At 44.6% G+C, this 70,474-nt stretch overlaps 6 protein-coding genes across 8 annotated transcripts in view; 2 read left to right on the top strand and 4 right to left on the bottom strand.

Moving 5' to 3' along the window:
* LOC311020697 (heparan-alpha-glucosaminide N-acetyltransferase) overlaps nt 1–7,772 on the bottom strand; it is a gene marked incomplete at its 5' end in the record, with an annotated part of 20,750 nt that extends 12,978 nt beyond the window's left edge. Inside the window, 7 exons of the mRNA XM_084020906.1 lie at nt 1,610–1,692; nt 3,513–3,579; nt 3,663–3,732; nt 5,438–5,553; nt 6,522–6,643; nt 7,250–7,344; nt 7,706–7,772. Of these exons, the coding sequence (XP_083877032.1) occupies nt 1,610–1,692; nt 3,513–3,579; nt 3,663–3,732; nt 5,438–5,553; nt 6,522–6,643; nt 7,250–7,344; nt 7,706–7,772 (620 nt within the window). The remainder of the gene's footprint in view (nt 1–1,609; nt 1,693–3,512; nt 3,580–3,662; nt 3,733–5,437; nt 5,554–6,521; nt 6,644–7,249; nt 7,345–7,705) is intronic.
* Nucleotides 7,773–8,564: 792 nt separating this feature from the next.
* On the top strand, nt 8,565–11,081 carry pcbd1 (pterin-4 alpha-carbinolamine dehydratase/dimerization cofactor of hepatocyte nuclear factor 1 alpha). The gene is made up of 4 exons (XM_084021737.1): nt 8,565–8,701; nt 9,485–9,616; nt 9,718–9,798; nt 10,987–11,081. The coding sequence occupies exons 1-4, from the start codon at nt 8,699–8,701 to the stop codon at nt 11,077–11,079; spliced, it is 309 nt and encodes a 102-aa protein (XP_083877863.1). The 5' UTR covers nt 8,565–8,698; the 3' UTR covers nt 11,080–11,081.
* A 1,318-nt stretch (nt 11,082–12,399) lies between these two features.
* sgpl1 (sphingosine-1-phosphate lyase 1) lies at nt 12,400–22,962 on the bottom strand. Of its 2 annotated transcripts, none has more exons than XM_084021735.1 (14): nt 22,809–22,962; nt 19,531–19,696; nt 18,901–18,968; nt 18,395–18,542; nt 18,163–18,242; nt 17,484–17,612; nt 17,315–17,403; nt 16,796–16,904; nt 16,616–16,714; nt 16,380–16,526; nt 16,048–16,286; nt 15,816–15,962; nt 15,607–15,727; nt 12,400–14,356 (listed from the first exon to the last, which is right to left on the bottom strand). In XM_084021735.1, exons 1-14 carry the CDS (start codon nt 22,818–22,820, stop codon nt 14,201–14,203), a joined length of 1,710 nt encoding a protein of 569 aa, XP_083877861.1. In that variant the 5' UTR covers nt 22,821–22,962; the 3' UTR covers nt 12,400–14,200. The 2 variants fall into 2 exon arrangements, with proteins under 2 accessions (XP_083877861.1, XP_083877862.1); XM_084021736.1 differs by lacking the exon at nt 22,809–22,962 and adding an exon at nt 20,287–20,436.
* Nucleotides 22,963–27,322: 4,360 nt separating this feature from the next.
* On the top strand, nt 27,323–28,220 carry neurog3 (neurogenin 3; the record flags this gene model as incomplete). The annotated part of the gene is made up of 2 exons (XM_084020905.1): nt 27,323–27,412; nt 27,578–28,220. Exon 2 carries the CDS (start codon nt 27,579–27,581, stop codon nt 28,218–28,220), a length of 642 nt encoding a protein of 213 aa, XP_083877031.1. The 5' UTR covers nt 27,323–27,412; nt 27,578.
* A 288-nt stretch (nt 28,221–28,508) lies between these two features.
* On the bottom strand, nt 28,509–36,720 carry pdlim1 (PDZ and LIM domain 1 (elfin)). The gene is made up of 7 exons (XM_084021237.1): nt 36,485–36,720; nt 34,375–34,526; nt 33,310–33,394; nt 31,959–32,134; nt 30,315–30,463; nt 30,073–30,190; nt 28,509–29,147 (listed from the first exon to the last, which is right to left on the bottom strand). Exons 1-7 carry the CDS (start codon nt 36,575–36,577, stop codon nt 28,961–28,963), a joined length of 960 nt encoding a protein of 319 aa, XP_083877363.1. The 5' UTR covers nt 36,578–36,720; the 3' UTR covers nt 28,509–28,960.
* A 3,824-nt stretch (nt 36,721–40,544) lies between these two features.
* Nucleotides 40,545–69,709, bottom strand: sorbs1 (sorbin and SH3 domain containing 1). 2 transcript variants are annotated; one of them, XM_084021913.1, is made up of 28 exons: nt 69,647–69,709; nt 67,317–67,359; nt 66,898–66,984; nt 66,428–66,544; nt 65,614–65,720; nt 65,350–65,491; nt 65,167–65,196; nt 64,647–64,789; nt 63,751–63,811; nt 62,807–62,881; nt 61,540–61,575; nt 61,321–61,423; nt 60,169–60,283; nt 58,274–58,357; nt 53,830–53,879; nt 51,735–51,913; nt 48,724–50,148; nt 47,504–47,568; nt 47,173–47,343; nt 46,666–46,712; nt 46,464–46,578; nt 46,233–46,358; nt 45,956–46,150; nt 45,353–45,847; nt 44,613–44,708; nt 43,329–43,381; nt 43,140–43,246; nt 40,545–43,028 (listed from the first exon to the last, which is right to left on the bottom strand). In XM_084021913.1, exons 1-28 carry the CDS (start codon nt 69,692–69,694, stop codon nt 42,961–42,963), a joined length of 4,383 nt encoding a protein of 1,460 aa, XP_083878039.1. In that variant the 5' UTR covers nt 69,695–69,709; the 3' UTR covers nt 40,545–42,960. The 2 variants fall into 2 exon arrangements, with proteins under 2 accessions (XP_083878039.1, XP_083878040.1); XM_084021914.1 differs by lacking the exon at nt 48,724–50,148.
* Nucleotides 69,710–70,474: the final 765 nt, after the last annotated feature.

Below are 70,474 nucleotides of genomic sequence, written 5' to 3'. Positions count from 1 at the left end.
ATCAAGTTGAAGCTGTAAATAAGCTCTCCACTGGCCATTTGTCACTGCGGTAATAGACTTAAATTCATGTCTGGGAATCAGCATTCGTGATTTATAGCCAACGGATTACAGACAGACGTGTCTTTCTCGCAACTGTGACAACTGGTCGGGCCTCGCTGACGGACGCTTCTTTGATTTGAATCACTGTACATGCATCACCAATTAGAGCGTTCTCTTAGTACATTTCCCTGTTGCAAATGGATAGTTACACTCTATCACGGCTGAGTATCGAGTTACCTTCTGTGCTGGCTATATCAAATACAAGGACATCCAATCCAGTCATAATAAATTACTGCTCGAGTGGAAATGCCAAGGTTCCTTTTTTTGTGTGGCCAAACATCAGAGCATATCTGAAACTGAATCGGGAGGAAAACTTGGAGTCAAAATAAGGCCCAGAATGAGTCGGCCACCTGGTGTTAAATGCGTCTGTCGTATGGCACCGCTAACTACTGACTGTGCGATTTTCTCGACAGTAAAGAAAACCGAGCGACGGGCTTTCAGCAGCGCAGCAACAAAATTAAAATTCAAATCCTTTTAGAAAAATTAACTTGCAACCGTACCCGGCTGTTCTCTGTATATCACGTCAGGGCAGCCTGAGCAATGATCAGAAAAACCTTTCAGCTCAGAGGGAAAAAAAGCCTTTTGCCTACAGAAATGTCTCAGCGTTTATGGACCGTGATGCCGCTGTTGTTACTTATCAGGGAGTATGGATCATAAGTCACGGGGCTGTGAAGGCACACACAGCGTTAATCTCCAGCGCTGAGTCACAGTTTGATTAAGTGTGTTGCCAGGTATGAGATTTTCCAGTATTACCTATCAGGACATCAATATGTGACAAGTATCTGTAGCCCCAGAGTGACATTTCAGCTAATAAGATTGAACACGACGACGTCGGGCAGTGTAACTGAAAGGAAATAAAATCAGAATCTAGCCTTTCCATGAACCGCTGCACTTGTCCAAGTGAAGTCATTTGATTCATCTACCAAACCAAACAAAACTATGCGGGATTTTGAATTCGGCACATATGCGCGGTGGTTTCGGATGGCTTTCCATCCAAAAAAAAAAGGAAGCCACAGCTGGAGAAGATGCCAATTGTCTGCTTCTGTGCTGCTGGATTTCCTCTCGCTCCTCATTTTGGCAGGAGATCTATGGCCGCGTGGATGTGTGCCGATATGTTGACGGTATTATTACATCAATTATTTGGCGAGGGGGAGGTCAAAGCCACACCAGCATCCTGTTTCCAGAGAGGCGTGCTTTGTGTCTACCCCCAGGCCACAATTAAGGCTAGCAGGGAGCCCAGATTCAATCACATGCATCACTCCTGTCCAACAGAAACACACTGTTCCAAACCCGAGACGCGCTGATATCAGAAATCATGCCCAAAGCTATACCGCCTGATAACAAAAGCTTAGGGGAGCATGTGGCCAGACTGTGACCCCTGTAATTATTCATTATGCCGGGCCTGTAGATCTTCATCATGCCTCAGACTGCTGTAAAAAGAATCAGCATGTGAGCGAGCCGCATGTGGTGATGGGCCGATAAACAGGATGGTTGTTGATGGCGTACATACCCGCGGAAAGTGTCCAGCGACCGCAGACGCGTTGGTTTGGCTTTAGTGGCATCGGGCTCGGCTTCACAGGCCTGTGCTCCATCCTGTAGACACAAGGGCAGGGAAAGTAACGTCAGAACATCGGCCTTTAAGTAACTAAAACACCAGTTTGGCTCATATAAGGTTGTATGAAAACTAGCTAAATGTGTTACATTGAGATGATAAAGTGAAGCACTAACACATCAACATCAGTATTCATGCTTCTGGTCAGCTGATGAAGTCCAATATTCACCCAATCTTTAGCTCTACTTTTGCTGTGATGAAATGTCAACAAGGACAGAAATACTAAACCAAAACAGTCAAACCAAAACAATGAGCTGAAAGACGTTAAAACGCGCCGTAGCGCTGTGTGGATTTTTTTTTTTTTTTGGGTGATGATTCTCTGCAGGTTCGCCACCACGAGCGCGCTTTCACATTACATGTAGTCATTTGATCCAATGTTGATATAAAATATTGATGAGTACACCTTTAAATAATTTATATATTATTTCGTCTCTTCTCTTAGTCGCCCCGTGTTGCTTTGAATGCTTACGTATCAAAGTGCTGATTACGAGACATATTTTAATAGTTGACGAGTTCTGCTAATCGACACTAAGTCTGAAATGACCCTCTACTCTAGCAATGATTAATTATTCATATTATTATTATTATTATGATGTTATATTTAAAGTTCTCTCTCCTGAGGGGGTCACATTATTTTTTTATACCCTCTGTACATTTGTACTGTTAAATGGATCGGAGAGGTTGAACACTATGACATGGAAACAAACTTTACAACGATTTTACATAAATATAAAAACTGTTCTGTGATGTGAAAATGCTGACAGAACCAAAAAGGACCATCTTTCTATCCCGGGTCACCCTCTGTGCTGTGTGTTGCCCCCCCCCCCCCCCCCCCTCCCTCTGGGAAGGCAGCACTGGGATGACTCTGGCCTGTTGCCCTCTCAGTTGGATTAGCCTGACTCGCTGGCCTCCACGCCGCAGTTTAAAGAGCCAGAGCAGGAAGACACCAGCGCTAATACGTTGTGATGGATCTGCATGCCATCCGCACAGCATATGGAAGACAGAGACATCTTGCCTGGAAGAATGAGAGGAGCCATTCATGCTCACCGAAATTACGCAGCAGCTCTTGCCATCGGGGCAACGTGATTGGACGGACGAGATGCCCCATCGCCTCCATGGAAGTCTGCTTTACAATTGGCTCTGCTAACATTTGTATCAATCATCCAATTAGTGTCTACCAAACGTCTTGATGACTGGAGTCGCAGAGCAATTTTGGTATCTCAGGCTACGTAGCTGGCCAATAAAAATAATGCAATGTTACTTCTGGTTTAAGGCAATTTTAATGTTTGATTAAAGAGAAAGTGAATGCTTTTCGGCAGTGAAGGAATAAAAGGTGGCACAGTTGCTTTGCGCTTCTGAACACTTCAAATTATGGAGTTAAAGGACCAAACAAGGTTGTAAAGAAATATTTGAATTTCAATTCAATTCAATTTTATTTATAGTGTCATATCACAACAGAAGTCATCTCAGGACACGTAACACATTTAGCAGGACTAGAATACGCTCATGACTTTCAGATAATACAATTTCAAAGTCCCAACATCACCCAGAAAAAAAGGTTGGCCTACATTTGTCTCAAACACAGTATCCATGAATAAAATAATGATTTTTAATGTTTCATATTGAGCTGCTCAGTATCTCAATATTGCACAGAGAACACTGATGTGCCTGCCACTTATTTCCCTTGATTGGTTTATGATTGATCTAAATCTAACCAATTAAAATCGCTCATCCGTCTCGTCTCATTGCATTTATTCAGATATCGCTCTGATGCGTTCATGAGAAGCAGCGTTTTACTTACACGATCCACAGAGTACCGCGGACTCTGGAAGCACATGGTCTTCATACATTTTGATGTGCAGCGCCGTCTGTAAAGGAAACAACACGTCTGAGCTGCACTGCTCTTAAGGAGGGAACGAGGCATGGTTTGATGTAAAAACCTTACAGGTACCTGTAGATGTAGGGTGCCACGACAAATAAGAGAGCGATTATGGCCAGTAAGAGAGTTGCCACAAGAAGAGCTGGAAAATAAAGAAAATGTTTACAAAACGAACATCGTGGAATCAGACGGTACGTCACAGTCTTTCCGTCTGGAAGTCCACATCAAGAGCTCGTACGACTCTATCGGAATGGGATCTGACGGAGGATAAAAAGCCTGATTAGAGGCCCAAACTGTCCGCTTTACTCGCCTCTGGACTCCCTTGTGGCTCTCTGTCAGTCAACCAGTGTCAAAGGGGATCCCTCAAGTAACAAACAAGGACCTAATGGAACATTCTTGGTCGATTCCATCTGGGTAATCTAAGCCTGCAGGCGTAGGAAAAGGAAAATGTAAGGCTACACTGGAACAAGGAAAAGGAAAACACAGACAGGAGGGAAGGAGCTGGTCTGCCAGAGGGCATCATAGAGAGGAATGAGGTCAAGATGAGGCTTACAGTACCAAATTTCACATCTGAAATATATTTTATTTGCTTAAGAGATAATAAAATCTTAGCAGATCACAGAAGGAAGATTAGTATTCATTGTTTATGGGATTAGAAGAGTTTATTTCACTGTATTTGTATCACTGAATGATACAGATAAAAATGTTAATGGAGACATTAGTGAATAAATGATCTCTTAAATACATTTTTGTGCATCAGTGGCCATTTTTAACCCCGAGCTTGAATCCACACTATCACATCCACGCTGAACAAAGAGTGGTCACTTAATCGCCTCGGAAAAGTCATGGCATCTCTGCCGCCCCGCTCATAAAAACACCATAAAGCTCGCGGCACGTGAAGTGAAACGACACTCATGCAACAGCCAGACTCGTTAGTTAGTTATGGTCGGAATGAACAGAAACCGAATGGGACTCTTATTACGTCCGGCTTCATCGAAGTCGGACAAACACTTGGTAGCGGTCGATATTCTGGATTTCTTTGTGAGAATTAAGGCCTCGGCAGGTGACTTGTGGTTTGTGGTGCGATGCAGAATACAGTACTAACGTGATTAAAGGTTTGAATCCGACAGCAGCCGCACAGAAAACATATCCTTGAACACCACACCCATCAAATGACCTCGCCGAGACCTCGCTGCCGATCAATCCGAGGCGCTGAAGTAAACTTTGAAATTTCCCGAGCAGAGCAACTCTAACCTGTCTCCAGCTGCTGACCAGACCATTACTTAAGCTCAGCAAGTCCTATGGGGAGGTTGTATAATCACTGGTCTGCGAAGCTAATGGAAGCTCATCATACCGTGAGCAGTGCCGTCACACTGACCATATATCTGCTTGGATAATGGCTACTTGGCCTTAAAAGTCTGATCTACAACATAATCTGCAATATTGTTAAGTAGAGTGTACATTATGTAGAGAGACGCTTTCAAAATCCCATTACGCCCTAATCCTTCCACACTCCCTAATGTATTACCCACAATCCCCCTCGCGTGGAGGCAGGCCTTCAAAACAAACAGAAAAGCTTTTCTTTTATCCCTTTTCAAGAAAGCACGTCTTATCTGATCAATACACATCATGTCCCGGGAGATGGATGAGTATTACGGCTCTGTGCATGTGGACAGGCCGAGTGATTTCCCCTCTTTGCTGACTCAATTAGGTTGAGAGTGGATCAAAGGCTCGGCCCTGAACCGTGGACACAGGTTCATTTACCGCCACCGCGTCACAATCAGTCCGTTATTCAAAAGTATGCGACTTGATCAATGAATGTGTGTTCATCGTCGATGCACACTTACGCAGATATGCATTGTTGGGGCTTTTATCCACAGCTTCGGTGCAGCTGATGTTACGGGCCTTGCACATCTGGATCCAAACGGAGTAGTGACCACCTTCTCCATATGTCTGACTCCACCTGCATTTAAAAAAAGGGAAGTATTGAGACACATTTCTCTTAAAAGCACATAAAAACTACAGGCTGTTTTTTATTATTAGACCTGTTTTGAAATGGTCTCTTCCTCAGCAGTCTATATTACATTACTTTTTTCATCCACTTTCGGCTGTTTTCCTCTTGACCTGACCATTAAAAAAAAGGTTGCATCTCCTTCTGATGGTTTTACAACACAAAGAAGCTCAGGAGCACCACCTAGTGCCCACAGGCTTAAATTGCATCCCTCTGTCCTCTCGTCGTCTCCAGTTTCAGGCACCAAAAACATGCATTACACACTCGTATTGATCCTCTGCTGGGATGACATACTAGCTATCACTTGGAGTGTTTTTCAAAGGGGAAAGGGAAATCAATAGCAGCACAGTCTGGTTAGAGACCTCAGCATTGATCTAGGCAGCCCAAGACCAGACCTCTGAGAGGGCAAGGAAACGCACCAGAGGCTTGTCATGTTGCAACCGAATCTCCGGGACCACGTTTACAGGTGACCCCTAAATGGAAAGAATCTGCCCTGGTGTCTTGTCAGTCCTGATTGTTTATAAATATGCCGACTGTCTCCTCCAGTTAACGTCCCCGCTGAGGTTTCCACAAGATGTCCAGATTTAATGAGCCCTTTTCATCAATATTGGAATGTCAGGTCTTATTAACCCCAAAAAGGCTCCTGATCGATACACCGGGGAGGTGGTTTAGGGGAGGGCATCACTCAGGTCCAGAAAGCAGGTCAGGATTACTCCCCCAGCCCCGTAAATAATCTCACGGACTGCTGATGCAATCATCGGATGCCACCACACTATATCACGGCTGGAAACAAGAGCAATAAACTCCCACCAGGCAGTTACGATGAGTAAACAGGAAACAAATCAGCAATTTTTTTACCTCTTTGGTTCGTAGGTGGGATGATGTTATTGATGCTTTGTCAGAATATTAAAACTCATCACCTGCAAAGAGTTGCGTTCCGGGTCTGTGATTTCACTTGCAGAGTCAGAGTGAATTTAGTGCCGATCACAGTAGAAGCATTGCTGTTGTTGGGCTTCACAGTTACCAAACGCTGATACACACACTGGGGAGTAAAAAAAAAGGGTTTATTTGTCAGATACACAAGTTATAAGTGTAATAAAATGCAATGTGGCATGCTAAAAGACTCGCAGGGGAAACAATGGTTAAGTAAAAAGATACAGAAAGGAAAATAAATAAGAGAAATGTTTAAAGAAAAAGGAAAATCTTACACAGAAGCTAATAAAGCTCACCACGACTGCAACTTCAAACAATGGTTCGTAAATATATATATTTTTTTTAAAGGATCACAAACCAAAAAGGTTAATATACAAAAATACAGAGAAATATACTTAAAAATGTACTTCTCACACAGATCTTAAAACCATTTAATAGTATTTCATTGTGTTGCATTATAGAAAATGTATGTTCCAGTGTTTCTGAACCTCGATGATTTTGAGTATTTTATTTTTATTTTCACATAATGTTAAATGCTAAATCACTGGAGTACCAATTTTAGGTCTGGGTGAGAAACATGATTGTCAAACTACAACAGTGCATCACTATGAACCTCTCAAAAATCAATCAATGGATACTTTAGTCATTTTGCTGACTTGAGATCTTGAACAACCCAGACAATCAGAGAGGAAGTATATATATATATATTCTTTACCTTGTCGCAGTAATCTGACGTGTAGAAAACCTGCACTTCTTCCGTCAGCTGGTTATGAAATGTTAACAAAGCCTGGTCCACCTTCAGAGTGGGCCCTGTATAGATTAACAGCACTGATTTATGATGTACACAAAGCTTTTTGTACATCATAAATATAAGATAGCAGAAGGGTGTATCAGATTACTATCATTATCCAGATCATAACACAGACTCAATACTATTGACTGAGTAAGTCGTCATACTACCGACAGGTCCCACTTGTTATAATTGAATGCTAACCTTGATCACAGAGACCGAACATCGATTATCACAAGAAGCTAAAGACACAATACAAGTCTAGGACTGACGTGACTGCTCTTTGGTAGAATCCTGCATCAAATCGTCACACTTTTAACCGTTTAAGACTGAACATCAGGAGGATTGTCATCTACTGCAAATCAATCCAAGAAGACTCACCTCCGTAGCTGCTCGCTACAAGGATTAACACAGTTAGACTTGCTCGTAGCTGCCTCCCAGGCTCCATGTTGCTATTTGAGAAAACTTCCACTGCTCATCTTTATAACACCCAATATAAAACGCGGTCAAAGGGCAGCATGCATAGGTGGGTGGCGGTATCTTTAAACTGGCTTGTGACGCGTTATGTTTGTTGTAGAGATGAATTAAATAGCAATGAACGATGAACCACTTCACCAGTTTACGAAGCTTATTCAAGTGTGTATAAATGTGGAAGTCAGTGGGATAAGCTCCTTTTCCAAACATAATCTATACAACTATTTGACTCCAATCTGATGGTTTTGTTCCAAGTCACTGCCTTCCTTTCTAACCAAAACACTGCAGCACCATTCTCATTTCCCCACCCGGCCAACTGTTAAATGTTGATCCCTTGTCACATCCTCTCCCACCCCTCATTTCATTAACCAGTTCATTTCCCTGAGCGCTCTCCAGGACAGACGAGTTCACCGGGGCGATCTCGGAGGAGCAGCTCATTAACCTTTGACATGAACTCCAGCCATGCTTTTAAATCTGCCGTCACGTCGAACGGAGACGTCATTAAGCAGCGCGTTGCTATCCTGAAGTTTAAGTTTGTGTTTTAATGTGTGTGCACATGCACTACGGAATAGATTATCTTAAGTGTGTATGAGATGGATGGTATCTCCCTCCTCTCATCACACACAGCAACACACTGCCAGAGCTCTGCTACAATAGCTGGCCACACACATGCCTTGTGCAACAGATGGCAGTTTATGATTAAACCCAAGCTGACATGTGGCCGAGCAAGCCTATCAGCTGTGAGGATTTCTGTTCAGGCTTCCGCGGGAGCAGCTAAACAGGACCTATGGCTCTTGTGTCGGATGGAGTCATTACACACCCGCTGGCTGCCACAGCAGATCTGTGCAACACAGAGCCGGAGCTGAAACCTCCTCCTGGGCGTGAAAACACTCTGCAAACATGGTGAGTACACAACTTGTCTACGGTGTGTGTTCAGTCTGAGGGCTGCTTACCGCCAAACACACACACACTTGTTGCCATTCAGTCACTCTCAAGGTCTAAAACTCCACTAGATAATGTTTTATCACAGACCGACAAATGCAGAAACAATTCATACAAAAGTTTCATATGTGCCCGGATTATTCTGCAGGGATAAAACTGACACACGTTCTTTGTGTAAACGCACTAAGCCGCCTCGTGTGATGAATAGACGAGCTTTAAGCCAGTGGGTATTGTCTGCTTGCTGCCCGTCCGCTCCACTGATAGAGCAGATTAGAGTGTTGCTATGATACGCGCTGATGTCACTGCTCTGCTTCGGGGGCCGTGACATCTGTTTACTCTGGTTTACAAGCATGACCGCTCATCTGGGGACAAAAGCTTTCAAAAGTCCCCGCTCGGTTGTGCAATACAAAAAAAAAATCAGACATCTATTTGAGGGGAATGTTGTGAAATTGTTGACAGTTCAGTTTGGATTTTGGAGTCAGGGTTACAAAGGCTGAATGAACTTCAAAATCCATGTGACCCTGCATCATGTGTCAAGATTAGGAACTGGATGACCCAAAAAAGGGGGTGTCCCCCTCCCCTCCTCCCACCACCACCACCACATACCTTTGAACAGGCTTTTAAACCAGGAATGCAGCCTCCCATTGTTTCCAGATGGGATCCTGTGCAACCAATCACAGTTTGTGTAAGTGAAGCTGCCCCTCTTCAGAGCTGCTGTTACCCCTGCTTCCTCTCACCCACCAGGCCGGTAAGATCCAGAGTCTGACTGAGGAGGAGAGGGCCCACCTGCTCCCACTGCTCCGCAACGCTCAATGGGTGGAGGTCGTGGGTCGGGACGCCATCTACAAAGAGTTCATATTCAAAGACTTCAATCAGGTCTCTAACACATCAGTGTAGTGCACAAGTCAGATAATCCAACTAGCAAATACTGTATATTATGCATACACACTTGACTGCATGATTTCTTTACCTTTCAGGCGTTTGGTTTCATGTCCAGAGTGGCTTTGCAAGCGGAGAAGATGGACCATCACCCTGAGTGGTTCAATGTCTATAATAAGGTATAAAAGACTAATCATGACTCGTGCAAAAGGAGATAAGAGGATAATCTGGTCATCAGTGAATAGATTACAGTTTGGACTGCGTTTCCTTATTAAGCAAGTATAAAGGTCATGTGATCATCTCCTGAAGCGTCAAGTGAAATCTATATTTAAGAGAAAAAGGCAATAAATAATGGAGAGCAGCTCCCATGTTTTAAAGCACCGTCCTAATAACTGAAGTGGGCTTATTCAACACAACTCCCTGCTGTCACAAAACGAGCTAATGGCTCAATAAAAGGTGTAGCTACCTGTCTAACGCGGCTTTTCTTTGCATCTTAGCTAGCTTACGTCATCTTAGCTAGCTATCGTTAGCTGCTAACTGCTAACTCTGTACGCTGCGCAGTTACAAACGGCCGTTAACGTGAGTTTAGCTAGCTACTGACGTTAGCTGGTTAGCATTTCGCAGCTAACAGATATAATATTGATATTAAATATTTGACTTACATTCATCATATAGCCAGAAACACGACTGACTTGAGAATGCTAACGAACCTCCTCCTCCTCCTTCTTCTTCTTCTTCTTCTTCTTCTTCTTCTTCTTCTTCTTCTTCTTCTCTCTCATTCAGCCCTCTACATAGTCCTATATGTAGGCCCCTACCTAGTCCTCTACCCAGTCCTCTAGTCCCCTAACCAGTCCTCTAGTCCTCTACAGTCCTTTACATAGTCTTGTATGTAGGCCCCTACATAGTCCTCTACATAGCCCCCTACATAGTCCTCTACACAGTCCTTTACATCATATTGTTTGAGTCCTCTACATAGTCCTCTAGTCCTCTACATAGTCCTCTATGTAGTCATCTATACAGTCCTCTAGTCCTCCACATAGTCCTCTATGTAGTCCTCTACCCAGTCCTCTACATAGTCCTCTATGTAGTTCTCTACCCAGTCCTCTACATAGTCCTCTATGTAGTCCTCTACCCAGTCCTCTACATAGTCCTCTATGTAGTTCTCTACCCAGTCCTCTACATAGTCCTCTATGTAGTCCTCTACACAGTCCTCTAGATAGTCCCCTATGTAGTCCTCTACCCAGTCCTCTAGTCCTCTACACAGTCCTCCTATGTAGTCCTCCTCTACATGATGCATGTGACGTTGTCTGTCCATCTCCTGACTAAAGTGAACCCACAGTTTTAGAGGTCCTCCCTTGTCCCCCCAGGTCCAGATCACTCTGAGCACCCATGACTGTGGGGGTCTGTCCCAGCGAGACATCACGTTGGCCACCTTCATCGACCAGGCGTCGCTGATGTGAGCGTTTATCAGCCAACGGCTCTTCCTTCCATCGAATCCCAGGATGTGACCCGCAAATCCAAAGAATATGAACCAGTTACTTCCAAAGAATGGCCAAATATTAAGCTGTAAAGGGTCCAACGTGTGTTTTTGGTTTTACTCTTGGTGAATAAATGTGAGCCAAAGTTAAAATAATGTTTAAGACACATTGACCCTTATGAACCCACAGTGACAGTTTTCCCAAACACTTTAAATATCCTGGAAAGTTGCTTCTACAGTTTCATCCTCGTTGCTAAGCAACACAAACATTTAACAGAATGAGGTTATTTCAAAAAGCTTTTCTTACTAAATAAGTTTCAACCCATTGAACAACTCTAAAAACACATCCTGTGTTGCATTTAAACTGATCCGACCACATTTCTTGAACAAATTTCACACAAAACAATCAGCCGTTTAACATTAAAATCATATTTTAAGCACAATAAGAAAAATCATAAATAGCTGCTCAATTAATTCAATAGCAATATATTGAATTATCTTTAATTTAGTATATTTTCTATTATTGAATTCGAAGCACATTTATACAAACGTAAACAGAAAAATAACATCTAATTAATTAAATCATCAATAAAATGTATTTTCTTTGGGTCTGGGTTCTTATGGGTTGAAGTCTTAAAGGTCAAGGTCATTCCAGCTGTTATAACAGCAATTATGTGTCTTATGTGCCAATGTTTTTGTACTTTACTGTTGCTAAATGTTATGTTTGTGGGGAAAAAAACAAATGGACCAGAAAATGATCACATCAGACTGAATGCATTTTTTTTTAATTGAAAACACAGCACATGTGCCATCTAAAGAGCGGGACTGCGTTAGCGGCTCAGAGTGGGTTAAGAGTGTTTGTTATGGGGATCGAGGTGCGAGGAGAAACCAGCAGCTGCTTCCTGTCTCACAAACCTTCAGACCGTCTACATTCAGGACTTCATACTGTGCACAGGGGGGGTCGGACTAAAGTCTGGAAAATGCCTTATGAGATAATGCAATGTGGCACTCCCAAAACAAAACTCAACATTGTAAGACTGAGGTATTTCATTGCATTATTTCTTAAGGTGTTTGCGTGACTTTGTCCCCTCATGACCGGCGGACCTTAATGATTACGAAGTCAGATCCCTGAGGATGTTGGGAGAGAAAAATCTGCCATGAAGTCATGAGTTCAAACCTCTGAAGGCACAGAAGTGAACACTCATTATTGCTACATAAATGTCACAGAGATAAATGTTTATCTCTGCAGAGCTCTTAACGAATCCGTTACAGTTCTAATCACTTTCACTTTAACGCTTCGAGAGGAATTCGTATTAAAGGGTTTTATTCAAAAAAAGATTCAATCACAAGATGTTTTCTCCAAAGCAAACATGATGAGTCATGTTTTTTTTTTGCACAGGTATGGGTTTGAAGGATGGATGGACACATGATGGTTAATTGGGATCCTTTTGTCTTTTACCAGCTAAGACGGGAAACATCCCCCCCGCACATGCAAGAAAAAACAAAATACATTCACGTCTAATCTCTTTCAAACTGCTCGGTGCAAACGACAACAAATTAAGCGATCGATAAACCACCCAGTGCTCACACACACACACACACGGTTAAAATCACACTAACGAGGCCGATACGCCTACATTTCTGATGACTCATCTCTCAATTTACGGTGGAGCGTTCCCCTTCGCTTCACTCCACAAAAAGGGGAAAAAAAGTTACATATTGCACAAACATGGAAACCATTTCATGGAAATACACAATTTCACTAAGAAATATTAAGAAAGCACGTGAAAAGAGAACAAGTAAAGGTCGTTTCGGTGTTACAGAATGCATCATTAAGTCGTGAACCTGTTAATAAAGGTGTGCATATATTCTGTCGAATGGATTTTTCCTAAAATATATCCACATTCAGGCAGAGTGGGTTTCTCCCAACAACAAACAATCAGATCTGTTAGTCGATCTAAAACCGTCATCACAGTGGATCTGTTTCCTTATAGTAAATCTAACTGTATTACAGTTTGTCATTATGTATTATGTGTCTTATGTCGTTGGGGAAACAGTAGCAGATGTTTAGATTGAGTAGAAACTGAGGTAGATAGAATTAGAGGACAAATGATTAAAACAAAAGTGGTACACAGGTGACTCTTGATTAAATACGGTAGTTTCTAAACCTTCAGTCCGGTCTGTTCAAATCTATTTCACTGCTTCTCTTAACAAGCTACTGTGTGTAAGAAAAAATAACCTTTGGACTCCACAAAAAATATCCATGGCCTGGCTACAAGTTCTCCCTTAATTCAATTAAAAAAAAGACAATTTTATTAAATATTAATGACATTAAAAGCCCCCACTGTCCAAAATCACTGCCCCCTCCGTCTACAAATTCAAGTTCAGACTTGAAACCAGAACGAACGTCATCACGCTAAGTGCTCACAAACAGAGAACATGCAAAGTCATGCTTACAGACAAACTACCATAAACATCAGAATGGTTGTTTTCAAGTGATTAACAGATTAACCTGATATGTTCTTGTCAGGGCATTGCAGTGCTTGTAAAATAAAGAAGAGAACTATGACATAATAATGATGATGATGATGATGATGGTAGTTTTCCCACCTAAAGCAGTACGTCAGGTTACACGCTAGAGGGCAGCACAGCGTTCTAACAAGCATTCAGTGGTCCGTTTTTTGCTGAGTCATCACATATAGTGAAGCAGTGATGGCAACAAGCTGAAATGTTCCGGCAGTAGAAAAAAAAAAATAGTGGAATGGTTTTGCTTTGTAATCAGTAGATATTATGAAAAACTGCTAAAATTGAAATGAACGTTTAAAACATAAACAAACACACATGAATTAGATCAAATGAAAAGACATAAACTCGTTGGGGAAAGTCATTTTCTTCGCTCAGCGCTGCGAGCGATCTTTCGCTCCGGAGGCTGATTACAATGACGATGGCTTGTGCTTCAAAAGATCTTTGCAGATGTTTTCTGCATCGGTGAAATTATGCAAGATAAGGCAACCGTTGAGCCGTCGGCTCGGAGCTCTGGGAGGAAGGCGAGCGCGTTTCCCTGCGTGCAGCGGCGGCGGGTAAGAGGAGCCCCGGGCCTGCCCTCAATGGGCTTTACCGTTGCCGTTCATGTGGCTGGTGTTGGACTTGGACTTGGACTTGGACACCTCGGTGCTGTAGAGGCAGTCCAGGAAACCCCGGGAGATTTCTGTCACCATGGATCTGTCGGGGATCGACTGGGCCATGCCGTAGATCGCTCCCTGAAACAGGAAGGAAGAGTTTACAAGAAAAAAAACACACACACTCCTGTTCTTTTAAACCTGCCTCCACTACTTGCACTTCCTTCAGTGTTTTCCTACATCTCCCAGCATGCCTTTGAACAGCCATCAGGAGAGGACTTGACAATTGACACGGCAGGTCCACTTTCTCCTACATGTCTAATCAGATTTACTTTTCAGGTATCTGAACTTAACTTGATTATTTGTTTTTATGACAACTTTTTACTTTTACTCCATTTCAGAACAAATATCTGTACTTTCTATCTGTACTTAATAACTCTTCAGTTATAAAACAACTAGTACATTTAGTTTTAATCCATTTGAGGGGAATTATCTTTTTTTATTATTATTATTATTAATAGGATGGGAGATTCAGTTCGCCTCGCAAAAGAAACAGTAGAAATGTACTTCATATAGATACTTTTTACTTTATACTTTGAGTACATTTCAGAGCCTGTACCTTTTCACTTTTACTTGAGTAAAGAAGTTGAATCAGTACTTTTACCAGAGTCAAGTACACAATTACAGTCAAGTATCTGTACTTGAGTATCGACTGTACTTTTGACACATCTTGTTATTGTGATGATACAGAAAGTGTAAATGTAAATATGTGTGTTCAGAGCTGATTGAGTTATGGGAAAGAGAAAGGTTTTGGAAAACAGTTTTAAACTAATTAGTGAGTCAACAAAGTTGTCATAAATATATAATGAGAGAATTAGTCAAAACTACACAAATTATCTCTTAATTTCCCCCCCAGTAGGATTTTGCTCCACATGTGAACTTTGTTTTTCGTTTCTGTTATTCAGCTAAATGTGACGCTTCATTCACACGGGTGTGATCCATTGAAAGCTGTCGGGTGGAGTTTCCACTCCATTTAAAAAAAATGACGCACACAACTTCCTCACGTGAAGCAGAAAAACAAGACGCCACGTGTACCTTCAGGTCCTGCAGGCGTGTCAACAAGTCGAGTTCCTCGTGAGCGTAAAGGTTCTATTCATCGACAAGAATCGCCACGAGCAAAACAACGTGGCACTAAGTTTGTATTCTTGTTTGTTCTGCGGTGAAAATGTACCGCCATGTCAACCGTCATCGCTGACGGCAGCTTTGACAAATCCATGTTGTTTGCCATTTTAAAAAAAGTGATATGAAATGAACACACACTTCAGACACTCCTTTATAAACATGTAATAACTAATCAAATGTTTCACTGTGTCTTGGCGGCGCCGGCTCACCATTCCTGTGGTTTTCTCTTTGGGGTTCTTCATGATGATGGCGACCTGCTCTCCGACATCACGGATGAACTGATCGGCGACGCCCGGCTGTGTGTGCAGAACTGTGCAACAGATGTGGATGCTGTGAAAGGGAAACATTAGACAAGTGTGACACTCCTGACCATTTATCATCATTTATAAATTATAAATATATTTTTTTAAATCCTTACCTGGATGGGAACTGCAGTGTGTTCAGATTCCAGCCCTTTGACGTCAGCGCGTTAGACAGACGGAAAATATCAAAAACATCTGAGCCTATCGCCACGACCGACACCTCCGGGTCCCCAAACACAAACACACCCTGTATCTTGGAGATTCTGTCAATAAAAACAAAAATAAATGTCAGAGGTGATCAATTAAATGATGCATGACATCAAGTCTTGAAACGCGAGTGCCTCTTACTCTTTTTGGATTTTGCGCGCCGTGCTGATTATCTTCCTGGTGGCGTCGACGTATCCGTCCTCTCCCATGTTCATCATGGTCGCCCAGCAGGCGGCGATGATTCCTCCGGGCCGGGAGCCTGCAATGGAGGGCGAGGCGTAGATGCCCCCCTGCCAGTCCGGGGCTACGAAGTACTGGTAGTGACGGTACTTTGTATCACTGTAGAGGATCACCGAGGACCCTTTGGGGGCGTAACCGTACTGCAGAAGGATGCGGTGTTAGAAAAGTGTCACTTCACACAAAGCACAATGCTTATTTCCTGGATTTGTGAGGAGATTTGTTAGGCTCCGTACCTTGTGGGTGTCGGCGGAGATGCTGGTCACACCTTTTAACCTGAAGTCAAACGGGGCGAGTGGGTAACCAGCTTTCGCCATGAAGACGATGAGAAATCCTCCCAAACAGGCGTCCACATGCAGCGGCAGGTTGTAGCGTACAGCCAGCTGAAACACACCCAAGAGATTTCACTTCCCCATCTTCATTTCAAGAACCTTTTTAGGGAAAAGAAAAACAACCCGTTTCACTTCTTTACCTTGGCCACTTCCTCAACGGGATCGATGACGCCATGAGGAAACTGAGGCGTCGAGCACACGAGCATGGCGGTGTTCTTGTTGATGGCTCTCCTCATCGCCTTGAAACAGAGGAAACAATTATGGGAACATCTATGTATGGCGGCCCATTAGCACACAATGCTAATCAGCCGCGTTCTCACCTTCACGTCTACTTTCATGGTTTTCTTGTCGAGGGGAACGTGAACCAGCTTCATCCCGAAGTAATGCGCCGCTTTGTCGAAGGCCGCGTGGACGCTCACGGGTGCAAGACTGGGAAAATTAAAACAATACAACTTGGATTAATGTCCTTTAATAGCATGACAACGATTAAGTACAGTGTTGCCATATCGTGTTATTCAAGGCTGACATGAGATGAGATACATTTCTATTTTTGGTGGTAGAACTGGAAGCTGCCAAAGAATTCACATGACATCATCGTACGAATGGGATTCATTTCCTGGCGGCCTCTTTTTCGTCTTTGGGGAAACAATCAGAGAAGTACAAGACACTTCTCTGATTGTGTAAATCTATTTTTATCATGTAATTATATTTTATCAGGCTACAACAGGAAGAGTCAAACTGCCCATGAATGATCCAAACAAAGACTCTTCAGTGTTACTAAAAACCAAAGAAGCAGGAAATCTGAAATTGCTCATCAAGCATAGTAATTAAAGACTTACATTTCTGGGTATTTGACGCCGCGTTCGTGCGCCATGTCTCTGTACGCCTTGCAGGCCATCAGGATGCTCTCAGTTCCTCCTGAAGTAACCTGGATTAAGAAGCAGAAGAGTTGTTTAAATGCTTCGGCTCCACCTTCTACGATCTGTCAGCATAATTACGATAACGTACCGTTCCACAGGAGTTTGGTCCGCCGCTGAAAAGCGTGCAGGACATTCGGACGACCTCCGCCTCCATCTTTCTTACGCCAGGAAAGATGTCTGGGTGGAGCGGGTTGCTCCACGCAAACTCTCCATAAACCTGGGAACAAAAAGTGACGAAAGAAGTCGCGATTAGCTCAAAAATATTTACGGTTTCACACGAAGCAGTTTGAAGGAAGGAACGGGAAACAGTTCGAGTTCAAGTCCAGAGTTATGTTCATGTTTTTTGGTCCTGTCGGTGGAGACTCTGGACATAGTATTTGACTTTTCCTTTAACTGTTTATATCTTGGAGAACTCCCTGGAGGTCTCAGTAAAGGGGACGCATACCTCCTGAAGATTTTCATGGTTGCAAGTAAAAAAAGCAATTACTAAATGCTGGCTTCAGAGGAATCCTCCTACCACGAGACTCTGAACAAACATTATAAACTCTATTCAAGCAATGGAGAAATTGACGTTTGTGCTGCGGCTTCAAAAGGATAAAGAAGAGGAACACTGGGAAAAACACATCTGTATGCTTTTCTTATTTGTACCTACTTTCAAATGTGTGAACTGTCATGTCCTAGCCCTCTTTGTTTGCTTGTTTCTTGTTTTATCTTCATATATAACAAAAAATAAGTTCAAGTCCAGGGATGTATACAACTACGCTTACCTTCACCAGCAGATCTGTGAGCGATTCATCCCCCCAGTACACTGCACCCGAGACACAGCCTTTCTCCCACTGCACCTCATCTACAAACGACACGAGGCGTTTTCTCGTCAGCATACCAACAACAAAAAAGGCCACACATGTTTTTCTTATCAGCAAGCGAAAGACTGGAAATGCTCTCCAGGCGGTCGGGCCCACACGGACAAATGAAGCTCAGGAATGAACGCCGACTTACTCAGAGTCTCGTACTCTCTGATTTTGTCCAGCACTTGGCCCTGAGTGAGGCCTTTAGAGGGCAGCTGCTTGGTGTAGCTCATCCCCTCCTTCAGAGTACACAGACTGGCAGACATGTCATCTAAAGCCTTGTTGAGCTGACTCTGGATCTGTCATAAAAGAGAGAGGACAAAGTGTGTCTGCATGCAATAAAACAACAGTAAAGTGAAGCGTGTCATTCCCTAAAATGAGAGATAGTGAAGGAAAAAACAACGTGTTCGACATGTTCTGCACGGTTTTTGTTGATAAAGCCTGAAAGTGAGTTCTCCGCTGGTGACCAGAAGTAACCGAATGCTATCACCAGTGCGTGATAAGTTAGGTAACTGTGCCAAAGGTCTGACCCCCCCCCAACATGCTGTACTCAGCTGTGCTCAGTCATCCAATCGTGACTCATAAGAGTCCCAGACGTCAGACGTTGATGCACATCTGCAGGGAAAAAGAAGGAACACGTTCACCACTGATACTTACTGTTGCGCCAACAAAGGGTATTTTTCTGACGATTCGAAAGCACAGCTTCTTGATTCGGGACAGGAGACCTATTGGCCAAGAACACAAGGCAGCAGCTGTGGTGAAAGGCTGGCGCACACACACTCGACCACAAACATTAAACAGCTGACTGTGAGCTGTAATCACAAGTCGGGACAAGACGCTGTATCCGGAAAATGTGAGCCATGTTACACAAAGCATTTTATTGTGACCCTGGAAGCACAGTTTCTTTCAAGAAGCCTCCCTCCGACCAACCTTCGCTCACGGGGAGCTGAAGAAGGAAGGGGCGGGGCTGAGGAATTCAATGATTGATAGATAGCAGATCTAGAAAGACTCGTTGATATAACTGGAGTACTGTAATGTAGTACTGTAGTAGAAGATGGTGCCAAACTGCAGCTAAAGGCCACATTTTGAGATACCACACAGTAGATTAGCAGTAAACCTGATGTTCACAGTCCAGAGAATCTGACGGCAAATTTTAACAGTTTAACACACAAAAAACCCCTTTGTGAACATGGCCTCCAGGATTTAAGCAGAATGTTTCACGTGTTATCGCGTCCGAGTTAATTCCCCCCACTAGCTTGCACCCGTGCGTCACGCGTGAAAGATTACTTTGTTGCTGGAAGAGGAAGCCTTTGATCCAGACGGCTCCCAGCGTGCCGATGACCGTCGCCCCGATGATCTGCCACGGCTCCAGGTCCACGCAGCGGGAGTTGACCTGCCGCCGGCCGTCCTCCAGGACCAGCAGAACCATCTCCTTGTACGCCTCCATGGTACTCTGGACACAGAGAACCTTTACGTCAGCGCAAACGCATCGAAATCGTTCAACAAGCCCAAAATGCTGATGTGCAATTATGTATCGAGTGCATGGCATCTGTGGAAATACCACGCTGCCAACTGATAGACTGCAGCACGAGTGTGTTCGATAAACAGTGAACTAGAATCCTTCAAAACCAAAAGGTTTTGAAGGATTCACAAAAAAATACAGCATGAGACACGAGCATGAGTTATTGTCCTAATTGTGCAGGAACACCTACACCTGATTTACCTGAAACCTACCCTGCAACACTGTGTTACCTTTTTACTATGCACATATCTCCTTCTGTGTCTATTTTTTTAAACTATTTTGACTATTTATTAAGTGTGTGTGTTCTCATGGTACAATGTGCCATGGCAATAAAAGGTCTATTCTATTTAAGTCTATTAAGGAAGAGGGACTTTGCAACTTCCCCCAGAGCTAGAACAAATTTCAACAACACGATGAAATTAAAAAACGCCCAACACATTATTCAATAACACCTCGGCCTTATTTAGATAAGCAAAATGTTGAAAATCGAATTGTCACCGATCTCAAGTTGAAGTACTTACATCAGAGGACATTGTCAGACCTACAGAGTTCAGTTTCGCCCCCCCGACCTCACGCTTATTCTGTCAGCAGCAGAGACGGTCGCCCTTTCGTTCTCCAGGTGAGAGTGAGTGAACACTCCCAGCCGCCTGGATGACTATCACCCGACTCCGCCCACGACCAGAAAACGGCAACAACACATGCAGCCGGCGGAAGGATATTTTGTAATCGATGATTATCAGACAAGAAGAGGAAGTGTGCCCCAAAATACACAGAACTATGAATTAGATTTTTCTACATTTTAGTTTCAAGCCTCCTGGTTGTTCTCAATCTGAATGCAGCAGGTTTTCACAGTCTGAGAACATCGAACCTGAGCAAAAAAATATATTTATATTATATCACAGTGACCCGTGGATGCCATTTCATAAGCGCAGCGAAATTATCTTTCCATTATCTGGTGTTTCTTTACGACACAGCTCGATAAAGAGATGTTTCTCCACCTCCGCCGCAATCAGATGGAGAGAGAGAAGCTTAAGGTTCAAAAGACAAGATATGTTAAGTAATCCCAAAGTCTGAGCTCAGCTGATATGAAACATCCCATAATAATCCCCCCTTTAATGCTGTTTAATGTGTAAATGAAAGCATCATCCGCCCACCGGTGGAAACATTCATACACAGAGAGGGATTTGCAGTGAGAATATGAGGTTGTGGGTTTTTATTGTGAATGAAGCTTTAACAGAAGACCCCCCCCCCCCCTCACCCGCCCCTCCCCCTCCTCCCCCCTTTGCCCAGACTACAGCTGCTGTACCTGCCGGTTTGGATAACATGCCCTCATACAGGTTTGGCGAGATCAGTCACGTCGAACCGGATGGGAAAACGAACCACTAGCATGTGTCTGACTGGAAGGCTGAGTTTTCATGCTGAATGACAGGGTACACACTCCAGGTTCCCTGACTTTCCCTGACTTTCACTGACTTAATAAGCTTAACTTCCACGACCCATAATGGAGCAGTAAAAACTGTATTTTAAACCCATTCATTTGTGAGCTTTAAGTCCAAAACTGAACCGTTGCACATGTGTCATTTTGTTGATGGTAAAACTGGCACTAAAAAAACCCAAGTAACCATAACAACCATTCTACGATATTAAAACTAATTTGTTGCTTCCTTGATGAAGGCTGTGGAGACTGTTTTGTGGTTTCATGCCGTTTTGTTTCACTACAGGGCGTAGCTAATGTGTTTTACTATGGAATGTGTGCCATGTTTTTTTTGTTGTGTGCAGTTTAATGTCGTGACTGATGATTTGCTGGTTGTTTTGCTGCGACCGTGGAGGTATTTAATGTGTGCAGTATAAAGTATATTGATATATAGGGGATTAACTTGCAAAATAATCAAGTAAAAGAAACATACAGTGTGGGAAATATAATATTTTGATAAAGTATTAAATAGCAAAATATTATATGATTTGGCTGAAAAAAAATGATGTCTGGAAAATACTTTTTTTTTTTTAATTCCCTGATATTCCAGAGGTTCCCTGACCGGGGATGAAGAGATAAAGCACCAGTAATCCCTGTCACGTATCGGTCATAAAGAAACGGTGTTAATGTGTAACATGAGATGGGGATAAGATACAGGCCCCTCTCTCTCTCCGATATTTCACCACCCTCCCAACACCCCCCACCCCCCAAAAAAACTCCATTCAGTGCCACCTTTGCCTCTGCAGAAACCTGCTCACACAAAAGACACTTGTGCCAGTATTGTTGTCGTGCAGTGGACGCCCATTCCTTCGCTTCTAAGGCAAGCTTTTGTTGCCTCCGAGGGGAGGTCATGTTCTCATGGAAATGTACTGGGTGTGATGCATCGAGGGGGGAAAACAGACACACACAACATCATCAAAAATCATCCAGGGGGGGATAATTACAGCTTTGACTGGCTGCAGAGCTTCAGGGCTATCATGACACGTCTGGATTACTTCTTCTTGTTTAAATTAATATGCAGGAGACAACTTTTTGCAGTGACAGCAGATGACATATGTGATGACATAAAGTGATGACCCCCCCCTCCTCCAAAAAAAATGTATTCTGCTCCTTTTAAAAGATTGAAAAACAACCCACAAATCTCAACAGCTCTCTGGTGGCAGCTCCATAAAAGAGTGATGCTTTTGTTTAAGCTTCCTTGCACAGGATCTCTAATTTTAAACGGTTGGCAGAATACAATTAAAGGACCGGAAGGAGCTGTAAACTTCACGGGGGGGGCAGAACTTCATGGGGGCTTACCGTGAATTCATGTTGGAGGAAACACATCCCCAGTTTGAGGGGCTTAAAAACAAGTATTAATGTAGGTGTGTGTGTGTGTGTGTGTGTGTGTGTGTGTGTGTGTGTGTGTGGACTTAGAACCCCCCCCCCCCCCTCCTCAAACCGAGTCGGGTCATCCTAGCTCACTTCTTCACTACTGATAAACAAGTCTTCGCCTCCTCGAGTAGCATCAGCGCCGCCGCCGCTAGCTGTTAAATAAACACATAAAACACACACAAAAGTCACGCCTACCCAGTTGTCCATGTTGTCTCGATGAAAGTCCTCCTTGTTTCTTGTCTGCTACTCGGGGAAAGTCACCTCCGGCAGCGCCGCTTCCGAGTCCTCGGCTCTCTCATCTACATGCTAGCCACCAAACACACAAGCTAACCCCCCCCGAACCAGGAAGTAGCGAGCAGCAGGGCGCCGTGAAAAAGCTGCGCGCGCGCGCCCCGTTTAGATCTGACGCTGCTGCGGACAGGGCTGATCACGTGTGAGACCCTCTGTTCGCGTTTTGTAGATCCGCTATTTGGGTAAAAAGGAGGCGGGAGGGCGCAGCAGCTTCTCGCGTTTTGTTTTGTTTTTACGCCCACAACTGGAGGAGTTAGCGGTGAGGCGTTCAAGTGCTCCTCGTAAACTCACACTCCCAGTGGTGTCGGTGCGTTCGAGAGGATTAATAGCCAGGATTTTAGAAATGCTGAAGTTCATGAACCACGTAAAAAAACACTTTTTTAAATAAATCATGATTGTTTATTTTTGTGCATGCTGTGCCCCCGACCTTTCAACCCATAGAGTAACAGTTAATCAAATTTAAAGTTTAGTCATGTCATGTCTTTTTAATTATATTTTTTTAATTAAATTGCCTTTATTCTTTAGTTTTCCATTTGCTTCACATAAGTCAAAATGTTTGGGGTTTTTTTTAACAGATATTTAAAAAAAAAAAAAGATACCAATAACGGTGTGCTTCAAGTTAGAGTCAACATTTTAGAATGACAATTAATAGTCTACTGTCACTGTGACAAGAAAATGCTAAAGGTTGTGAAATATGCGTTTTATTAACGACCCAAGCTCTGTTTAAAACAACAACAACAACAAAAGGCGAGGCTTGAACACACAGACGTGTATTCGCAAAGTCCTGTATTTATAAAATGGCATAACTGATGTTTACAACCTGTATTGCTTCACCTTTATTCTACATAAGTGTCCGAGGTTACGTGAAGGCGTCGTGTGGTGTTGCATTTTGTAACGACATGAAAATGTGAAATGTGACAACAGAGCCTCCGAGCCGCCGAGCACCGCTACTGCAACAACAACGTCACATGTCGCAGACACCGTTTAGATTATTGTGTTTTTTATATATTTAATATCCTCGCTGCTGTTTGACTGGACGTGGGAAAATAGTGCTACACAAAGAATAACAAAGGGTTATGGTATCACCCAAATAATGACTCCCGGTTTAATATGGATGGATTAACGTTATTGAAACAATAATTAGTTAATTAGTCAGTTTTGGTTGTGACTGTATCTGGCATGCTGCTCATTATTATCCCTCATACAGGCAGGTTTGGATTTAGTGAGTTAAATCGCCCTGATCGTTTTTGCACAATTTATTTAAAAAAATACTAGATTTTATTTGTATTTTATTTTATTTTTTATTTGTAAGATAATTAGGCTATCATTTTCAAATAATAATTATTTGGGATGCACACTTCAGAGTGGGATGCCTTCCTCTAAACATTATTTTTTCTGTTAATTTCACTATTTTAACTAGCTGTGAGACAAATGGCAATATGTCCACATTTCCAGTTGAAGGCAGCAGACAAAGAGCCCTTGAAAGTAATCTACATTATTATTATATATTATATTAATATATATTTCTTTAACACCTGCATACATTTCATATAAAAGTCAATAAACTAATCTTCAATGGCTCAATCATAGATTTCTAAATAATGAACACCTGAATGTATATCTTCAGAGGATTTTATCCATTTGTAGAAAATGCACATTTTGCCCACAAAGAGCCACATAAACACAAGGTTCACTATCGTAAACAAGCTACGAGAAGAAAGAAAGGAAACATGCTGCATTAGTTCAGGGAGGGGGTGGGGGGAGTTGCAGCCACAGCCCTCTTCGAGCTTCAGCTCTTTACAAAAAGACAAACTGTGTCCATAGGACAACTATTCCACTGTAATTGGTGTACACTGTCTTCTAAAGCTGGGGTAAGAGGTACAATGCGTTGCCTGTGAAAGGGAACTCCAAAGCACATTAAAAGTGAATTACTTCTTGTGTAAAGTGTGTTCGGGGTCATTCTGGTCACGATGCGCGCACCTCTCCAAAAAGCGCACACGTCTCCAAAGGCGCACTCCATACTTTTTAAAAGGCAGTCACATTGTTGAGGGGTTTCACAAGAGGTGTACATATGGCATCCGGGTTGCAATTAAATGTTTTTAAGATGTTTTTTCTTTCTTGAAGAAGTTTCCTTTTTCTTTTCTTTTTTCCCACCCGGCAGCTCTTTGGCAGAAAGAAGAAGAGGAGGGGGGCACATTGAATGGCTTCGCTCCTGGTTCGCGATGACAACAATCTGGTCAGCGAGTTGTTGGACTTTGATTGCCCCCCTCAAAACGTCCTTCAAACAAAAAGCTGAAGACGAAAATAAAGCCCCACCTGGTACCTCTGTTTGCTAAAATAATAATAAATAGATTTCGTTTAATAAATAAGCAAAGGGGACCGTAAAGTGAAGCAGTAGAGGAAGTATTAATCAGGAGCGTCGGGCAGGTATCACCTGCTCTGCGCTTGCTCGGTTTATTGTTAAATATTGTTAAATCACTTTTCGTACCGAAGTCTGCTCCGATATCTGCTCTTTCCACAGCAACTGGGCGCTCGTGTTTGCCTACACTTTGCATAACAAGCAGGACACCACGGCACGCTGATAAAAACCAAGGAGGGAGACTGACAACTTCAAACCCACACCTGTCCACGATATCCCAATATGGATTTGGCATCAATGATTATTTGTAAAGTGGTAATATTCAGTTTACTTTAGACCTTTCCTGCCTTTTATAACAGCAAGCCCCCCCTCTCGTATCTCACCAGTGTATTTGTCCAGTTTATTGAAAGCATATGGTTATCAGATTGTTCCCAAAACACATATTTAGACAGAAAGTTAAGGAGAGCTTTTTTGTGGTCCTTTGTTGGCAATTGTAAATCATGTTTGAGCTGTGCCACGCTCCCCCTCTCCCCCCTCACCGGAGCACACGCGTGTCTGCGAGTTGTTGACATGTTTTACTAATCTTTAACTTATAAAAAGCAAAAAAAAAAAAAGAATAACATTATAAACTCTCACGCGCACCCAGAGGTTTGGCGATAGTGGACGTGTTTTTGGAGATGTCATAGCGCACACGTGTGTGCTCACATTACAGGAGAAATCGAGCTTTTATTGCCGAGGCACACAGCAGGACCCTTTGTACTATCAGTTCCTACAACAGGTTTCGCCCTCTCTAATGCTCTTTGTTGGCTGGCCCCATGCGTAATTGTCTTTGTCCAACTCTCCTTTTGCGCCATAACGCGTTAAGCAAATGTTTGTCCAAATATATTTGACATTAAAAGTGTCAATTTCTTGGATTTAGAAGCGATTTTTTTAGCTAAGAAAGAGATAAGTCACTCCTCAAAATAACTTTTGGCAACACTCAATTTGCAGCAGCTTAAAGATATTTGACGCCAACCCTTACCAGGTCATGTGATGTGCATGCGCACGACCAAAAACACCAAACAGTTAAAATCAGCATGTTTTATTTTAGAATAAACCAGGAGCTGCTGTTGTTTCCACGTCAGTTTTAAGAAGCTCATGTTGTGCTCATGAAGCTGACTTTAGGAGTCTAACAGTCACTATGTAACCAGCACGTGCCCAACTCTTCCAGTGCGTAAAACGTTGCATTACGTGGATCCATAAGGATACAGATGTGACGCCATTTGCACGAGTAAAAAGTCACACCACGTACAAACAAACACATAAAAACATGCTAGAGAAATAAAGTAATGTGTTAAATATGTCTCCATCATCTTTGCGCATTAAAATACAAACTAACCAGGCTGGTTGAGGACGTTTACAGCGCGTCAATACAGGAGATTATTATGGTGACAGAAAACAAAGATGTGGCTTGAAAGCTTCCAGTGGAGCTGAACGTTACAACCATTAATTATTATTGGATGTGGATGAAGATTTATTTTTATTTACGTAAAAAAAACACAAAAAAACGACAGCTACCGATAGTTTAGACATCCAGCACTGTTTATGTGAGATGGAGCAACGACTACGTCACCGATAGACTGTTATTACCATATAATGAACATTTAAAAAAAGTTTTTATTGATAGTGACAATAAGATCCAGCTGGACGCACAGCTGATTTTAAAGGCAGACTTTTGGGGGAAACGTCAAGAGAAAAAAAAAAAAAACAAGTCAAGAATTTTGACCTCACTCAGCCTTTAAAATATGTTTTTTTAACACACACACACACACACACACACACACACACACACACACACACACACACACACACACACAAAGTTACAAAGACTACACAAAGACGCGGAGCGGTGTGAAGACCGGCGTGAGAGGGGGAGAGGGGTTGAAAGGACGGACGCGCTGCCTGGAAGCTGATTGGTCGACTTGACAGACGCTGTTGATTCAGGCGCCCACCGCGCAAAAAAGATAAGATAAAGGCCATATAAAATAGCAGAGATGCGCATCCATCCCTCACTGTCAGCTGCACATACAAGTGTGTCCGCTGCCTCCAGCTCCGAGAGGGGATTAACAAGGACGACCGGCCGGCTCCTGATCCGAGCATCACCTGTCGAGTAAGTGTTTAGATTTATCAACGTGGAATCTCTAAAGCTTTATAAAACTTGATTAAAGTACTATGTTTTGCACACTTTTGTACAATAGTGAGGCTGGTTGTTCGTTTATATGTGTGGTTGTCACCAGATGTTTGATTCTATTGTAATTCTATTTAAATTACGCAGGATGTCTCCAAAGGCACCGTGCGCACCGAGTGACCTGCGCACATCCAGAGACGCGCCGACGCTCCGCAGGCTCTCAGTAAACCAAGCCGGGGACGCCGCGGAGGCGTTGCCTGGAAACCCAAAACCCAAAACCCGATGCGAGCCGCCCGGGCACCGGGGCAGGCGCAGGACGAAGGCCAACGACCGGGAGCGCTCCCGGATGCACAACCTGAACTCGGCCCTGGACGCGCTGCGCAGCATCCTGCCGGCGCTGCCCGAAGACGCCAAGATGACCAAGATCGAGACGCTGCGCTTCGCCCACAACTACATCTGGGCCCTGACCGAGACGCTGCGCATGGCCGAGCACCGCGGGCACGCGCCGCCGCCGGGATACCTGCTGGGCTCCGACCCGAGCAGCCCGGCGAGCGTGTCGTCCGCGGAGTGGGACTCTGCGACGTCACCGGCGGAGTCCGGTTACGGCACCTTCGACGCGAGGAACTGTTGCGCGTTCGCTCGTCACGTGACGTGCAAGTTCTTGTCACGTGACCCAGCGGGCGTCACCCCCGTGTCCTTTTACTTCAAGTCGCTCTGCGGCGGCGAAGAAGATCTGAAGAACACGTTTGACTTTCCATCATCACGACCTTCTTTCTATGAGTCGATCTGACAGCAGCCGTCACACCTGCAGTGACGTCACCGACCACACCAGCCATCACACCTGCAGTGACGTCACCGACCAAACAGATCAGTCTAGCAGCATCTTTTCCTTGTATTCTTATTTTAAAAAAGCACTTAAACTGAGTTCTCCAAACAAAAATGTGTCCAAAGTGACACAAAGTATTATGAACTGTTATTCGAGACCATTTTTGTTGTGTCAGTTTCATGACCACGTTGCACTCACCTTTCTTCTCCGTCTACTGTAACCAAGCACAATCAATGATTTGGGCAAAGACAATTGTTTCGAGCTAAAAAATATTTATTTTGGTAATGATATTCAAATGTGTTTTTTTAAGGTATTTTTCATAAAAGTAGATTTATTTATTTAATAAAACTGTAGAAAACACGTCTCTTGGGGTGTAAAAAGAGTTTTCCATGGTTTCCATGATTCCAACAACCTGAACATGTACAAATACAAATATCACTTCAACACAGTGGCTTTCATTCAAATGGGGAATTATTCTTTTGAGGGAGAAAGAAAAACGTAAACGTTGTCGTCTCGTAGTTTTTCCTTTTCGTGGAGTCAATGTGCAAATCATCATTTCTGTTTTACCGTCCTGCCTACAGCGACTGTACTGAAGCGTAATGTGAGAGAAGACCGTTAGCGAGTCTTGAGCTAAACGTTGTAATGTCTTGGGTGATTTCACGGCGTCCTACGGGAGGAGGCGGGCGGTCCGAGGCCGAGCTGCTCTACTTGGGGAAGACGGTGACCACGTCGTAGCCCTCGGGGGGAGTCGCCCGCTCGCGAGCGTGCTTCTCACAGTAAATCCGGTCCTCCACGAAGAAGTGTCCCTTCTGTTTCAGGTTGGTGTCGCAGTCCGTGCAGGTGTAGCACTCGGGGTGACGGAACTTGTCCCTCAGCTTCACCACCGTCCCCCTGAAGCAGAGACACACAGGTTTAACCTCACTTATGATGCTCATCCAGACACACATTCATCAGATCGGTTTCTTATGGTGTTTTACACCTTGTGGCCAAAAGTATTTGGACACCGTAACATCACTGATACATGATCTCATTCCAAATCAATGGGCATCAATCTGCTGCTTCAAAATTGAGGTGAAAATTTAGATGCACCATATAATCCCAATAATAATAAAAAATATACTCAAAACTCTTAAAATGGCACTTTTTGTTACTGATAACCAATAAAATAATCAGAAATAAGATGATCATAAACCATATGGTCTGCCTGCATAAATACAGGGTAAATTATATAGATTTTGTATTTTTAAAAACAGGCTGATAACATGATAAACAAGGCAGAGTCACTCTTAATAATATTCACGATTATCCCAATAATGGAAATTCACCATGATCAACTTATCAGGAGCGTTTTTATATCCAGATCTGCAATAAAATCTTATATATCGTCCCATCCCTAGGTCTTACCATTAGGCTAAGTTTCAAAATGGCACAGTCTTGAATCACTTTGGGGGGAAAAATCCTTTGTTCAGTATTTCACAAGTAAATATATTAATAAACCCCTTTAAATAATGAAAAGGGTAATTGAGGGCAGTTAAGTGGATCTTAATGAGATGTTTTAGGCATCTTGAATCCAAAACAGTAAAATCATCCACGTAAAAATAGAAATACACCTCGAAAATCAAGACAGCAGCTTTGCAAAAATCAGCCACAAGGTGGCGACAAACACCACCCAGAGAAGACGACACCCTGGGGCCTTTTGTGTTGCGTCACATCTTATCAATATTGTGTGAAGCAACAAAACCCCCGGCGGCCTCAGTGAGTCTGGGCTGGTCATGTTCAGACGGAGCCATGAACCGAGGAGTCCTGATGTACTTACACGATCCCAGATCCACATTTGTCACAGCTGGGCAACTTGTCCGCGTTCCCCAGTGAAGCTCCAATCCTTGTTGAGGGCGCTTTCACACTCCTGAACCCGGACGGTTTCTCTGAGTCCCCTTCAAAACATCACACACAATCTTAACATAGTTTGAGGTGTTCACAGGTTTTACACGTCTATAACGGGTCAGCCAAGAAATCTGTTACAGCTACACATGGTTAAAGACAAATGCTGTGCTGTACCGGTCTCGAGGATCTCCTGGAGCACTTTGAATGAAGCCGACTGTCGAGGAGGCTCGTCAGACTCCTGGTTCTCCTGCAGCATCTTGTAAACCTCTGAATCTGCTGCTACAGGCAGCCGCTTGCCCGTCTGCGAAGGATCCGACGGAGCTCTGCCAAGAAAGTGTGCACATTTCAATACAGTCTGAGGAGTCACGGGACGCAGAAATGTCAAAACTGTCTGGGGAGAAACTCTAAAAGGTGAGCTCACAACAGATGCTAATTCTACCGGAGCGGTATAAACACAAAATAAACAATTCTGTTGTGATTTCATTGCAATAATTGTATAAAAAGGAGGCCGAAGTAACGACATAATGATGGTGATCAGTAAAAAGTCTGAAGTCCTTCTTTGTTAGGTCTGTTTGCTAGACGACAAGCTAACTACCTTTAAAACGCTGGTTTTCTGAATGGAGTCTGGTTGATGGTGCTAGGCTACGCTAACATTGTAGCTGCTCCATCAACACTCCAAATATGGTCATCTAGACATAAATACAGCAGAGACCTTGTTGTTTGGACCACAGACAGTCTCTGGTTCCTCCACATAGTCTGGTCTGGTCTCTGGACTAATGTGAGCTACTATCTAGACCTCTGGGGGACCACAGACAGTCTCTGGTTCCTCCACATAGTCTGGTCTGGTCTCTGGACTCATGTGAGCTACTATCTAGACCTCTGGGGGACCACAGACAGTCTCTGGTTCCTCCACATAGTCTGGTCTGGTCTCTGGACTCATGTGAGATCCTATCATAGACCCTCTGGGGGACCACAGACAGTCTCTGGTTCCTCCACATAGTCTGGTCTGGTCTCTGGACTCATGTGAGATCCTATCATAGACCTCTGGGGGACCAGCACAGACTGATACCATATGTTTTGTCTCCATTTCTCATGTCTTTGCGTTGAGTTTTGAGCCAAAAGCGTCAACAATGTGCTTCTTATTGCACAAGAATAACAAAAAACGAAACTGTTGCCGTCTGAACCCAACAGAGCTGAGACCTTCTCGTTACTGTACCATGATGTAGTTTAATATGGCTTTATGGGTTTTTTTTCCCCGGTCTCGAAGGTGCCATTAGGTGATGCAGTTTTCTAAATGAATCCCACTCCAGCTGAGTTGAACACCTCATCGTATCCACATTCCTGTGACTTGTAAAGACACGTATCAGCCAGCCTTCTGGGAGCCAGCCTTCATCTAATGAGGAATCCTCTGAGAATCAACTTCCTCCGGCAGCTAGAAGCCGACCAGCGACCTGACCTGGGGCTTTCAATCAATAATATAATGGATTCTTAGATGCAGCAGAACTTTGCTACACGGGAACTCTTTGATCAACGGGACGGCTAACAGATACGTCCAGTTAGAAAGTAGATAAAAAGTGGTGATAATGTTAATGATACATTTGTTGGGGGGGTTAGTTTTAACCAAAATGGACTTTAGCAGCGTGTGACATGGAATAAAAAGCCTGTAAACAACCTGGAGGACAGTTTTAGGTGGAGCATGTCGCTGACCTTTGACCTGCTGTTTCTGATTCAAAGGTGACGTCAACGGACTCATCCGAGTACGAACCGCAGAGGAAGCATTCTCTCATTTATGATATATAAAATACAGGATGGCATTACTTGTTGTTGGTCTCCGTCGCCGTGGCGATTTCTTTGACCTCGTCCACGGCCGAGTTGAAGTCCTTGATGTTCTCCGAGGAGTAGAGACCAGAGGGGCTGTTGTACTGGTTGGTCACAACTTTTGGTCCGAACGGCAGAGCGCTCCTGTTGTGGGTGGAGCCTATGTGTCTCACCTCCTGGAAAGGAAGGGAAAACTTGTGTTAAAGCTTTTTTTTTTTTTGTGTGTGTGGGTGTGTGTGTGTGTGCAGAGATTAGTGAAATCACACAGCAACACTCGTGGAGCAAACTCACTGCAACGGTGGTCACAACATCTCAACATCACCTTCATGAACATGAGCTCCGCACACGTACAAACATGCAGCCGACATCGTGACAAGAATATTACCAGACCTACAAACTCTGGAGAAGTGAAAAAGGTGACAACATGCAAAACTAAAACCCTCTTCATTCACTTCTACTACCCTGGTTGACATAAAAAAGGTGACTGTAGCCAAAAGGTGACCAGTTTGCAGGTGTGATTACTCAATAGCCCAAAAAACACCCGACCTCTCGTCGTCCTCAACGACGGATTATGTCGCAACTCTAAAGGCCGAGACTTGAACATTTTGTCCGACTGGAAACGTCGTCCTCGGCTCAAAAGTCACACATAATTTAGCGGGATAATGTCCGACTATGAATCCAGACTTAATTATAGTCCGACGCTGCTTTTAAAGACAAACATGTCATGGCGCTGGCATGCCATGAAAGTGGGCGCACATAAAATACCATCAGATGCAGCTCATGCTTCACAGCGTTGACACGGCAACGCCGCCGAATATAGCTCATGCTTCAAGCATCCGACAATTAAATGTGCAGAAATGCCCCCAGAGTGTCTACGAGCGAGTAAAACACACAGAGAGGCTAAAAACCCAGGGTTTTTAAAGTAGTGGCTGACTCCAGACAAGCGCTAGAAACACTCGTTATAGTGAGAGTGTGTGACAAAAATTGCACAACATCTGTGACCTGTGAAAACACACATCACACCGTTTCCTGCATGACTTCAAACTTCAACTTTCCAGTCAGCAGGGCAGGAACCGGGGGCTTGCGTCAGAGCCTGGCTGATAAACTACCGTCTCCTAGGCAACGTCCTGTTGGGAAGTAAACAATGACTTCATCGTTGGCAGCGTGAAGAGAAAGAAGAAGAAAAAAAAAAGGCTTCGTGGGTGCGGTGGGAAGGAACGTGCAGACTTCTAGAAACTGCACGACGGCGACGCTACGTTCCAGATTTCATGTTAAATCAGAGAGTTTATGGGGAAGAATTTTTATACACAACAAAACACACACACACAACACACACACAACACACACACACCTTTGGCTCTGAGGCGAGATTCATCTTGTACGGATGTGACCTCCCCTCATCGGATGACAGCGGTGACCACAGTTTAGTTTCTGACCTGCAGAACGAAAGGAAGGATGGCAAACTGTTAATCAACTTACTGAAATATTTTTTATATATATATATATATTTTTTTTTTACAGATAACTCGCAATAATCACGGAAAGAAGACCCCTCAATAGCGTGACGTGTAACATCATCATCGGTGGTAGTGTGAAGTGTTAAATAAACTTTGTAAAATATAAAAATAAAATAAAAACTAGCACACCAAAACAACGATGGCAGGTGAACCGAGAGTTCATTTTTTGCTTGTCGGGCACATTTACACGACTCTTCAACATGTTGATGCGTACAAAGGTGGCCTCTCCTCTTCCTCGGATCAACATTCTGAGTTTTTTAATCCCCCGGTGGCGAGTCGTGAACATGACATGTCATCAAAACGTCATCTTCAGTCCCGGCTTCCCTTAACTGTAATATAAACGGTCACTAATCCCGACACCCTGATTATACGTGAAAAAAGCTCCTTTGAGTGCTTCTGATGGCGTTGACAAGATCCTGCCGGGCCCGAGGGGAAACAACCAATCAGAGCCGAGAAGTCTCTAAAGCTTGTTGATGACTTCAGCAGCGTTCAGCAAATATCAAGGTTCTGTTACTTCGCTGCCCGTTTTCTAATAAACATTTTCTAAACTGTTCAGACCCGGCTGCCAAACCCAGAGCTCATATTTGACGAGCCTCCGCTCTGATTGGCTGCTTTCCTTCAGTCACGGTAGAATCTCGTAAACGCAATTAGCAGACTAAGAGGAGGCAGAAGAACCGGATTATCTCACAGATTACCTGACTCATGTTCTACTGCAATGATATACATATATACACACACTAGTTACTTGCATACAAGTTACCACCTGCAGCATCTAGATTTCAGTCCAAAACGCTGAGTCACTCCAGAACACCTGGGCTGCAGCTGAGCCGTCTCACATTACTCAGGTGTGTTCAGACCCGTGGTGATGCGGATCAGACCGACACGCCACCAAGTCCTACCTGTCTATGGAGAGCGCCATCTCGTCTACGCAGCCCTTGATCTTGTTCTGCGCCTCCAGGTGAGTCATGGTCTCCGTCGGCTCTCCTTCGATGGCCAGAATCATGTCTCCCATGCAGAGGTTGGCCTGAGCAGCTTTACTCCCCGGGGTCACCTGGAACACCGCACAACTATAGTTAATAATCAATAATAAAAAAAAGTCTTAAAAAGTCCAGTTCAGTGTCGTAAAATGCCATAATACAGTAAGAAGAAAAGTCTTTAATACAGAATGTCTTAAAACATCCGAGATATGACAGAAAAAAAAGAATAAAAAAAAGGTGAAATCATCAAAATAGTATATAAAGTCTATGTTTTACTGGAAAAACTTATGGTACTTATTATGTGCGATGCAGAATTTGAGAGTGAATGCTGAATTTTACAACGATTACATTCAACAATTGTATTCATAAAGATTTACATTAATAATTTTATAAAAGCAAATAAATGAGAGAAAAACTAACTTTTTACGACTAGATGTGAGCTTGGATTATAACTTGGATTATAACTTGGATTATACTTTGGATTATACCTTTTTGACACCTATAGAAGGAAAGTTGTACCTTTAATTACCATTTATGCATTAAATTAACACCTTTTATTAATAAACAGACATATTTACAGTCTGAAAGCTTGTTGTCTTAATCAAAGCTCACTTCAAGCGCCGTTTTGTCATAAGTCTGACCTTCGAGGACCTTCACACGGTTCACTGTTTACACTAAACACGGCCAGAAAGGCGTTTTCAGTCCGAGAGCTGCCATCGAAGATAACGACTCAAAGAGAGAGAGAGAGAGAGAGAGACTATGGCCCCGACTAAGAATTCCTGATCCCTTTTCCATGGGTGGAGTCAATGCCACAACATTTTACAGCAGGAGCAGCGGACGCCACTCAGGCCAAGTTCACAGCGGCGGGTCACACTGGTTCGATGCCGCCGCACGAGCGTCGTAAAACACCAAGTCAAAGAGGGGCGTAGGGGTTCAGGGATTGGACGATACAGGATCGCAATTAAAAAAAAAAAAAAAAAACATACGCCCATACTCGTCAATATCGTCACACGTAGACAAGTGACGATTATCAACGGCCTAAATAATCGTGATTCACGATATTATCCCGATAATCATCAAAATGTGCTAAAAACTCTTGTGTCACTAAAACATACTTGAATTACTTGAAATATTTTTTTTTTATTATTGAAAAATAAATAAAAAAGGATAAAATATAGTTTTGTATTCCGTTTCCCCCCAAATCAGGCTCTAATTTTCACTTGTCCACCATGACAGCAAACTAAACGGCTTTTTCAAGTCACTTGTGACTTGCGACTATTCCGATAATGGAAATGCACTACGATGAACTTATTGTGAGTTTTCTTTATAAATCGCGATCTGCGATACAAACCTACATCGTCCCATCCTTAGTCACAAAATATCGTAAAATCACCAGGATAATTGAGGCATGAAATTTGAAGTGTTGACATTGGAGCTTAAAAGTATATAAAGGCTAAGTCAGTGTTGTCAGTGGTTGAAAGTAAGATAGTGAACCACATTATCGTCAAAAATGCCCAATACAAAAACTTAAAAACAGCACTAAACGAACCGTAATCACTTGAAATCTTGTTAAGAAACATCTTTTTAAAGTGTCACAGATGAGACGGACATCTTTTAGTGAACAACCTTTTTTATGAAAAATAATTCAGTAATATTAAATAAAAACGTCACAAATTATAAGACCTAAATAAGGTATAAATACATGAAAATAAATGTATCACAGATTGTTTTTCTCTACCATGAAAGCAGCTAGACAGCTTTTCCAAGTCACTTTTCATTATTAAATAAAAAATGAGTAGTTTAAAAAAAAAGTTTTATCCCAAACCGCGGTAAAACCGTATATCGTCGCATCCATACACCGTAACAATAGTTGACGTTGAATGGCGTGTTTTTCGGGCTTCCGTGAAGGAACGTTAGCCTTTTGTTTAACAGCAGCTAGCTAACGTTAACGGTAACCGTCTGCTCGGTGGACCAGGTGCGGTTACACCGGATCACACGGCGGCATCAGCAGCAGCTAACAGTAAAAACTTACCCGGGAAATAGTCAGCGGCTGATCGAAGTCCTTCCCCCCGACCAGCCTGAAGCCCCAAGGAGCGGGACCCTGCACCACGACCTGGACCGGCATCGCGTGGACGTTGGTGTGTGTGTGTGTCTGACTGTTTTTAACTGAAGAACCGTCTCACGCCACCAGCTCACTTCCTTGCTGGCCGTTTATGACACACGCAGCGGTCGGGAGTCTGCGGGTTCCGCTGCTGCCTGGCTCCGCGGCATCACAGTGGGCGGGGCTTCCGTTAGTTACAGTCGGACGGGCAGAGTTTGAAGTCTCCACGCTGATAAGTGCGAGCGCACAGATCGTCTATTGAGGAGGAGGATCACTCCGTCCGTGATGTGTGGAGCTGAAGCAGGTGGTGGTTTTGTCGTTGTGGCTAAACTAACATTAGGACCCAGCCTGAACCAAGATCATCAATGAATAAAATAAAATATAGACAAAAAAAAAAAATAAATAAATAAAAAAAATAAAAAAAATATATATATATATATATATATATATATATATATATATATATATATATATATATATTTATATATATATATATTTGTATATAGACAAAAAATAATAATAATAATATATATATATATATATACGGAAGCGTATTGCATTCACTTGAGTAATTTTTTTTTGGTTTGTTTTTTGGAGTAATTATTTCTGTTTTTCTGAGTAATTTATTTCTTTGGTCTGTTTTTCGGAGTAATTTATTTCTTTGGTCTGTTTTTCTGAGTAATTTATTTCTTTGGTCTGTTTTTCTGAGTAATTAATTTTTTTTGTCTGTTTTTCTGAGTAATTTTTTTTTGGTCTGTTTTTCGGAGTAATTTTTCTGAGTTTAGACAGCATTTGAAACAATAGACGCATTCATTCCTTTGTGAAAGCTCGATAATGGAGGCCAACATGACCGACTTGTTTAGTTTGATCAAGTTCTACTTTGATCTGGGATTAAGACACTGGGAGATAGTCCTGTCTTTGAGTCATATAGATGGTATTACCATAAGTGTATCCACTTTACGCAGGCACCTGAGGACTTTGCGGCTGAATAGCTGAAGATGGGGCATGTGTATGCAGGAGTCACTACAGGTCCATGGGAGTCACTTGCAGGTTGGAGGTTCTCGCGGGAGTTCGAAGTATCGCGATAATTCAGAAAAAAAATTACTCCGAAAAACAGAAAAAAAATTACCACGAAAAACAGAAAAAAAATTCCCACGAAAATCAGAAAATAAATTACTCCGAAAAACAGGAAAAGAATTACTCAGAAAATCAGGAAAAATAATTAGTCAGAAAAACAACCAAACAAAAAAAAATTACTCAGAAAAACAGACCAAAAAAAAATTACTCAGAAAAACAGACCACAGAAATAAATTACTCAGAAAAACAGGAATAATTACTCCAAAAAACAAACCCCAAAAAAAAATTACTCAAGTGAATACAATACGCTTCCGTATATATATATATATATATATATATATATATATATAAAAAAAAATATATATATATAAAAAACAATACATCAATAAATATAATAAAAAAGAATATAAAATAATAATAATATAATATAATATAATATAAAAAAATAAAAAATGCATATATATATATATATATTTATATTTCATATTTTTTTAACACATACGTACATTCCCCATGGGTTCCATAAATTTTTTTTTTTTTATAAAAGAATATATATATATACATACATAAAAAAAATCTGTGAATACATATATAAAATTCCCCACTCACCCAATGGGCAGTCTCTGTGTTTCCTCCTTCCACCAGAAGCCTGGGAGCCTGAGGGTTCATCAGTATCTTAGCTGATAGGACCCAGAGATCTGAGATGTTGTTCCTGGACTCCCGAGTTCTCTGATCACCACCGCTACAGTGCTGCCTCTACTCTCCATATCTTTCCTAGCTTCTCGTTCAGCCCTTGGTCTTTTTCCAAGCTTCAATGTTGCTGTTTCTTGGGATGGCTGCCTGCATCTTCCACCCTGCTGTTTTGTGCTGGACTGTCTCAGGGGCATCTTTCCACAACCTGCACCTGGGCTCCTGTCTGGTGTGGGTTTATATATATAAACAAAACAATTATTTTATCCTACTAATGTGTATCCAAAAGCCAATAAAGCTGTACCAAAATAAAACTATTACATTTTGCACTGATGTTCTCTCACAGTACAATAAACATCAGCACCGGTGTTTGTTTCTTTGGACTCAGTCCCAAATACACAGTCCTGCTGCTGTAAATATTTACAAGCAACTGGTCCTCGATAGAAAATAGTCCCTGGGAAATCCAGGACGTGCTCCTGTTTGAGTAACATTCGCAAACAATCCCTCACAACCTTGTGTTCCTTGTAGAAGAAGTAAGAGTGTAACCTCCACTTCAGCCGCTGTTTCGTGATGAAAGGAGCAACGTCGGTGCAGCAACTGCAACCTGAACCGTTGTCTAACAGGCAGCAACATGCAGCTCCTCTGTGGTCGAATACATTTGTCAGTTTGGAGCTTCACAAAAAAAACACACAGCAGCCATCCAAAACATGTTTTCACACGAGTAGCATCAGTTAAAGAGCTCTTAAGAACTTTACACAGATGACCTCTGGTGACCCTAATGGATTTACTTTTCACCAGACGTAGTACAAATACTTTACTGTTTAAGTAGAATCTTCAGGAATCTGTACTTCACTTGAGTATTTATTTTTCTTTTACAGATAAGATTAAATCTTTTATCGTCCTATTTATTTTTCCGACATTTTTTACATTAATTTTTTAAATCGGGCTGTATTTTATGTAAACGAAACTTTTCAAATCACGATAAAACGATAAAATCGTCCCTTTTATTTTTCCGCCAACTTTTTGACTTTTACTCTTTTATTTTGAAACAAATATTTTGACTTCCTTCTCCTTACATTTTAAAAAATAGGCTTGTTACTTAAGTTTTAATGCATTTGAGGGGAATTATTGTTCTTTCTTATTAATATGACGAGAGATTCAGTTAGCCTTCCAAAAAGTACATTTCAGAGTCTGTACCTTTCACTTTTACATGAATAAAGAACTACTTTCACCTGAGTCTAATTGAACACAGGTATGTGTACTTCTACTCGATTATTAGAATAAAGTGTTTTTTTTAAATACACTGAAATCGGGGCGGAGTGACGCCTCCTCACGTCTCGCCTCCTCTCAGATGAGCAGCCACTGTTTGTGTTTAAGGGATGTCCGCCTGCCGGTACGTCACCGTGTTACATTCAAGCTTACCATTTATGGTAGAGCTAAATCCCAGGATGTGGAATGTGCCGCTCCCCGAAAGTTGAACTCCTGCCAGAGGATCTCTGCTGAAAGTGGAGAGAGAGAGAGAGGCAGAGAGACACGGGGAGAGAGAGAAACACGTCCTTTCTTGTGGCTTTGACATGCATCCTCAGCACTGAGGCCTAAAATGGCTTTAAAGGGCTTTAACATCAAGACTGTGACTCTTATAACTGTTCAAACACATCTGTCAACATCAGCATCCGAGCAGCAGCAGTAACTATTTAAGTAAATCATTACAGAAGTTATCCTCGTTTATTATAGTAATCATCCAGGATGTAGCCTAAAGAAATAAAATAAACTCAAGCGCCACCTTTAGTTCACATTCTTTATGGGACGATGTTTAAATTTCATGCCACGATTTATCCTCACCAGAAATAATCGCGATATTATCCCGATAATTATCCAAAATATTCTTAAAAATGGCATTAAAACTTGCTGTTTGCTAAGAAAACCAATAGTTAATGCATTACAGAATTAAAAAATGTAATAAGTCTCCCTGCATAAATATTCAATAGATAATAAAAAAACAAATTAAAAAGGCAACATGTGTATTTCTTTAAAATGACACGATGGTTCCTATATTTATATTTAATTAAAATATTTTTGTTAATTTTTACTTCTCTACAAGCTTTTTCAAATCACCCATAATAATGAAAATTAATCAACGCTGCTGCAAGAATGGATTTCATTAACATTTCTACACTAAATCGTGATCTTTGCCAAAAAAATCAAAACAGGCAACACACACCAAAATGGTTTAAACGGTTTATTAAATATTGCATAATACCGAAGTCACAGCAGTGTATAGTATCTTTTATTTTAATATTATGAATGTAACAGCACTGCAAAATGAAGCAAACAAACTGAACCTGTTGCAGGTTGTGCGTCTCCTCAAACTCGTCCACTCATGATTATTAATCATTAAGTTAAAGCATCGTGTCACACTTTCAGGTTCTCCTATTGTTACCGACAAGTCAGATGTTCTCCCATCACAGAGATTAGGACTAATGGGAGAACCATGGTTACATTAAATATGTCATGATACACTTCAGTGATCCCCCCCTCCCAGAGAAAAAATATTAAAATGAAAATGAGGCACAATTTTGCTAACATAAGGCATTATGATCGTCACAAATGGCAGCGTAATGTTCATATGCATCAAACTTCCTGTGCTCAGAAACGCTCCACTCTGTGCTTTTACCACAAAAAAAGAAAAAAAAAATCCTTCAGGTAAATAACAAGTGCAAGTGACAGAATCTAACGCTCCCGTCGCTCGCAGGCTATTTTCTTTTATTTTACATATTTACAATCCTTCTCGTGCTCAAATATTCTGCATTCAAGATGAAAATACAGACTTTTATTTTATTTATTTTTTACATATGTGTGCACTGAGCCACGTTTCATATATATTCATACATTCATACATCCTGTGATGTTTTTCTGGAGCACAATATCACAGAGACGATCTAGAGTGAGTTTGTGTTATTATGGCTAAACGAGCGACTGTGTGTGTTTTTGTGTGTTTTTGTGAGACGGAGCCAAACTTCCCAAACCGCTGGAGGTTTGTTCAGCCGGCAGTGGAGGGAGAAAAAACAAAAAAACATGCTTTTGGTGGTGTAAGAAAATACCTGAATACTCTATCAGTGCTGTACAGGCAAACCCATAACGTGTGTGTGTGTGTGTGTGTGTGTGTGTGTTACATCTGGAGAAAACACTGCTTTGCTGATGTTGGCAAAACGTTCAGCGGTGATCGAGAGGCAAACCTGATTTCTGTCTCGACTAGAGAGGACGAAAATAAAAAAAAACACTGATTGCTACTGAATTTTGTGTTAAATTAATGCACTTTGTCGACCATTAAACTTCATAGATGCCACAAAGAGCTTCAAACCATTCGGTAAACAAAACAAAGATGGAGTAAACGTACACGTTTAGATGGAAGTGAGAGCTACGCTTGTCTTCACATTATGTTGTGTAGTGATACTGAAAGAAAGAAGGGTGATAGTCTGGCACCATGTGATTAGAAATGTATGGATCATCTCTGTTCGCTTTGAGCAAACAAGGTGGTGAATACTCGGGAAGTGTTTCATGCTCTGATGCGATTGGCTGATTTTTTTTTACGGTGCATGCTGTGCTAAAGCTGACCTTCAATCATTTCAATCATTTTGATATGAAAAATAATGGAGCCGAAGTCGGAAGGCCTCTTCAAAGTTTCCTGTACACATTTACACGTACAATCTTGTCAGTAGGGGGGGTCAAAGGTTAAACTCTTATTATACTTCTTCAAAAAAAATCAGTGTGATGATATTCTAAGACACCTCGTTGGCTTCACTTTAAACATTAAATAGCTTGTTATCTTGTTATGTGGGATCTCCACCAGAGAGACAGGAAGTTAATGCTACCACGCTGCAGCCGGGGCGTCACCACCAAGCTACCTTTACAGGCCGTCAGCCAATCAGCACGCACAGACACACAGACAGACACACACACACAGACACACACACACACACACACACACACACACAGACACACACCAGAGGTATAAAAAGGACTAATAAATAGTGAGATAGAACATGAAGGCAATACTGAACCGGTATCTAAAGCTTTCAGGTTACACTGAGATGTTGGGATGTTCTTCAAATACTTGACTCGATGTGTATATATATATATATATATATATATATATATATATATATATATAAATAAAAGGTATGTTGATTGAAACACTGGCGGTTTTCTTTTGGAAGCGAATGCAACAGTTTGCGTTATATTTAGCCAATAAACACCTCCGGGACCTGAAAGGTAGCTCATGACAAACAGCTCCAAACCAATAATTAAAAAAAAAAAAAAAATTACATTCTGAATCCTCCCCAAGTCCAGTTTCAGGTAAGAAGAAACAATCTCCCCTCGGCACGCCGCTCAGCCGCCGGCCTCCAGACTCTCGGACGTAAACACTATGTACTTGTATTATCTGGACGATGGACGCTACGTTGTGGTAGGTTTGAGGTTTGGGGCAGCGACGTGCAGGTTGACATACCTCTGGGCTGAACCAATCACTTCCCCCCCCCAGACACAAAAATGGACTCGCCTGGCTAAACGACTACGCTAACCAACAGCCATGCGCGATATTAATGACTTCCCAAGCTCGTTTCAGCCGGAGGAGATGATCTTTACAGTTGCACCTCCTTCACGTAATTCCCGGGGAAAGTCCCAAACTGTTTCGTCCTCTTGGAGGTACCTGAGGAGAAGCAGGCGGAGACACGTGGATCAGGGGGAAGGAAAGGGAAGATGCATTTAAAACTGTCTAGATTAACGTGACCTCGTCGTCTCGGAGGAATCACAAACGTACCGACAAACCAGCCGTCGTCACACTTCTCCATGACGCTGACGAGGTCTCCCTCATGGAGCTCCAGCTCGTCCTCGTTCTGCGGCGCGTAACTGTACAGAGCCTGGAAACTGGAAGCAAAGGACGAAGGGGTGAAGTGGCGAACGCTTAGAAAAAGTAAAAAAAATAAAGATAAAAAGGGACCGTACTCACATTCCACAGTTGAGACGGTTGGGCTCGGGGCTGCTGCTGTGGGACTGGGGTTGCTGGGAAATGATGAGAGATTGTTTACTGGGGTGGGGGTGCAGTCTATGGACAGAGTCATGAGGGTGGTGGGACAGGGTGCTGCAGTACCTCACCGAGGTCTCAGCTATATTCAAGATCTCATTACACACTGCCTCCTAGTAGTAGGTGGGTGAAGTCGTCAGAGAAAGACAAGACAGCGTCCCGGAAGAGGCCCGAGGTGAAGTTTAGGGCGGAGGTGGGGGGGGTGAGGAGTTAGACAGGGAGCAGGGGAGGGGGGGGGGGGGGGACAGGAAGGTAGGTCCAGTAAGGAGCAAAGGAAGGAAAGGAAGTGATCCGTGTGAAAGCCGGGAGAGAAAGCAGAGGAGACGTTGGTGGAGGCCGGGAGGAGAGGCATGGAAGAGGCAAGACACCAGAGTGAGAGCATGGAGACAGGAAACATGAGGTTAGTGCACACGACACTGTTGGTACGATCACGTTCAAGGGAAGCCTGGAGGAACAGCTCCACGGTTTGGGCTCCTGGTATCCACTCGCTTGGTTAGCTTAGCTTAGCATAAAGACTGAAAACAAGTTTCCAAAACACAATTAGCAGTTTATTTTACAGACGTTTTCTTGGCCGGGGAGCGATGACTTCCTGGTGTTGCCTGGCAACGTAAACGTCGTTAACTTAGCAACGTCTCTCATGCTTTTGGCATTTTTCATGACTTTGGCAGCTTGTTGTGTTTCCTTTGTTTGGGATTATTTAGCTTCCGTTTAATCGTAGTTTTATGGAGGTTTCAGTAAAACTTGAAGTCTTTTTCCTGCTTATCGACCCGGTTCTTCAACAACTCGTTAGCGCGGTGCCAAACCACCACATCTGCTTTTTATAAGCGGCAACGAGGCCTCTAGCAACTTACATGTTGGTTCAGTAAACAAACATTAACAAGTTATGTTAATTAGTGAGCTGTAGAGACGCTGAATGTTTATAAGAGTCGGACAAAGCCAGGTTAGCTGTCTCCCCTTGTTTTCAGTCTTTATGCTAAGCTAAGCTAAGTAGCTATAATTCATGAATTCCCCCAAAATGTCAAACTACTCCTTCAACGAGAGGACAGTCTAATATCTCACATATTTGACATGTAGTATAAATAGAAGACGTAATGGGAGTTAAAGGTGATGTGAGTCAGATGGATCGTTGAAGGGGATTGGTTAAAAAGTTAAACGGATGATGACGCCGCTGAACAAACGCTAGTTTTTAGACAAAAAAGTCTTCCTTACCGCAAATGAGTTAACATTGTTGTTGTCTTGGATGTCAAACAGCATCACGGGGCTTCTGGAGCTGCGTCCATGATGGTCGGCCTCATTCTTCACAAACTGCAACACGACAAAAAGGTCAAATCAGCAAGGAGTGTTTCAAAATAAAAGCTTTTCCTGTGAATAACACTGTCGTCACACTCCGGCCTTCGTTTCCCTAGAGGTGGACATTCCAACCTCGGACGCAGCTTTTGAAACACAAGCCAACACGTCAACCCTAGAAATACTCGCTCGTAAATATGTCACTGACCTAAATAAACGTTCAAACTCCGACAACATCCAATCACACCTCTGCAAGGAACAACAACAACAACATCATGCGACCAAACGCTGAATTTCAGAAGAGAAAATAAACTCCAGCTTTCAAAATCGATCCTGGAAATGCAAACAATAGTTCCTCTTACAGTCTTTTACAGCGAGGAAACCTGAAACGCACTATACAAACACTCACGGGTTAGTAGCACACACACACACACACACACACACACACACACCACAACATGCAGACTTGCAGTTTCAAGCAGTGTGACCAGCTTTTAAACTAAAACCAGCAGATTCTCAAATCAACATTAAATCTACAGGTTAGTCAGTGTTGAGTCAGAAACGTCATCAAACATCTATATTATAAATATAAATCTATATTAGGGAACCAAACTGTTCTGAGTGAGCCTGAGATGCAACACTGCACACCATGCAGTAGATACCTCTGCAGGACTATTTCGCCTGCTGCCCGGGGCCGCCTGGCCCCCGTCCCCCTCTGTGCCGTCCCCCTCCACCCAGCCCTCCAGCACCGGCCCCCCACAGGGGCTCACGCTGCCCGACAGACGCGGGGGCTGAGGCGAGAGCAGGAAGTCGCCCCCCTGAGGCGGGGTGAACGTGAGGAAGGGGGTGGTGGAGTTGGGTCTGGGCGGGTAAGGCGGCGGGAGAGGGGAGGCGGACGGGGACGCCATGGGGGAGACGCAGTACGGGCCGATGGGGGGCACGGGGCTGGCGGAGTACGGCGGGGGCAGGTACTCGCCGCAGCGGTAGGACACGGTGGGCAGCGGCGGGAGGGGCGGGGTCGGGGCGGCGGGAGGGCTCCCTCCTCCCACCGTCAGGGAGATCCACTCGGAGGAGATGGCGTGGACCTCGGGGGAGACGGAGCGGCGGGGGGAGCGGGGGAGGGGCAGCGGGGAGGTGGTCAGACGATTACGATACAGCTTTTAAGAGCAACGTGGGAGGAGATGAAAAGGAAAAGGAAAGATGAGACAGAGTCACAACAAATCATCAGGATCTCCACGTGTCCCGGACCCCCTGGACCCCCTTACCTGAGGGGAGGCGTTGGTGCTGCGCTGTGGAGACTGGCTGACGGGGGGGTCGAGGTACTCCAGCCCGTTTTTGATGCGGGGTCGCCGGTTCACTTCCACGTAGGTGACGGGGAAGATGCCTTGGCGGTTGGTGCCGGAGATCTTTCCTTCATACCAGTTTTCATCGACTCTACGAATCAGCGTGATCCTCTCGCCCTGCAGACGCGTTTGGAACATCGTTAATAACTCCTTTGAATATATAAAAGGATAAAAGCATCTCTATGGATTTCTTCGGTACCTTCCTGAAGGACATCTCCACCACCGTGTCCCCGTTGAAGTTGAAGCGGGCGACGGCCTCGCCGTACTCCAGGACCTGGACCGGGACGCTCTTCTTTGGCTGGGCCTTCTCTGTGGGGGGGAGGAGCTGAGGAGGGGCAACGGATAACAAAACAAGTCGTATCACAATTACACAACGCCACCACATCACATTACATTTAATGTTTGTTGTTTGAAGTGAAGAGGTACAGACCTCGACGTAGCTCTGAGGGAAGATGCCGACTCGTCCGTGATGTTCCCCTTCGTACCAGTTTTGATCCACCTGTCGAATGATGTAGACGATGTCTCCTTTCTGAAACGGTAGTTCCCTAGAAAACGTTCCCAAGAGGTTAAGACAGTCACATGACATGAAACAAGTCAAACAGCTTTACAGTCTGGATGGATGGATGACTCACTTTAGAGTTTCTGCTCTGAAGTCGAAGCGAGCCATGGCCGGAGTTCTCTGTGTAGAAATAAAAATTTCACCTTATTATATAACAATAACTATATAAATCTGATTATTTGACATTGTTATGAGTGAGAGTGACCCTTATACACCCACTTCTTTGTTTGCTTCCTCTACTCTCTGGGTTTGTCAGGCATGTGTATTAACAAAGAATGTTTCTGGGAATCTGTCGTGAGCTTTTGTCCTTTCGGTGCCCCGACTGAACATTAATATTCTGGCAATGACAGGAATGAGCTGCTTGTGACCGACTGGGCTACTTGTCCTCTGGAGCACAAAGACGCTATGCTGGGCTTGTTTACTGTAAGACGGCCTCGGCCAACACAACAAGGGTGCAACTAATACCAGTGAGATTACGTGTAGCAGACCGGCCTGGTGAGCCGTGTGGAAGTGCAGATAAATCGACCCCCTCCTGACCCCTACGTCTTTGTTTCTCCACTCAGAAGGATAACCATTGTACCTCCACGCCAGATTTCCTCTTCTCCGTGTTATCTGTGATGTTGAGCAGGTCCCCGAAGCGCTCGTTGGTGATGAACTGGTGATGCGTGGGGACGATGCCCGTGTGTCGCCTCGCCGCCGTGTCGGCCTCTTCCTGTTCCCGCTTCAGCCGCCGCTGCTCCTCCAAGATTTTCTGCCAGGAAACCAGACGGAAACCGTTGGTCCCCTCCAGATACGGGCTCTGCTACTCGTTTATTCATGAGTATAGAGAATATATGACTTCCTCATTCACACCACGAGGGTGTAATCTATGAAAGTCAGCTTTAAAATAATAGAAAAAAAAGGAAGTTCACCTCTTTGTCGCCATGGCGCCTTCGCAACACTTCGTCCGGGCTCTCCCCGAGAACCGGGGACGAGTCTGAAACACAAGCGGGGAGAAGATTACGCTCCGCATCTCCAGGAACCACAACGGTTTCAAATACAAAGTGATGATATTGCAGTCAACTCATTAATTCCAACCAATAAGAACCATGAAAACATACAGTAAATACGACTACGCATGCTTTGAATGGACCACCATCATCTCTGCAACACTAAAACAAAAAGCACACACACATCCAAAAAAAGCCAACATGTTTTCCTGCATGCACGTAGGAATGAACACAGAATGATCCGATGTGTGTTCATGAAAAAAAAAAACAGAAAAGAAATAACATGGAAGCTACTGTATCTTGGCCAAAAGTATAAACATGACATGGTGGTTTTACTGATCGACCAATCAGCATTCATTAGTCTACTGAAGTGTGACCTTTTATTATATTAGCTCGACTTTCATGACTTAATTTATTCCCCCACCATAGAAGTTTCATTCTGAGTCCCACTGGTATCAACTATAAATCTTTCTCCGGCTGTTATGTAGAAAATAAATCATGGCGGGGAACTTCCTGTCTGACTAAAACAAACCTTTTCATGTTGACAGAATGAAAGATGGCAGATGTAGATCGTTCCAAAAAACAGAATTAAATTAAAACAGATACAGGCATGGCGAGACATCAGTTTGAGAGAGTGTATGCAATGTTAATATATATATATATATACATATATATATACTGCTTAAACATTACAGAGGAATGCTGGGATTGTAGTTTAATGCTTTCAAATGCATTGCCAAGTCATAAAAAAGGCAGAAATCCCGTTTCATCTCCATTAATCTTCCACCATAATGATGTAATGCTTACGCAGGCCTCTGGCACTCTTGCATACGACTCAAACCTGATGTCATCAGGAGATATATATATACGTTACCAAACACGCTGCCTGACTCTCCTACAGTCTGTGATGCTGTGTTTGTGGGACTCATTCACAGTGAAATGGAACCAAACAGCACACTGACACAATGAGATGGAGGCTTCCCTGTCTCTTTGTAAAACACACCACACAGACTAGAGATGGAGGGAGGCGGCGTCGCTTTGTGGAGGAGAGAAAGGGGGACACAAGGTGAAGAGACAGTCGAGATAAATGAGTGACCACAGAGGGAGGAGGGTGACGGTGGTGAAGGGATGGAGATAGCCACCTCTGCGGTGAGCTGCCAGCGGCTGCAGTAGGTTCCCGTTGGCGTCCATGCCCTGCTCGTTACTCAGGTGGTCAGTGGCGCTCCCGTCCCCGTTACTCAGCCTCTCCAGGACCTCCAGGGAGGACAGGCGCTGAGGGATCAGAGGCCTGGGCTCGGGAGAAAAGGCGCTGGACCTCTGGGTCACCTTGGTGGCCAACAGGGTCCTCCGGGTTTGGTGGGCCTGCAGGTTCTTCCGGAGCCTGAAGGGTGCGGGGCCCATGAGGAAGAGGTTCCCGGGCAGCGTGGTCTTCTTCTCCAGAGGTGGTGGTCTCTCCTGCTGGGTGGTGGCCTGCTGCCTCTCGTGCCTCAGGATGGTGGTGAAGCGGGTGTAGGAAGCCGGGCAGGAGCCTTTGCACTTGCTGGGTTTGAGGAGTTGATGGTTGAGGTGGTGCAGGAGGTGGTGGTGGTGGTGGTGGGGGTGGAGATGGTTGTGTTGAGGAGGGGGTGCTGTAAGCAGCACTGAAGGACTCCGTGATCCACAGACGTTTTGGTGGTTCAGTTCTGGGGACCTTCTACTGAAGATCTGCTCAAGCTCGGCCTCGGTGTTGGAGGGGGACTCGGCCCGGACGTCGTGTCCGTCCCCCGAGGACGAAGCCGTCTCCTCCACAGTCACGCTGCTGCCTGCCGACGAGCCCTCCTCCCCGCGACCTTTGCCCTCGGCCTCCCCCGGGGAGCAGGCGTCCATCTGGGTGGCGTCGGCTACCAGGAGGGACTCCGCTGACACTGCAGACGCCATGTAGAGGTGGGCGGGGCTGTGGGCGGGGCTGTGGCCCGAGTGCAGGGTGGGCAGGGAGGAGGAGCGGCTGGGCGCCCCGCCGGACCGCTGGATGATCGTTTCAAACTCGCTGACCCGTGACGACACGGCGTCCCGTGGAATGTAACCCCCGCCGTCGGCCTCTGACCTCTCGCCCCCGTCGCCCTTTGACGTCTCAAAGAGAGAGGCCAGGCTGCGCACGCTGCCGTTGGGGCTGCAGCCGGCCGAGCTGGGCCGCCGGATGTGATGCATGGTCCTGTACAGGCTGGAAAAGTCCGACGCGCTCCTCCTGATTGCGGGGGAAACATTCCTGCTGGAGTCTGAATTCTGCCCACTCTCCCTTTCCTCCGCTCCAGCAAAGTCTGTGTCACACGGCCCCACGTACAGGTCCTCGTAGCTGTGGGCCTTCGGGTGCCTGACAGCTTTAGTCCTGCTCTCCTGACTGTCGCCACTGGGCGGCAGCAGCTTGGGCTTGAACTTAGAGGGCAGGATTTGGGGGATGCAGGCTTTGGCAGCAGACAGAGGCTTCATACTCTTAAACTGGTTACCTATTGCATTACTGGCAAGAACCGATCGACTATTTACGGAGGAGCAGGGTGAAATTATATAGCCATTCCCACCTTTATAATCCACTGGCAAGCATGCAGGACAACAGAATAAACAACATATTAGATTACAATGGTCACAGGTTCACACACACTAAAACAGAGTCAGGCACATTTCTCAAGTCAAAAGGCCAAGTTATGTTCAAAGTAGATGAGAAGTGGAAGCGGACTTGATGCGCTGTGCATCAAGTGATGTGTTAAACCAACAGCATGGCACCGCGGTGAAGAAGTATGCTTCGTAAACGTGGATCAAGGGGAGATTTACGGGCAGATTCTTGCATCATCAGCATCATAAGGAGTGGAACATAAAGTATAAAGACAGGAATGTGCCATGAAATGTTATGTGATGTTGGAGGTCTAACTAACTGCAGTACATTATCTTATATCCAAACATTTTTCTCCCACATGACGGCTGCCTGTCCCACTTTAACCTCCTCCATATATTCTTCCTCTTCTACTTTTAGCAATCAGACAGGCGGCTGTGGTGACAAACGCCCTGCGGCATCCTCGTTAATACACCGCTCCCCTACACGGTTGTAAATAAAAGCTAATAAATCAACATGCTCCATGAGAACAAACTCGTGTCACTTCCTGGAGTACAGTACGCTGGTGATAACGCCACAGATGGAAGCTGGAAGTGACACAGCACTTTCCCATGCTGCGAGACGCGTCTGGAGAGTAGAGTGACCCATCTGCCACTTTCATAAAAACCCACAGCGAGGAGGAAAACCAGATATTATATCCACCGTGAAGTGTCCTGCCCACTGAAAAGCCCTCGAGGAGGCCGAGTTCTTTAGAGATTAATACAGATATATTCTTATTTCATGATCACAAGACAGAAACAAATGATGAAGTGTTTGGTGTCGAGCACCTCTCTGGGCTAACGAGAGCGTGCTAGTCAGCTGACATGCGTCGTGTGTTTCTAACGTGTAACGTACGGTGATGACCCGTCTTCCCTATAACCCCGTCCCCGGCCATGTGCGCAGGCATTCCAGCCCCTGACCTCACACTGACAGCTGACTTCCTCATGCCTACCCGCCCTCCTGCTTATCTCACCCCTGTCTTGTTTATCTCCCGTCCCTCCTCATCCATCCCCTCTCTCTGGCCCTCCGCTCCCCGGCGCTGGAACGCTCTGGAGTCTCGCCCTAAGCCTGCCCAGCGACTGGGCGCCTCACAACTGGAGCAAGAGTGAAGGGGGGGGTTTGGGGGTGGGGGTGCTCTCCAAGGTTAGCTTCCATCGACTTTGCAAGACAACCTCAATCCCTCCATGAGTTTTCCAAAGCAGATGGCCAGCACACGTTTGATGAAAACATCCATGGCATCAATAATAAATCAAAAGTTGTCGTGGAGGGGGGGGGGGGGGGGGGGGGGGATGAATGCTGCGAGGTGATTGGCCGATGCCGTGAGGTCTGGGAGCAAACAAAAGTGTGTGGATTCCAACAGAAAAAGGTAAACGGAAACACATGTATCCCTGTGTGACACTTTGAAGGGGCCGACATCACGTCTGTCACTTAAACTCAGCAGGAAAGGCCTTTAATGGCTCCATAAACACACACACACACACACACACACACACACACCTGGTCACATTCACAACGTGGCTGCTGTCCTACCTTTAGAGGAGGAGGAGCTGGCCTGGCGCTTGTTCAGGGCCCGTAGACCTTGCAAGGGAATGTCGCCGCCCTCCAGGACGCTCTTGTAAACATGGCGGTCGCATTCTGGAGCCCCGGGCTCGCCTTCCGATGATCCTCCGTCCTTCTCCACCTCGCTGTGTCCAGACTTGCCCGAGGAGCTAGACGGCGACGAGGAAGGCAGACAGTTAATTAAACCTCATCCAGGAGTTGTGTGCGTGTGTGTGTGTGTTTTTTTTTTTTACGATAACCAGAGGCGTGCAAAATTGGGTAATGAGCTGTCATATGGTTCCTATTTAGGATATCTTGAGGTAATTCCTGTCTTCGCAGACTTGCGGGAGACGAAATAATGGGAGACAGAAGAAAACAAAACCTGAGAAGGAAAGTGTAGAAAGTTGGAGGCTGAGGTTGAGAGGAGGTATCAGCTACCACACATATCTTGGCATTCCGGAGAGGCCAACCGGACAAGACTTCTATAAATGTTCTCCCGACATTCCCACATGGTGCATCGGCCTGCCACGCACCTGTACACCTGTCAGGTTTACTCGCCTTCACATGCCGCTCACGTGTTGCTCACGCCACTCCTCTATTTGTGCAGACAAACACGGCCATTAAACCTGACAAAGACTCCAGTGTCCTCTAGGTGAGATTAAAAAAAAAACAAAAAACACACCCTTTTCACTTATTATTTTTCCAAATATGTGTTTCACGTGTGCCAAGTCGGCAGTTTTACAAGCCTGCACAAAACGTATGGATGCATTACTCCCCTACCCTCAACACAAGAAGCTCTTTCATAGCTGCGTGCACCGCTGACTGCAGAGAGCCATTAAAAATCATGTTGGTTCTAGGTTACTTGCAAGAATTCACATAAATGCTACACAGGAAATCTGCAGGACGGGAGCCACGTTAAGATTTAAGACAGTTCTGCTTAAACGAACAGTCAGTATGCTGCCGGGGAGAGACGCAGGAACACAACCGACTGCAGGTCAACCGTGATGTGGATCTATATCCCTGGAATGAAGAGAAGCTCATTGAAATGCCAATTACTTAGCGTGGACTTCTGCATGGTGATGGCAGCTCTTAATGTAAACCATCCATGTATCATTTAACACCTCTAATGCATGCAGACATAGTGTCTAATGGAGGCATGATGTTAGAGGTTCATCCATTCATTAATGACACATCAGATTATATATTTACAGGAATGTTCCTCTCCGATTTCAAACCCCAAAGGATAAAAAAATAAATAACTCCTGCCCTGAACATATGTGCCTTTGAAGGAAGTCGGTTTATGACTCGAGGTTTCCTTTGAAAAGTTCGGGAGAGTGAACTTTCACCGGGAGCCTCTTCCTTTTCAAAATCAACAACAAATTGGATGAAAACGTTGGATTGGGATTCTCTCTCCTCCAAACACTTGGCCACGATGACATAATGATTGTAGCAGATGGAAAGTTCTGCTCAGAAATGGAGGGAGGAAGTTTATTTGCCCCCCGACCGTAGCGGGAGACAGTCACAGAGGCTCGCTGCTGAATTCCTGACATTTTATGACACAAACAAAAATAGGAGACGTCAATCTCATCGGACAGAAAAACAAAAAAGATTGAGCGCTCTGTGAGCTTTGTTTTAGTAACAGCTAGCGTCCTCTTTCAGAGTCGCCGGTCCTACACACACACACACACACACACACACACACCCACACCCATTCAGAAGAAGATAACGGTTTTTAAGTTATGCAGCAGCTGGGTGAGTTCCCTATATCCCAGTGACATCCAGGTTCCTGTCTTTAAATACATCCCCACATAGCAGCCATGTCTCCACACTGCAGACCACCCACCCCCCTAAAAAAACACCATGAAACACGGACAGAGGACACACTGTTCTGCTAGCTTTTTGCCTTATTAACAGGATCTCCTCAGGAAGCAGGAGTCCCCCCGCTCAGGGTGGGCGAGCTCTACAGGAGGGAGAAATCTCTGACATTTATCCCCCGCAACATGCCTTAAAACATCACCAACACGCTGGATGGAAGAAGGGACTGAAAGCACGAGTATAGTGGGAGAAGAAGGAGGCATGGACTTACTACTGCTGCAGGTCGGAGGCTGTTTCCAGGGGGCTGAAAGAGGGGGCACTCTGCAACAAACCAAACAAAGAAGTCATTGATAGATCCACAGGAAGCTCTCCTCCAGCTAGAACAGAGGCAGGAGCATTCGCTATGGTCAGATTCTGTCTCCGCTCCCTCTCCGCCGTTCACTCGCTGCTCTGGGTGTTTTTTGTCTCGAGCAGCCGGGGTTCTTAGCTTCTCTGGACGGGGCTTGGCATGGAGGAGGACGCGTGTGTTTTGGCCTGCATGCAAGTTGGAGAAAACAAGCGCCAGTGTGGAGAGTGGATGGGAGGGGGGGGAGAAATGGGCGGGTGGGCGTGCATCGGTCAGGGGGGGGGGGGGGGGGGGGGGCGCCCATGCGGGGAGGGGGCTGTCACAGGCTCAGCCAATGGGCTGCTGTCTCCCAGTGAAGCCGTCTCTTTTGTCTGGTATTGAGTCACTCTCATTACCACCGGACCAGACCGGGGGACAATTAACCAGCTGGTGGTGCAAGCAGGCCGAATTACACACACACACACACACACTCACTATCTCACACACACACACACACACACACACACACACACACACACACACACACTCACACTATCTCACGCACACGCACACACACACACACACACACACACACACACACACACACACACACACACACACACACACACACACACACACTTAAAGAGCCCAAAAGAGAGAGGTAACTGACAAAGCAAATGACACAATAAAACTGTAGAAACAGATCATTATGTTATTAAAATAAAGTGCAGAAGCAGAAAGGTAGAAAGAAATGTGCTGCGTCAGGTGAGTGAATACATAAAAAAAAAAAAAAAGGTAGCGGGCATTTAGAAGCAAGATATTATCTCCAAAACACAGGGGGGAGGGGGGGGGGGATCATTCAGTGTGGTGGCACCCACTAGCATTTTGAATGGTTTAGAGCCAACTAATTTTAGCCCGCTGTTTCTGTTGCTTTCCTCTTTTCGGACGTCACAGCAGGTAAAAATAACGGACGTGACACGGGCACTATGAATAAGAGCGCAAGTGTTGTTTGCAAATACGATTGCACAATCCCCATCCCAGCCAGGCCGGCCCTGCCGTTAATACCACATCCACTTCCCCACGGCGCGGCCAAGTGTCCGCTATCACGCACGCACGCACGCACGCACGCACTCACTCACTCACTCACTCACTCACTCACTCACTCACTCACTCACTCACTCACTCACTCACTCACTCACTCACTCACTCACTCACTCACTCACTCACTCACTCACTCACTCACTCACTCACTCACTCACACACACTCACACACACACACACACACACACACACACACACACACACACACACACACACACACACACACACACACACACACACACACACACACACACACACACACACACACACACACACACACACACACACACACACACACACACACACACACACACACACACACACCGATGACCAGACAAGGAGCATTCTGGACGGCAACATTTGCCACAACATGCCTTTCCACTTAGTTGCCAGGGCAGGATGATCATTTATAACCTTTCAGAATAAATGCCTCTCTTTATAAGAGCAGAACATCAGGCTGGCAGGTCTATAGTCTGATCTATTTATAAAGGCAAATGTTCCATGTCGACTCGGGGGAACACGCCAGTGTCATTGAATAATCTGCAGCTCTTCCTTGCTCCGCCACGTCTTGTACCCCCCCCTCCCACGCCCACTCAAATCTGATATCAGGCAGGAGAGGATAGTGTCCTCTTGCACCCCTGGGTAATTGGGCTTATACACACACAGCATGAGTGGAAAGTAAACAGGAAACAAGCATGGAAGGCTTATCTGGTGTAAAGGAATGGAATCTTAATCTGGTTATTTACAAGATGCCTGATTAGTGTCAGTTTATGTGAACCTTTCTTTACATAAAAAGGAGAAACTTTTCAGCCTGAAGCCAATCCTGCACTCACGTTAATCCGAGACACTGTTTTTAAAAGGAAGATCCATTTATGATATAAAAAGGTGGCAAATAGAAGATAGGGAGATGCTAAACCTGGTCTTATCAGATAGAGACGCACACGGAGGATGAAAGTGGCCGAGGCTGTATATGGACACGGACGGACGCCTCGGTGAGTCAACGCAACGCCGATGACTAACGTTTCTGCAGAATTTCATGTGCATGTTTCCTAACAGGTGTCCCCTGCTACTCAGAGCCGCTTTCATATTCAAAATAGCAATCATGAGTAGGTCATGGTAACATGAATCTCATTCTTTCCAGCACCTTATTGTGTTGATATGTGCTCACGAAAAACAAACAGCTCCCCCAGTGTGAAGGGCCTGTTATAGCCGCGGGCGCCCCTCGTCTCATCTCCGCTAAATGCTTAAAGGTAAAGGCCAAGTGTGCGGCAGAGGTTAAATATGAAAGCACAAAGCGCTGGCGGGGCTTACGCCGTTGCCTCCTTTAGAATATGTCAGGTGGTGTCGGGGGTGGGGGGGTATATGCGACTCTGAGACAGTGTGGCTGCAGCCCCCTCGTCAGCATATGCTCGACAGATGGAGACGCTCTGTCGGCTGCAGGGGGTCGGAGCGCTCTTCCTGACCGGAGTTATGTGTAGAATTCCTGCTCCGGCACGCCACGTATATATCGATGAGCCCCCCCTCCTCCATGTTTGAGTGTAGCCGTCACCGACTCCTCTCCAGTCCAGAACGTATTAATATTAATCACCCATTACTGTGATCACATGACACACAGGTGTCGCCCGGGCTCGGGGGGCTATTAGGTGACGAGGAGTGGCCATCGTGATGATTTGACAGGACGGGATGAAGAAGAGGGAACAGTGCAGATTATCTAAAGCATTACTTACACTAAGCCGGCTCTTTGGAGCCATTTAGTTGACAACTGGCTAATTAGTGGCGCGAAGCCACAGGAAGACTTTAAAAGATGTGGATCAGAGGAATCGGATGAACTTTAAATGCTGTCAAGAAGTTTCCCCTCCTTCTAATACTACTTCATTAGTCCAAGTGGCTCTCCACAGCACTCTGAAGGTTATTAATAAGAACAAAACCTAACTGGACCGGAGCCAGGACGGCCTTATTCCTCTCAGCGCTGTGGTTTCCGCAGACTTCCAACCGTATCTCTAATACCGAGCGGGTACCGATACGTCAATCAAACTCCAATGAGCCAGAGTGTCTGGCCGGGCCTTAAGGTCACATGCTGCGCATACCAGGTGCAGCTTTAGAAGTGACTTTGACATTAAACAGGAGCCAGTCATCAAGCCCAGATCATCTGGCAAACGTCCAGGCTGCCGGGAGACGGAGTCGGCTCGCCTCCACCGCTAAACCTCCTCCACGTACACACCGACCTGGAACGGGAGACCCTGGCTGGTGCTCGGCCATGACCTCATGTCGTAGCTAGTGGTGCCACCTCATATGATCCAGGGTGTGGCGGTGACTGACAGAGCGGCGGGGAGATGCAACATCTGTTTGTGGGCGGACAAGCGGCGCGCTCGCCTGGGTGCCGACCGAGGCCCCGAGGCGTGGATTTGTCATGACACCGTATCCCCGCTTCAACACGCCGGCACCCGTTTGGGTATTTTGGTAAACACACCAGATAGCAGACGGGCAGCAATTATTATTTCAACGGCACAGGATTATCCTGGAGCCCTGATGCTCGTGAGGACAGCAGCCTCTTTTAGTGAGGAGGGATGAATCACCCGGGTCACCTAGTTAGCAAGGTGCACATCGAAAATAATAAAGAAAAAAACAATCTTCACAAGAAAATAAGATGGGGATTAACGGCTCCGTGATGATTTAATTGATGGTTTATCACGGGCACCTGCGCTATTACCAGAGTAAAACAAACCCTAATCAATAATCAGCCTCATTAAATATTAACCGTCTAAAACACAAAAGCCACAGCTATTGTAAGTGGTCAGACTCCTGCCCAGTCAGCATCACAGATACAAATAAATCACAGGGAGACGCTTCTGAAGAGAGCAGAAATAGACCTCAATTGACTATTTTAGACGCGACTGGAGACATAAACCCTTTGATATCCTACGAGTGATGACATCACCTGTTCTGAAAAGCGTGTTCAGCGGAGAGGAGCGCTGATATACGTCCAAAAACAGTGAAGATTTCAAGTAAACAGAAGGAAAACAAGGATGCATCAGCGCGGATCAGCAGCTGATCGCATTAAGCCACGTTGATGGGACACATGGTAGTACATTTAGTTTCAGAGGAAACAGATTTTCCACTTTCCTTTCATGAGCAGGATCAATGAAAATATTATTCGGTATAATATCACAAGTGGGAGTAGAAAATCATCCTTTAAGACACAGTTTGTTTAGACATTATTGGAACATAGATGTTATCGCATGCAAATAAAATACAATATACTGTCACTTTGAAGACAGCGACCACTTACCGCTTTGTCAAACTCCATCTCTGAAAAGAATTTATACCAAGGCTCATTCTCTAAACCTACATCTTCTGGATTTACATCCTGTGTCTAGGGGGGCATGGCAACGAGGAGGAGGAGGAGGAGAAAGACAAAGAGAAGACAGTTCAGACAGCACAGAATATACAAACCACGGCAATGAGACGTCTCCACCCAACACCACATATGTATAAATATATATCATATCAGCAGGACTGTAGATGCTCTCTTTAAAGGAGGAGGGAGGGGTTCACATTGATTCAAGTCCATCTGCTAAAGGAATAATTTGATGCATCTTATTTGTTTCCTTGCAGAGAGCAAAATGAGAAGCTTCACACCACTGTTGATGAATATGAAGTTAGCTTAGCTTAGCATAAAGACTGGAGGAAACGATAGCTACTTTAGAGGTGCTGTTAAAAGGCTGTTTCCTGTGTTTATGCTAAGCTAAGCTAAGCAGCTGGCAAATATGAGTGGTGTCAATCTAATCATCTAACTCTTAACATAAAATAAGCATATAGAGAGAAGTCCAACCTATTCTGGTGGACATATACAATACATATAGTAGTCGGAGGGAGAAAGACAAATCATGTTTACATCCTGTATGAATGGTGGCTTAAATTACACGTATGATGTTTGTCAATAAAATATAATTTTGCACGACAAGAAAGTCATTTTGTAGTGAAACATGAGACTAAGAAAATGAATCAGAAAGAGGACACAACTAAGAGAGACACAAAACTAAATGATGCCACAAAGGGAGAGTTTCTTACCAGCAAAATTATCTTTTAAACTGACAAACGTGTAATTCATGGTACAAAAGGTCCTCTCTATTCCTCCAAAATGTCAAACTATTCCTTTAATTCAATACTCACATATATATTAATTAAGTGATACGACACCGTAGTGGTTTCTCCGATACATGCCGTTACAATCCTTCCCAAAAGAAGACTTTGCTTTGACTGCTGAAGCCTCGCTTTCAATGCAATTATCAGTAAATAATAGACCGAAAACAATAACCCATAAAGTGCTGTTATTCAACGTGATCTACCTATTTACCGTTTTCATTGTATTCTATCAAATCCCCAGACTTTTGGAGACTTTAAGCACCAGAGGGTAAAAACAACGACCAGCTAACGTCACACTGACACATAATTACTGAGCTTGTGATTGAAAAACAACAGAGTCCATTATTTTCGCCGTGTTCCCAGGGAGAACTGGAGCGAACTCTCGTCTAATGAGTGTGTTCGGACGCCACTGGGATCCGGCCAGACCTCGGCTAACGACGTCTACTAGCCTAATGTAGCATCGGACAAACAATAATTACATCATCAAAATGCTAAATGAATGGGCTCTCCTTTGACAAATATTAAATTGTAGATCTAGGGAGCAGCTGCCGGTGACCCATTATCTCTAACAAAGCTGATCCTCAGAAGGTAGCCCTCAAGGACACGGAATGATGCCGCGAGGCTGGAGGTGAGAAAGTAGGGTAGAAGGCGTTACGCTTCCCCTCAGGAAAACACGCACATGATCCGCGTTTGAGTGTCCTCTCACGCCGAGCCGATTCAGCCCGATAACCTTAAACTGGAGACGGGAAGACAATGGCTCTCCCTGTAAGTGATACTCCGCCGCTGCCCGGCGGGATCAGCTTTCACCGCAACTGGACGCCTTTGAGGAATGTGGTGCACATGGTGCTTTCAAGCTCCGCATCACAGCGCCGTCCGTCAGAGAAGCTGCCACCCGGGAGATACGGAGGTGGTGGGTGGGGGTGTGCATGGTGGGTGGAGAGTGTGTGGGGGGGGGGGGGGGGGGGGGGGGAGGCTTACACGACATGCACACAGAAAGGAGAGAGAGAGAAAGGGAGACAGAGAGGGCGGCTGGCATACCGTTCTCTCCAGCTTCAGCACCGACGATTTGCCCGGCTCGTACTCAAAGATGCTCTTGGGCTCGGCGCGGTACTTCCTGGTGTCTACCTTCTTATCCGGGGGCTCCCACTCGTTCCTGTGGAGGAGGGCGGGTGTCAGGGAGGGGTTGGGTGTGAGATGGAAGAGAGCCAATCCTTATCAAGTAGTCTCCATGGCAACCAGCATAGGCTAAGATGGTTTTTTTTTTATTCAAACGTGACGTCCGCCCTCATTATCTCTGCTCTCTCTCTCCCCCCCCCCCCATCCCTCTCTTCCTCTCATTACGATAATACAAAAATCCAATTTCTGGTCGAGCCGGGCTGGTAATTTGATGAGGTAAACAAGCCCGGTGACGGAAAACAGAGCAGCGTTTCCTGTTGCTGTAACAGACATCAGACGCTTCATCCTTCATAAAAGGAAATAATAATAATCCTACAGTTATTCTAGCGACACAAAAATACTTTCTCAGCCTCAAGAACATAAAGTATCTTCTCTTGTGTTTTTGTAAATGGACCAAAGGCGTGTTGAGCCCCCTTCATGCATAAGCCCTGAGAGAAAAGAGGAAGGTCAGGTCCTCCACATGTCATCTGCAGCTCTAGCGGGCCACAGTTTATCCTCCATCACCTGTCCTCCGTCACCACTCCATCACTCATCTGTCCCACAGCAGATCATCTGTGTGTCAGCGCTGACATGTGTGGAGGGGTGAGTCTAATCACACCTCCAGAAACAAACCGAGGGCCACGGGAGTGGAAGCCGTTAGGGACAAAACCACATCAGATTTGCAAAGTCAGGAAGAGGAAACTGCTTCTTTTTTTCTTCCCTGCCATGTTTAGTCACGCTTACGAGCACTGGGAATAAATAGAGGGATACCAACGGTCGAGCACATGACTGTTGTTTTTCTGGACGTGAACATAGACGGTGATCAACCATTACCGCCACGCTTTATATCACGGGAACGCTGCCCGTTATAGAAACATATAAATACAAATGTTTTTCTATCTTGGCGTTTGAAGAAGAGTTGTAAACGGCTCCTTTTTTCCACCAGCGAACACGATCAACACTGCAACAGCTTTTTGTGTTGAATATCAAAGTGAGGGCCATAAGGCGGGTTGGGAGCAGATGGACGACGCTGACCTTTTGGCGGAGGGTTTGAGGGACGAGGACCGCGTTGGCACTGGCATCGACCGGCTTCTCGAATCCACCTCCACGTCACTTTTAGATCGTGGGACTGCTCTCGCTGAAAACAGGCACACAAGATAAATAAATAAAGTGTTACGCAGAAATAAAATACACTCTTGGAAGAATCTAGATAAACATTAATAATGCAGTTTTCTACTAAATCCCAAAACTCACCTTCTTCCAAGTAACCAAAGGGAGTGGGACAATCATCTGAAAGAGACAAAAACCAAAAGTCATCTATTAAGACTCCGTTACTTGAAAAGCAATGAATATGGCTCAAAACGAAATAATTCATAAGGCAATAAAAAGACTCTTCTCCCGTGTTGTCCCCTCCGTCTCACACCTTCCATTAGACCGAGTCTGCCAGACCCAATCAGAGTCTCAAATCAAAGTCCTTTCCAGGAAACATTACCGAGCTAAAAAGGGACGGAGCATCGATGAGCATCAGGGCTCTGAATAAGTAATGTGGTGTAAAGAAAAAAAAAAAAAAAGTCACGAGAGCCACAATCAGGATGACCTCTGATATATTTACATATTTAGATAACATTACAAAACCATAGTCCTCACAGGAAAACAGACTGGAAGAAATCATGACAAGAAGCTGAACCTACAGCCTCTACATGGGGAACACAGCGTCACTGCAGGACTGCAGCACCACCTAGTGGCCACACCAGTGCACTACGTTAAAGGACTGCTCATGCTCCTCTATAGGATGATGGTGATGATGACGATGATGAGGTTTATGAGTAATTAACTGTTTTAAAAACGTGCTTGAAGCTTTGAACATTAGTTGGTCAAAAAGAGAACAGAGATGAGTAATTGTTACAATTTGTTAAGTGAGCGTTAAATGACACTCCAAGTCTTCGTGCATCATCCTGGTGGTCAACATGTCAAGGTATCATGATTTTATTCATACACTTAACAAAACATTAAAGGGGTATTCCAAATATTTAGTGTTGCATGTAATAGTGAGACAGGTCACGGTCGGCTCCAAAAACACTACATTTACCACAATGCAACACTTTATAAATGCCACGACCCAGTTTCTTTAAAGTTTTGAAGTTTAACGTGTAAAATTGGTGGACTGCCCCTTTAATGAGTGTCAAACGCAGCATCTACGGCCTGTCAATCAATTTAAATGCTGTGCATAATAGCATGTTTCAGCACCACACAGGCCTTTTATATTTATTTTAAATCCCAGGACAGAAAAACTGAGTTAGATCCAAGAAAATCTGCACGAAACCTGCAGTGTATTTAAAAACATGGAAACGGCGGCTCTGTGATATGAAACGGACGTCGGGGAAAAGATTGAGGTAAAAAGCCTTTCAAATACTTGGTTTTGAAAGGCTTCTGTTCTTGCCACAGTATTTGGGGGGGGGGGGTCGGGGCGGCTGCAGATCAGTAAAGCCAACGAGAGCGGCGTGAACTGCCATCGATATACCTTTTGATTTCATCTGAATGTCATAGCTCTCAGGGAAAATGTAGGTGGGGCGGTAAGGGTTTTCCTCGATAGGCTCTGAGCACAGTGATGGAGAGACAGAACACAGCATGACGTTACACACACACACACACACACACACACACACACACACACACACACACACACACACAGAGAGAAACACACACACACACACACAGACACACACAGACACACACACAGACACACACACAGAAACACACACACACACACACACACAGAAACACACACACAGAAACACACACACACAGAAACACACACACACAGAAACAGACACACACACACAGAAACACACACACACACACACACACACACACACACACACAGAAACACACACACAGAAACACACACACAGAAACACACACACACAGAAACAGACACACACACACACACACACACACACACACACACACACACACAGAAACACACACAGAAACACACACAGAAACACACACACACACACACACACACACACACACACACACACACACACACACACACACACAGAGAGAAACACACACACACACACAGACACACACAGACACACACACAGACACACACACAGAAACACACACACACACACACACACACACAGAAACACACACACAGAAACACACACACACAGAAACACACACACACAGAAACAGACACACACACACAGAAACACACAGACACACACACACACACACACACACAGAAACACACACACAGAAACACACACACAGAAACACACACACAGAAACACACACACACACACACACACACACACACACACACACACACACACACACACACACACACACACACACACACACACACACACACAGAAACACACACACACAGAAACACACACAGGGGAACGTGAGAGACACAACTACACACAGAGGAAGCGACGCTCGTTCTCTCACCAGGAATCCTGTGTATCTGCTTGAACATCGTCTTGTACCAGTCTTTGGACTTGTCCGTGCTCTGAAACCAACATGTGGAGATTTCTGAATTAATACGTGAGGATGGCCGACAAATACATCACCGTAGTGCGTGGTCGAGTATAAAAAGGGGAACACCTTCTGAATTAAGACTTCCAGCGTTATTTCCACAGCCTGGGGAAGTCTGATCGATATTTTTGAACATGAGCTACTCTCTCTGTCAGAGCCAGAAACCAGAGAAGTAAGTCTCAAACTGGCTGCATGCCATGAAGTAAGTCTGGAGCTGCTCCAGAGACCATGACTCGGATACCGAGTCCCAAATGAGCCTCGTTCTGTTCTGATGTTCTCAGTTGTAAAAATAATGAGAACATTCCCCTGGGATCTGCAGCAGCTCCACTACTTAATACTGGAATAATAATTCATACTTTTGGACCGCCTTAGATGACCCTAACCTTGAGTCTTCCCTCTAAACAAACAGCATTATTCTGACAGTTTATCGGCTGTGGGACTAATAAAAAAGTATCTTATCTTATGTATCTCAGTCATAATATTGTTTTAAGTATTTTCTTCTAAATACATGAAGCTAAAGATCAATGAGCAGGAAAAAAAAAGACTTGGGCAATCAGATTCCACTATGTAACAGCTTGAGGGACACACCTACACAGGAATAAGATGTAGGAATTAGAAAACAGGCCTTGTTCCACTTTACCAGCGGCTGCATTCCATTATGATGTGCATACTGACACCTACATGGAAAAGACTCAATCCTTGCTGAATACTAACTCCATTACTGAAAGTCCAAAGAGCGTAAGAACAAAACAGCCGTTGAACATCAGCAGTGGATTTGTCTCCGTTTGACAGCAGGTTTTGTTGCTCACCCGTACGGGAACAATGGGCTTGTTGAGAGGGCCGAGGACGGGGGAGTTCAGTGACAGACGCAGCCTCTTCCAGTCCATATCAGGGACCGGACTGAGCGAGTCTCTCCCAGGATCGGGGCTTTTGTCCCTTTCTGGGGTCGGGTCTGGAACAGCAAAACAACAACAACAACCGTAAGCCAGACATGGAGTTACATGACGAGATAGTGTGGGCTAAAGGATGAGCGTGAAAAACAAATCAGCCTACATGAGTACCGTGCTTCATGCTGTGACCCCCCAACAAAATAAATGTGGTGATATTACTGTATAAAAATAAACATTTCCACACATAAATCATGACTCATGGGCTTCATGAGGCCTGTTGTGAACACATTTAGCCGTATCAGTGTCGCAGCAGCTGGAGGGTGACCGATGCTTCAGAAAAACAAAAACATTTATATATATATTGCTCTGTAAAGTGTGACTGCTGCCGGCTAAGTTTAAGAAATTCAAAATACATCACCAAGACCCCCACAGTGCATACCTTCAAAATGAGAAAGATGCTTTTGCTGCTCTGTTGTGAGAGAAAGACAGACAAGCACAGTGAAATGTGACTAAGCAGCAAAGTGACATGTTATGTGTGAGACACGGATCACAGACGAGCCGAGCATGCCGTGAAGCAACAAACGCAAAGGCTTTTATTTTGGCGAGTCCCCGCTCTGCTCACCTCTGTTGTGCTGCAGCAGGACGATGGTGGGGTTAACGGTGCTGGTGCACGGGTAGACGGAGCCGGGGGTCGGCGTGATGCAGGTCTGGATGTCGGCGTCGGATGGAGCCTGATTCTCTTTTAAGCTCTCCGGTGACTCGGCCTGAAAGCAACAGAAAAGAAAACTAAATGAGTTGTTCTATTAAATCCAGTGAAATACAAAGAGATCACAGAGCTACAGCCGAGGAGAGATCCCGTGTTAAATGGGGTGGAAGTGGAACGTACCTGGCACTGAGTGTTGTTTACGGGAGGTAAATCAGCTGTGATGCTGCCGCCTCCCTCAGCCAGTCCTGCTTTAGAGCCGTCTCCATTAATCTGGCTCGTCCAGCCACCTGAAAAGAGCCCATAACTCCCTCAGTGTGCCAGCCGGCGCAGCAAGAATACAAATACTGTTGATGATTCTCAAAAAAGTACAGTATTCCAGTGAACTTACACCCAAAAACAGCTAATTGCTCTCACTTATTTCATTCCACAGGGCGTGATTACTTTCCTTGGAGGTTTTTCATGCAGAGACGTTAATATGTCCAGAAAAAAAAAAAAAAAAAGGACTCCCACAATCTCTGAACTTTGTCATCAGAACAAAGCAGCCATTCAACGAGCTGCAAAGGCTGTTTGTTCCGCTGGCCTTTATATTCAGGCTCTGCAACAAATAAAGCATCTCCCCAAAAGCGTTGGCCGGCCTCCAGTCCGCTTCCAGTGAGCTCCACGTAACAAACAAGCCCACAATCGAGGCGCCCGGCTCCAAAGTGCAGTGGGCAGGCGGCGACAACGGCGCTCTTTCACACTCACGTGAAAATATGAGCAATCGGCCTTTTAACGCCGCTCTGAGCGCCATTTCAAAACATGCCGTGTTGTATAACCCTGACATCCAAACAGAGCTCTGGAAGGCATGCAAGACATTTTTATGACTAAATTCTTTTTTAAACGACGGCGACGTTCGCATCGTCCGTCCACATTCTGCGGCGACGCGGTGCTTCTATCACTGCCCTCTCACTATTTTCTCATCACGCGGAGGGTCGTTTATGAGGCTCCCACTTACTTGGCGTGGTGATGAGATTCGGCTCTTGGCTGATGCGGCCCTCGTCATCTAGGTGGATGAGCGTGGCCCTGAGAGTCACGACTCCTTTCCCTTTGCACACTCTGCTCGGGTCCAAATCTGAAAAACGTACAGAATAAGAGCATCACCGCCGCCGCAGCTCCTCATCGTTCAGGTGTTCATCACATTCAGTATTCAGAGTGCACTCCTGCTTCAGAGCAGCTGGGAGTCAAAGTTATTGCTACCTCATGCCCCAAATGACCAAAATAGAAGTGTAGCACCAAAACCAGGCCAAGAGTTAATATCCTCCCGTCCTGTAAACCTAATTGCCATGATCACACTGTCAACGCTGGAAGGAGAGCAGCTGGAGCTCGTCCCGTCTCACAGGTTATTAAAGTGACACCACGTTGTTAACGAGTGAGTTTTAAAGGGAGGGAGTGTGGAAAGATGGGGGAGGCGGAGGGATGCATCACCTGCAGCAGGAATCAGGTCAGGAGAGCCCTTCATGGTTTTCAGAGGCGTGATCCTGACGGCGCAGACCGTCCGAGGACCTGATGGGACTGCAACACACCAACAGGAAACCAGACTCAGCAGTTTATCACACAAACAACCCCAGAGGACAGAATGTAGAAACAAAAGCAATGAAAGACATTTAAAGAATCCTTCCTACGTGTGTGTCGACGTAGGAGAAAAATATTAAATGAAAAAATTGATCTATAGAAGAATAAATATGTGAATACAACACAGAATGCCTTTACATTTCATTCTATTTTTAGATTCTTAATTCTGTTTTTATGCTTTACATACTTAATATTATTTCTACCATCAATTTCTGCATAAAAATGAAACCCCCGTTCCATGTGTGTTCATCCCCGATGCATTACAGACTTACTGGGAGTTGCGCTCGGTGTTACGCTGCCCCCTCCTGGAGAGCCCTGGAAGAGAAACAGTTTATTCAACACAGCTGATATGTGGGAATTAAACCGCACATAAATCAGTGAAATACATCATTAAACATCAGCCCGCAGATACACAGAGATAACGACAACCATGTGTTACAGTTACAGAAAGTTAAAGTCGAGCTGAAATGACGAATAAAAACTTTAAAAAGTTGCATAAAAAGTCCTATTGTGCACTTGTTAATACATTTCAAAAAACAATATTTTCTTTTCCCTGTAAAACAAAATGTGACGTGTGCTTACATCAGCTAGTACCAACAAATTCAGCCAATAATATCGTGACAAGAATCCATCAATAAATCGGACCTGGAGAAGGTTGCTAATCTTTTCAACCATCAAATCAAATGTGTCCCAACGGTGCTTTGCTGCAGCGCTGATGAACAATATTCCACATAGAGGAGATTCCTCGGATGTGCAGCCGTGGCTGCGGCTTCTCCTTGACACGTAGTGGAGAATCCCTGCAGCTAACAGCGGTAATTGGGGACCGCATACAGCTAATGAAATTGCGGTCGTTCTGTGGTTGGGTTACACACTGGAATGAGATACAACGCAGCCAGACAGGAAGGCGGCGAACCTCCTGTTATCTGTTTAAATCGAGCCTATAAAGCACACGACGTCACATTTTAAAGGACCTGAAGTCACATTCACAGCTTGAACTGCTGAATTAATAGAACATTGCATTCTTTCATGTGGCAAAACCTAACATATAACATTTGTTTCTTAGTATGATAACAGGTAAACACTCATCTCACACAAGGGAGAAAATAACAGGACAATGCTGACAGTCCAGTATCACTGTGACTCAACCACTACAAAGCCTCAAAACAATCTAATTGAGGTTCTCAACTACAGATGAAATGATTTAGGCAACCATTTCAAATTCAATGCTGACTGCGTTATCAGTGAAAACTCTCCAACAACAATATCACCACCTTTAGTTCACGCCTGGCTTTGATCGACGATGTGAATTCAAATCAGCGTTCCCTTTAAGGACGAGGAAGGGAGGGAACTAACACACGTTAATCTGAGCTGCAGCAGCGAAGCATGCAGAAGAAACACCAAGGCCACCAGAAAAGTGGCCGTCAAACACTTCCCATTGCTTCCATGGGCCTCCTATTGTACTCAACCAGCACGGCTGATTTAGGACACGTCCCTGTTTGAGATGCCAAGGAAAGGACCGGTTGAGTCAAGACACACACACACATAAAGCCACTCAAACGGTCACTCAAGAATACGCACAAAAATAGTGTTTTCGTTCGCAGCGATGGAGAAAAAGCATGAACAGCAAAATGTCGAATGTCTTCTAGGATGTTCATTTTAAGCTGCTTTTGAAAAGTGGTGTCTGCCGTTCCACTGTGAGGTAGCGTGGGACTGTGTGTGTGTCCACGGTGTTTACACACGGCGGTAAATAAGCCAACCTGCCGAACAGGCCGGGGACTCATGTTCCAGCTGGAAACCTCCACAAATAGGCCTAAATGGAGGAGGGAAAATGGGAACGATACCAAATAAAGTCCCCCGGGGACGTGAAAACCTTTTAAAACATCCTCCATCCTGGAGCCGGGGGCCGTCCCTGAGCATCAGATGCTCTGTGTATTTATTTCCCTCCTCTCTTTAATAAAATCAACGTGCTTCCTGACCCCCTGCGTCCCAGAGAGACAACGCATCCGTGATCTCATTTCCAAAACCATTAACAGACATTCCTTTGAGGAGTGCTTACACTGATCCGCTGTATCCTAAGATGACCCCCCCCCCCCCCAAGATGGTGAATAGACAAAATAAAGAGGAGATGTGGGCGTATTCCACCCTCTCACATATGATTAATAACGGGACGATGACGGTTTGCAGCGTTCGGCTCGCTGTATAAACACAGGAGAGCAGACATCACCCCCCTGGCCTTTTTAGGAAGAGCAGAGCCGGGCCGAAGAACGCCATCATCCAGCCAAAAGACGAGACCAGTGAAGGAGCTCAGCGGTGACTGGGCCGAGACAAACGGGGGAATAAGAGGAGACAAACTCCTTTAAACCTGCCATTTCCTAAATGCACTATCGCACCTTTGAATCTAGGAAGTTTTTAGACGTCTTCAACAAATGGGGTCAAATTTGGCAAATCCACATGCTCACATGCTAAAGTTCAAAGAGATCACAGCCAATCAAACGCCCTCTCAGCTCAAACCTGTGTGATAACCTAGAAGCAGAAGCTTCCATCTGCAGCTCTCGGCTCGTCTACTACGTGACACACTCACACTTGGGTGCAACTAAAATACCTTTCCAAAATAAGCAATTCCCAAGAGACTACGATAATCCCGACGCATCGAGCGAAGCACGTTACCTACTCGATGATGTGCACGGCGAGTCCTAAGTCCACGGACACCCGGTCCCGATCTGAAGCCTCCCGGGGCGTCTGGCCTGAGCTTTGAGGGTCTCGTCTGGGCGGGACGGTCCCGGCTTTGACCTTAACCTTCGCTATGTAGGGGGTCTGTTTGTTTTTGACAACAGGCGCGCCCAGAAGGACCTGTCACCACATGCCACCTGGGAATGTGGCACCCACTCAACTGTGCAGACCGCCATATAAAATCCTCCAAATGCTCCCGCGGGGCCGGCAGATAAGAGCCAGACTGGGTTCACTACTGGATGACTCAACCATCCATGAGTCCACGTGATGAACTTCTGCACTGAACATCACGTACTTCATGAGAATGTGTGAGAACATCGAGGACACCGAAATCTTTTGATGAACTTTTAAATGAAACAAACAAGATAAAACATTTAAAGAGCTTCAGGAGGCATATTTCTAACCTCTGAACAGATACAGTTTATGCTAAGCTAAGCTAAGCTAACTGGCGCCAACATGATATTGAACAACAGACATACGAGTGCTATCAATCTTCTCATCCAACTCTGGGAAAGAAAGCTAATGAGTAACATTTCCCACAATGTTGAGTGATCAAATACATGTTGGATTGAGGGTTAAGGCCATGTTTTAATAAAGAAGATGATATTTGTACCTCGATCTGTACAAGCAAAGTGTATTTGAGCGCCGTAGACTCGATTCATATCAAATCCTTTGAGGTGGGCAGCTTTAAACGTGGTGC

Source organism: Eutrigla gurnardus (assembly GCF_963514095.1).
Source record: "Eutrigla gurnardus genome assembly, chromosome: 11".
NCBI lineage: Eukaryota > Metazoa > Chordata > Actinopteri > Perciformes > Triglidae > Eutrigla > Eutrigla gurnardus.
The sequence above is the reverse complement of the archived record's forward strand: the minus strand, read 5'-3'. Positions and strand labels throughout refer to the sequence as shown.

What these genes read in the sequence shown, in the direction of transcription:
- pcbd1 (XM_084021737.1), top strand. An exon ending in TATTCAAAGACTTCAATCAG is followed by an intron (nt 9,617 to 9,717) that starts GTCTCTAACACA and finishes TTTACCTTTCAG; the next exon opens with GCGTTTGGTTTCATGTCCAG. An exon ending in GGTTCAATGTCTATAATAAG is followed by an intron (nt 9,799 to 10,986) that starts GTATAAAAGACT and finishes TTGTCCCCCCAG; the next exon opens with GTCCAGATCACTCTGAGCAC.
- sgpl1 (XM_084021735.1), bottom strand. An exon ending in TACCCTTTGTTGGCGCAACA is followed by an intron (nt 18,543 to 18,900) that starts GTAAGTATCAGT and finishes CTTTTATGACAG; the next exon opens with ATCCAGAGTCAGCTCAACAA. An exon ending in GACCAAACTCCTGTGGAACG is followed by an intron (nt 17,404 to 17,483) that starts GTACGTTATCGT and finishes TTCTTAATCCAG; the next exon opens with GTTACTTCAGGAGGAACTGA.
- pdlim1 (XM_084021237.1), bottom strand. Translation starts at nt 36,577, where the DNA reads ATGCCGGTCCAGGTCGTGGTGCAGGGTCCCGCTCCTTGGGGCTTCAGG. An exon ending in ATCTCGCCTCAGAGCCAAAG is followed by an intron (nt 32,135 to 33,309) that starts GTGTGTGTGTGT and finishes CTTCCTTTCCAG; the next exon opens with GAGGTGAGACACATAGGCTC. An exon ending in GCGACGGAGACCAACAACAA is followed by an intron (nt 30,464 to 31,958) that starts GTAATGCCATCC and finishes CTTTCTTGGCAG; the next exon opens with AGCTCCGTCGGATCCTTCGC.
- sorbs1 (XM_084021913.1), bottom strand. Translation starts at nt 69,694, where the DNA reads ATGCGTCGGGATTATCGTAGTCTCTTGGGAATTGCTTATTTTGGAAAG. An exon ending in GCTGGCAGCTCACCGCAGAG is followed by an intron (nt 47,569 to 48,723) that starts GTGGCTATCTCC and finishes CTTGTGTTTCAG; the next exon opens with ACTCGTCCCCGGTTCTCGGG. An exon ending in GCACCAACGCCTCCCCTCAG is followed by an intron (nt 45,848 to 45,955) that starts GTAAGGGGGTCC and finishes TGCTCTTAAAAG; the next exon opens with CTGTATCGTAATCGTCTGAC.